The sequence below is a fragment of the Scomber japonicus genome, chromosome 6, assembly GCF_027409825.1.
Source record: "Scomber japonicus isolate fScoJap1 chromosome 6, fScoJap1.pri, whole genome shotgun sequence".
Taxonomy (NCBI): Eukaryota; Metazoa; Chordata; class Actinopteri; order Scombriformes; family Scombridae; genus Scomber; species Scomber japonicus.
Window position 1 is genome coordinate 17,025,780 of NC_070583.1, and position 72,089 is coordinate 17,097,868.

General features: G+C 38.0%; 5 protein-coding genes across 5 annotated transcripts in view; 3 read left to right on the plus strand and 2 right to left on the minus strand.

The window, feature by feature from the left end:
• The first annotated feature begins 4,828 nt into the window (after positions 1 to 4,828).
• On the plus strand, positions 4,829 to 17,526 carry zgc:154093 (uncharacterized protein LOC777623 homolog). Its single transcript, XM_053320839.1, has 2 exons — positions 4,829 to 4,982; positions 14,719 to 17,526. Exon 2 carries the CDS (start codon positions 15,307 to 15,309, stop codon positions 16,243 to 16,245), a length of 939 nt encoding a protein of 312 aa, XP_053176814.1. The 5' UTR covers positions 4,829 to 4,982; positions 14,719 to 15,306; the 3' UTR covers positions 16,246 to 17,526.
• Positions 17,527 to 21,212: 3,686 nt separating this feature from the next.
• ercc2 (excision repair cross-complementation group 2) lies at positions 21,213 to 34,353 on the plus strand. The gene is made up of 23 exons (XM_053321399.1): positions 21,213 to 21,345; positions 21,566 to 21,665; positions 22,573 to 22,650; positions 22,839 to 22,901; positions 23,099 to 23,212; positions 23,988 to 24,104; positions 25,983 to 26,099; positions 26,346 to 26,469; positions 26,599 to 26,695; positions 27,261 to 27,394; positions 27,502 to 27,670; positions 28,398 to 28,516; positions 29,502 to 29,571; positions 30,108 to 30,177; positions 30,737 to 30,838; positions 30,948 to 31,011; positions 31,162 to 31,283; positions 31,734 to 31,826; positions 32,078 to 32,150; positions 32,329 to 32,399; positions 33,324 to 33,467; positions 33,890 to 34,033; positions 34,200 to 34,353. Exons 1-23 carry the CDS (start codon positions 21,341 to 21,343, stop codon positions 34,290 to 34,292), a joined length of 2,283 nt encoding a protein of 760 aa, XP_053177374.1. The 5' UTR covers positions 21,213 to 21,340; the 3' UTR covers positions 34,293 to 34,353.
• A 4,100-nt stretch (positions 34,354 to 38,453) lies between these two features.
• Positions 38,454 to 51,955, minus strand: klc3 (kinesin light chain 3). Its single transcript, XM_053321400.1, has 14 exons — positions 51,787 to 51,955; positions 48,739 to 48,987; positions 46,869 to 46,934; positions 46,159 to 46,323; positions 45,289 to 45,364; positions 43,983 to 44,128; positions 43,782 to 43,864; positions 43,075 to 43,162; positions 42,705 to 42,806; positions 41,301 to 41,474; positions 40,145 to 40,244; positions 39,585 to 39,765; positions 38,789 to 38,855; positions 38,454 to 38,628 (listed from the first exon to the last, which is right to left on the minus strand). The coding sequence occupies exons 2-14, from the start codon at positions 48,946 to 48,948 to the stop codon at positions 38,545 to 38,547; spliced, it is 1,542 nt and encodes a 513-aa protein (XP_053177375.1). The 5' UTR covers positions 48,949 to 48,987; positions 51,787 to 51,955; the 3' UTR covers positions 38,454 to 38,544.
• Positions 51,956 to 64,670: 12,715 nt separating this feature from the next.
• On the plus strand, positions 64,671 to 69,798 carry ckmb (creatine kinase, muscle b). Its single transcript, XM_053321401.1, has 9 exons — positions 64,671 to 64,738; positions 66,099 to 66,211; positions 66,411 to 66,507; positions 66,702 to 66,856; positions 67,147 to 67,279; positions 67,406 to 67,577; positions 68,254 to 68,377; positions 68,509 to 68,698; positions 69,269 to 69,798. The coding sequence occupies exons 2-9, from the start codon at positions 66,119 to 66,121 to the stop codon at positions 69,445 to 69,447; spliced, it is 1,143 nt and encodes a 380-aa protein (XP_053177376.1). The 5' UTR covers positions 64,671 to 64,738; positions 66,099 to 66,118; the 3' UTR covers positions 69,448 to 69,798.
• A 1,773-nt stretch (positions 69,799 to 71,571) lies between these two features.
• The window catches only part of mark4b (MAP/microtubule affinity-regulating kinase 4b), a 59,150-nt gene continuing 58,632 nt past the window's right edge, over positions 71,572 to 72,089 (minus strand). Inside the window, exon 17 of the mRNA XM_053321398.1 lies at positions 71,572 to 72,089. This exon is cut by the window's right edge and continues 1,277 nt beyond it. The gene's annotated coding sequence lies outside the window, so the exon portion shown is untranslated.

The window sequence follows — 72,089 nt, forward strand, 5'->3', positions numbered from 1 at the left end:
TTCTTTCTCTCTCTCCCTGTCTTCCTTCAGCCTTTTACCCCCAAGGCTCTGCAGTTTTTTTCAGTCACAGCAAACTAAATGGAAACACATGCAAGGTCATTTACTCACAGATTCCCAGAATTCCTTGCTATGAGGTCACTCGGTGTCTCAGCTGCGTGTCAGTCATGACTTTCACTGCTCGGCAATGGGAATGCAAACCCACGCACTCACTAGGAACGACCAAAGGGCCGGACGTTAAAATCTGTGGGTCAGGACTAATGAGACCAAAGCATTTTTTAAGGTTTTTTTTTCAAGTTAGATTGTGATTTCATGTTTATGTTACACAGAAGATGATTTAAAGGTTTATCTTGAAGAACTTGGAGCACTCGGCACCAAACCAGATAAAAGAAAGATATCATGACACAAGGGATAACAAGACAGCTGTCAAAAAATGGGTTGTAACAAATAGAGGGGAAGGGACAATCATCATAACCTCTGAAACAGAAGCACAGAGCTTCAGACTATGTGTTCACCATCATAATCTTTTTTAAATATGATTTTTTTAAAGTTACTAACAAGTTACACACATGAGGATTTTCATGTCAGTAACTTGTTCAAAATCTTGAGAACTGCTAAATACCTCTTTAATCCTGCTCGGCCCAGCAAAGGGTTCATCATAGCAGCTGTTTTGTCTAAAGCAGGGGTGTTCAGGATACCAATCTGGCCCACTGGATAACTTTGCAAAGTATGATACCAGGTTTCAGGACCAGAATACAGTTACTCTGAAAAAACAATGATTATATTTTGTGATCATATTTTTTAAAAAGCATTCATATATTGAACATCAATCAGCAGCTTCTGTGCAAAATAATCTGATAAAGACTACACCCTTTGTTCTTAACACATCTCAGGCTGCTCATCTGTTTTGTGAATAGATGTTTTATTATAGTAAAGTTATATTACATATTATATGTATTATATATTATTTATATGTTTTTATGCAGTGGTTTTACTTTCTGACCCACTTTTATTTCTAGTCAAAATCTACATATTTTCATATTAAATGTAATTCTGTGCTATGGCAAGATATATAAAACATATAGATAGTCTCCATTCAGATGCAATAATCTTCTTTAAATTATTGTTTTAAAGAAATGTGGGTCAAACAAAACAAAACAAAATGTAAAAAGTACTCCTACTGTACTATTTTTGTATATTCTGGGTCAAATGATGATGATAACAACATAGTGTGAATCTCTGTGCATGAAATATTGCTCAAACTTCCTTTTATTTGTAGTCAAAATCTTTGGTTTGTCATTCATTTTGAACCACAGCAAGATGTACAAAAGATTTAGTTGTCATCATAAAGCCTTACATATTTTGTTTACTTATTATATAGCTTCAGTTAAGTGTTGGATGAGTCAGATACAAAATATCTACGCATGTGTTATCGCCATCTCCTGTGAAAAATGCTCACACAATGAGTAAAATCCCTGAACTGCCTGAGGAGGAATTTTAAGGGGTTAATCAAGTTTTAAAACAGGCTCAGGAGCAGCTAAGTAGACTTCCTGGAAAGTAGATTGTCAGTGATTCAGCAGCAGAACTTTTTTCTGCTTAATGTTGACTCTTGTGAAATCCGCCAGAACCGCATGGATCATAGAGAAGGATTATTTCCACCTGGCTGAGTCAGCCTGTTGCGTAATATCTCACAATGACAGGGGACAGACTGGCTCTGGTTTTGATTTGTGTGTGCCAGCATCAGTTTACGGGGACCAACATGGTACTGTGTTACAAAAGATAATCTCCCTGCCTGTTGTACTTCTGTTCCTTTTACTTCCCCTCTTTCTCTCTCAACGTCCTGAACTCAGGAACTGAAAGAAAACCTCTGTTACTTTATGTGACTGTGATTTCTGTTTTGTTTTTTTCTGCACCTTTATTTTTTTTTTCTTCCTTTGTTTTTACTTACACAGACCTCACAGTCTTGTTGGGGTTGAAACTCTTTCAGAATATGCACACACACACACACACACACACACACACACACACACACACACACACACACACACACACACACACACAGAGAGAGAGAAGCACCAGCCTCTCTGGGAGTCTCAGCATGGGGTGACACCTGGGGGGTGGGCTGGAGCCTCGCCATTGGGCCTAGTGGAGGGTGTGTGTGTGTGTGTGTGTCTGTGTGTGTGTGTGTGTGTGTGTGTGTGTGTGTGTGTGTGTGTGTGTGTGTGTGTGTGTGTGTGAGGGAGAGTGTGAGAGAGAGAGGGAGAGAGATGATAATGATCTCATGGATCCTCATGTGGACCCTGCCCATACTGCACTGATTACATCTTGATTTACTTAGGTGATGTCATATCTTTGTGTGCTTGTGTGTGTGTGTGTGTGTGTGTGTGTGTGTGTGTGTGTGTGATAGAGTGTTCCTATGTGTGTGTGTTTGTGTGTGTGTTTGTGCATGTGCATGTGCGACTACACGTTGTTTGACTCTGTGTGCTGTAACCACATCATCCAGACCCTCCGCTTATCTAGTTTACACATTCCAGTCGGCTTCAAACACTTACAAAGAGCGAGAGCAATATAGAGAGCCAAGAGAGAGATAAAGAGTGTGTGTATAATAGTGTGTGTGTGTGTTCTCCTAATGTTTGTCCTGTTATAAAAAATTCCTTTGGCAGCTTTGAGGTTTTAACTTTGACCACCAAAAGTATTAAAAAAAACCCACAACATTGTTTGGAGGCTGTCGTTCTGCTCGTGTGCACTTTTATAGCGTGATGCTGCTTCAGCGGAAAAGATGCTTGTCTTCCTTTGCAGACGAGCACAGGAGTGGATGCACAAAGAGGGAATGGGTTTAATTTGCCTTGCAGGCATCCCGCAGGAGCTGTAAACAAGATGTGTCTGCAGACTGACCTACGAATAGCAAACGTCTGCATTCTTCATTTGCTAAATCCTCATTAACTCGTTGTAATTATGCTCAGCGCCAAACCCTGTTGAAGACAACCAGTATGTGCCTCCAAACTTTATGCACCAGCAGGCCTCTGAGCTCTGAGCTTTGAGCCAGCAGTAAAAAAAAAAAAAATTGAAGGCCCATTTAAACGTCTGATTACTCGCAGAGAAGGAGAAAACAAGGCCTGACCCAGATATTTGCGTGACATTAGTGAAACATCATCAAACTTTAAATTTGAACTTTCTAGAAGCTCTGTAACATGACGTCAGTCCACGCTCCTCTGATCACCTCATACTAAACTGATGAGGGAGGTAAAAAATATCTAACAGGTAGTCTATAATTCTCGCTTAATGATGGGACAAGTGGTGTCATGTTTTGTTTCTTCATGTCCACTGAGCCAGAAATATTCCACTCACTGTTCTTTCCTAACAGCAGAATGACACGTGAGCAGATAAATAAAGCCTCATTAATTTCAAAATGCAGCCCCACTTTTAAAATTTAACCTCATAAAAACACATAAACTCATGCACTTAACTTGTACAGCTGTTAAAAGCATTGAAATAAGCTGCAGGCCAATATTTCTAATGCAACCTGACATTTATTTAACCACAACTCACAACGTTCAACCATCATGTGAGTACACCACACATGTTTGTCAGTGTGATTAAAGCCCGATGAGAGATCTGTGCATGCTTCTGCTTCTTATTTTTTTTGGGACTCCACTGGTTTGGCTGTTGGATTTGTGGTGTCATGCCCTGCTGCTAATCAAATTAAAGAACAGAGCCTTCATCACCTCCACCTCCTCCGTCACAGCAGGGGATTAAGGCTGACTGCGCACTCTATCTTATTGGCTGAATGAAAAAGCAGGACAGGTGGTAAGAAAACTGTGACTTACTAGTTTCACTTACAACTGACTTGCAGGTGTCATAGCAACATCTGGACCCCCCCTCCCCCCAAATAAAGTATCTGGTTGTGTTTTGTAAGACGGATGAACTCTGTAGTGAATAAATCATTATCTGAAAGTCATATGACCCATTTCAGCTGGAGGTTAAACTCTGGGAAGCTCCAGCCTTGACAAGGCTACATCCTGATTTTATTTCTCACCCATTGACCTTTGACCTCCATTGGCTTCACACCAGATTGATCAAAGCCACCGCCTTAAAACACTCCATCACAGGCAGCTTAACTTGTGTTTGATGGCGAATTTGATCAATTGTATTGTCTTTTCTCTACTAATCCTCTTTATAAGAACAGCTCTGGTATCATGAACTTATTTTAGGACCTGTTTAGTAGGTTATTTATCCCCCTGGGCTGCTGTGTCAAATCCACCCAGGTACAACCGGAAGCTGTGTGATTCCTTCCTTCAAAATAAAACCAAGCACATGTAGTTTGTATTTGGAAAGATAATGCGTGTTTTTTTCCCTCATTTAAGATGTATATGACATTAGATACTACTACTACTACTAATAATAATAATAATAATAATAATAATAATAATAATAATAATGATAATAATAACAAAAATAATACATTTGACTTGTACTGCAAAGTGATTTTAAAGGAACTCAAAGCTGCATTGAAGTTACTGACAAGAACAGAGCAGCAGGATAAACACAGTGTTAAAAGTAGAAAACTGACCAACCTTACTTCTCTCTCTCTCATTTTTTAAATATATTTTTGAGCTCTTTCCAGGAAAAACAAAACTCAAATTCATAGATGTAGACGCTTTCCAGTTTGAGATTCACTCATGTAACCACACAGTTTACTGGTGAACATGTTTTTAATCTGAATTTCTTAACCGGATGTGGTCTGATCTTAGTGTAGTGGGCTTGACGCAGCTCCTTGTATTACTGACAGGCTGATCTGCTTCACTTTCTCCCCTCCAGAGCGTTACAGGCACTCATAACCCGACTGTTAAGAGGTTTACCTGGACTCGGAGCTGAACTGTGCTTGTGGGTGGATTGTACAACTGAACTGAACTGAACTGAACAACAGACATTATTTTGATTACTAGATTTGATCAAACTTGACGGAGCGACGCTTCATTTTAAAGGTGAGTCCTGATGTAAAAAAAATCAGTTTATCGTTTTTTGGGGTTTTTTTCTCAGGGGGGTGAATATGGTCAGTGGTCGGTGGTGGGTGACCGCTGCCTACCTGTTGAATAGACCTAGGCCTATTGTTTCTCTATTATGTGAATAACAAAAAGAGGAAAAACTGACTAGTGTAACATTTTTATTTGTCAACATAATAGACTCGGCTCCAGCGTGTGACACTCCCTTTGGTTGCAAGTGCGCAACGTGCGTATAGTTTGTCTCAACCGGAGATGTAGTAGAGAGGATGAAACAAATCTTCACCTTTTTATAGCATATTTATAAATCAAATAACTTGTTTTGATTTCAAGCTGAGGTTTTTATCACATATTATCGACTATTAGGTAATAACCAATCCTATTAGGTAACATGAGCGGGGTGTTTTCAGGCGTTTCTGGCAACACAAGGAACTTCTACCCGGAGTCTAAAAGGCTATTATTGTTTCACCCGTCAGTCACCATTGTCACAGCTTAGTGCTATAGTGGTCAAATCTCATCCGATCTAGGTTATGATGATTTTATTTCTAAGCAGATTACAGTCAGTTTTTGGTACGTCCAGTCCAGGGTAGTTGCTCCTGTTCAACAATTACCAAAAAAGGGGACAGAGCTAATCAGCGATGGGGGTTGGAGAGCTATATTATGTTAAAACACATCCACTGACACTGAGAGAGGCTGATAATCACTGCTACCTGTATACGGTGCTCCAGTACAGCAATAGACTCCCTCACTCTTGCCAAGAGGAGGTCACAGCAGTCGGCAGGGATCCAGAGTCCCCTCTGCTGTCAATGCGCAATGCATTCTAGTTGCACACTTGAAACATTTTAAGATAACATAGAAAGTCGTAACGCAGCATAATAAAAACACGATTTGTTAGTCTACGAAATAAAATAAAAAAGTACTTTTCCAATGTTTAATTCTGCAGTGCGTGTTTAGTCCCAGCCAATCAGCAGCACACATGTAGGCGTCTATATTAGCCTGATTGAAAATAGCTGTGCTGGATCTTTGACTGTCTGTGTGGATTAGACTAGAGAGAGAGATTTGTTCCACTGGTACCAATCAGTCAACCGGCGGCAGAGTCTTCAGGAGGACAGAGATGATCTCAGAGGCTGCAGTTGCATAACACATGGAGAAAGAGAGACAGAGGGGAGGGGGGTGTCAGGGGTGATGGTTTGGCTTTATTCTCCCTATCTTTTATCTTTAATCTCTGTGCTTCAGCAGTGTTAGAATTGGGTGTTGATTAGATCCGTTTTTGATTAGTGGTTTATATACTCTTTGTGGAAGAGAGAAAGAGAGAAGGAGAGAAGGAGAGAGAAAAGGGAAGGGGTGCTATCCAAACTTAATGTAATGTTGCTTCAATACCCTGTGAGAGATCCATCACATTTACACATGTATAAAACACTTCACTGGTGTTTTGAATCTATTCATACTTTTACTGAGCATCAGGTCTGACCTCCTTTGAGTTAGTCATCATTAACTCACTACAGCTGGCACAGACTCGTCATAGGGGAAACCTAATTTGGGGTAAAAAAAAAAAAAAAACACCATATAAACTCGGCGACAGAAGAAAATCAGCTTTACTTTTTATGGTAAAAAAAACAAATGGATTAAGCAGACAACCAAAGGGCTTTTTGTCAACAATCGCCTGCTGTGCGCAATTACGCATGACGCAAGAGTCTGCGGAGGATAACCACGATAAAAGGAGTGGTGCAGTCTTGCCGTTCAAACAATTTGCGCGTGTTTGTGTGTTTGTCCTCGAAGATGACAGAGCTCAGGGGTGGTTCACTGCTCCCAAGTCCTGTTTTAGATGAGACAGGCGGCAAATGGGACTGAGAGCAGAAACAGATGTCAGATCAGCCTCTGCTGCGGCTGATTGCATCATCAGCAGTGTCCCAAATTCCAGCATCCAGGAAAGGTGATGCATGGAGGAAAGAAACACAAGAAGAGTCTGAGCTTCTTCCTTCCTTGTTGATTATAATTACTTTTCATGCAGTGTGGGTTCACTATTTAATATATTAAACGTTTTTTTACGTTTTTTAAATTGAAAACACTCCTTGTTGAACAGCTGGTGTCATTAAAGTAACATTTTTAGAGGTCCAGATTTGGTTTTGATTCTTTTTTTTTAATCAAATATGGGTATATGGGTTATCTGAAAGTATGCTTTTACAAGTATTACAACTTGATGATTGTTGTAAAAATCAGATTGTGTAGTGTTGTGATCTAGTTTCTGCACAACAAATCATTCATGAATACGTCATCAGTCACAGATAATAAGCGAGATTAATCCTTCATGAAGCTTTTATTCAGTTTTTACATTTCTTGTTTATGGAGAAAAAAAACATGAACTATATCAAATTGGAAGAATGCAACATTTTTTTGTTGAATTTTTTGGATAAATACGGGTCAAAGCTGTGCTGCACTTGTTTTAAGAAGTCATCAAATTTCAGGCTAAAGGTAAGAAGTAGTTAGAGTGTATTTACTGCTTTTAACCCTTACATACTGAACACTATGTAAGGGTTAATATTAATAACTATATTTCAGTCTGACCAACCTCTGAGTTTTTTATTGATTGAATATCCTCACTAATTAATTGGAAAAAACAGCCCACTCACTCACAATGAGATGAAAAGAGGGTTTCTAAGCTGAGTAGAACAAATGAATGTGTCTAATGACCTATGATGCATTCATGAAGTGAAATATCTCTCTAATATCTCTTATCTTTCTGTCACCTTTAAGATAAAGTCAGGAGATATCAAATATGTTTAAATGTGATTAGTGCAGTTGGGTAGCCATAAAAGCAGCGCTGCAGGATGCTCAAAGCTGAAATTAGATGTCCCAGTTAATAGTTAAGTAACAAGGAGAACTTGGAGATGAAGGTATGCAGTCAGTTATCCTGCAGATTTCAACAGGGTTTCAACAGACGCTGATTTATGACTGAATCTTCCTTATTTGGACACACTGCTCCTTTAAAGGCACAGCTGAAGGGCAGGTCGTCCCCTTCTGAGTCACATAGAAATCATTCATCAGTGGGGAAACATTGCTAAAACACACACACACACACACACACACACACACAAAGATACTGTCATGTCATAATTTCAACGTCTCCGCCCCCTCCGAACCGGTTCTGTCTTCAGGTCCTGCAAATGTGCATTGTTGTGGTCGAACTGATGTCACATTTTCACAGTCTGGTTGTTTTTGTGGGCTTTAATGAATCAAACAGTGCATGTCCTCCTTTCATTAGACTTGATGGTTTGTTAGCACAGTTGTTTTTTTTGACTCATTTGTCTCCCTTCTTCTTTTGATCGGGACTACATTTTTTGTTGTTATTGTCGATGAGTTAAAAATCTCATTCTTTACGACTCTCTGTGACGTTATTTCAATGTTTAAAGCTCTCTCTCTGATAAATCTGTCGCTCAGATGTTCTTACAGTCAGACAGAGAGAAGAGCTGTGCTGTTGGTGGATGCCTTTGGATAATTCGGTTAGAGAAAGAGAGAAAAGAAATGAGTGAAGAACTGATCCCTGTTCAGATACTCTTGTTTTTTATTGTCAAACTGGATGTTCAGTAGTGAATTATTGCAAGGAGATATAATTTAGTTTGGATGTGTTTTCCTCAATCTGTCACATCTGTATGTTTTTAATAGATTTCAACCTTACCCCCACTGAAACGTGACCAATCTTTAACATTTTCTACTTTTGACTTAAATTTAACCACATCGAGGAGTCTAAACGTAACCATCTGATGCCAAGTGGTAGAAAGCAACTAAGTACATTCACTCAGGTACTGAAATGTATACTTTTTTGAAGGTATTTGTACTTTACTTGTACTTTCCAATCATACTTGTACTCCACATACAGTCCATGTAAAACGTTTTGGACACACTTTGCCCTTTAAGTGAATAGGAAAACATTTGGTGCTGTTTATCTGACAGTCTTCTGGGTACTTCGTAGATTAAGAGATTATTTCTAGCCCCAGATATCAGTATAGAAAATATAATGCACTGTTACAGATTGAAATATCCATCAGCATCTATAAATTGAGCATTTTTAAAAGGTTGAAGGTTCTGCATAGTTTCATTTTAGACACTTAAACAACATTTTACTGCCAATACCCTTACCTAAGTGTAACTATTAATGTAGTACGGTATTTAGTAGAGTATTTTACATTGTATTATTACTATATTTACTTTAAAAAAAGGATCTACTCCTTTTTCTAAGTCATTTCTTATGTTTACCAGAAATCCTTTCAGCAGCCATGAGAAAGGAGGTGTCAACATTTAGTAAGCAGTTCTGGGTTTCATGTTGCTTCATTCATGTTTTTCCCCTCATGAGTAAAAAAAATGAACCAGCAAAAAGATACCTTAATCCAGGGATTGAAAGTATGTTACCGGTAGTTGTTGTGGAAAGAAGGGGGTGGATCCTTCTTGATAAGTGATACAGAAACTGTCTGAGTTGAACGTTGCTGACATCATCTAGGATTAGAGGAACAATGGCAGCGGGACACTCAGACTCTTCATCTTGACCAATTTAAATATATATGCATCAATTATAATATTTTAGTAGCAAAAGGTTTAATTTTTGACACTTAAAGAACATTTTACTGGCAATACCCTTACCTAAGTGTAACTATTAATGTAGTACAGAGTATTTTACATTGTATTATTACTATATTTACTTTTAAAAAAAAGGATCTACTCCTTTTTTTAAGTCATTTCTTATGTTTACCAGAAATCCTTTCAGCAGCCATGAGAAAGGAGGTGTCAACATTTAGTAAGCAGTTCTGGGTTTCATGTTGCTTCATTCATGTTTTTCCCCTCATGAGTAAAAAAAATGAACCAGCAAAAAGATACCTTAATCCAGGGTTACCGGTAGCTGTTGTGGGAAGAGGAGGGTGGATTCATCTTGATAAGCGATACAGAAACTGTCTGAGTTGAACGTTGCTGACATCATCTAGGATTAGAGGAACAATGGCAGCGGGACACTCAGACTCTTCATCTTGACCAATTTAAATATATATGCATCAATTATAATATTTTAGTAGCAAAAGGTTTAATTTTTGACACTTAAAGAACATTTTACTGGCAATACCCTTACCTAAGTGTAACTATTAATGTAGTACAGAGTATTTTATATTGTATTATTACTATATTTACTTTTAAAAAAAAGGATCTACTCCTTTTTTTAAGTCATTTCTTATGTTTACCAGAAATCCTTTCAGCAGCCATGAGAAAGGAGGTGTCAACATTTAGTAAGCAGTTCTGGGTTTCATGTTGCTTCATTCATGTTTTTCCCCTCATGAGTAAAAAAAATGAACCAGCAAAAAGATACCTTAATCCAGGGTTACCGGTAGCTGTTGTGGGAAGAGGAGGGTGGATTCATCTTGATAAGCGATACAGAAACTGTCTGAGTTGAACGTTGCTGACATCATCTAGGATTAGAGGAACAATGGCAGCGGGACACTCAGACTCTTCACCTTGACCAATTTAAATATATATGCATCAATTATAATATTTTAGTAGCAAAAGGTTTCATTTTTGACACTTAAAGAACATTTTACTGCCAATACCTTCATTTTAAGTCTAATTATTAATGCAGTATGGAGTATTTTACATTGTGGAATTCCGACATTTATATAAGAAAAATATGTAAGCACCACAATTTCAACATAACTCAACCATCCAGGTTGTCACAACCCTCACAGCAACTATCCATCTCATTCTAAGTCATAGAATATAAGATAAAGTCTTACTGTATGTTTACCAGAAATCCTTTCAGCAGCCTTGATAGAGGAAGTTTAAATGTATTGCAAGCAGTTTTAGGTTTTATTTTTTAGCTGAGGAAGTCAATAATGACACAGCATTTATTCACAGATGCTGAAACCTTTTCTATCATCAAACCGGATTAAAATCCTGGAAATATCTTAATGTGATGTTGCTTCATTCATGTTTTCCCGTCATGAATGAAAAATAAAACAGCACCAAAAAACAGCTAAATGAATGCAGGGATTGAAACTATATTACCTGTAGCTGTTGTGGAAAGAAGGGGGTGGATCCTTCTTGATGAGTGATACAGAAACTGTCTGAGTTGCACGTTGCTGACATCATCTAGGATTAGAGGAACAACGGTAGCAGGACACTCAGACTATTCATCCATCTTCATTATGTATCTGATCACAAGTGTATGTGTCAGCACTGAGCTGCTTACGAAAGACGCAGAGACATTTTTAATTCAAAATAATTAAATATCTCTAAAAATCTACTGCTGCTATGAAAAACAAGATTATTCTAGTCATGAGTTTTTTGGTTATTAAATGTTTTATCAATACAAATTAGACGAATACAAAACTAGTCCCATGTGTCTGATGAACCTTTAGCACTGTGACCAATCAGGCTCATTTTAGCTTATTATTTCTTGTTTCCTGGAGTAAATTATTTGTCCTTTTAATAATATTAAAAGAAGGGAGAAACCAAACGATGACACATTCTTGTTGAGCTTTTACATGCTGCGATATGAAGAAAACAAAATCAATTCCATCAAAAATGAAATATGGCTTCAGAGGAACTCAGGGGGACACTTTGTTCTGTTGGTTTCCAAAATAACTGCGGAATCAAGAGTTGATATCATCTCCAGTTGATGAGAGTTTGTCCCAGAACACAATCACAGAGGATTTAGGTTTCTTTTTCAGATGAGGTGGAGTACAACAATGTGTGCAAAGTGAGATGGCGAAAGGTTTTGATTACATTTTTATAAAGCTTTGATCATTTTCAAATGAAAGACAAAACAACAATTCATTATCAGTTATATTCTTTAAAAGTAGGACACACCATTCATCAGCTAAATGTGGATGAAGTGGGTTTGCTTCCCTCGCCAGCCAAAAAACACAATCTACTGATAATTGAGTGTCATTTGACAGTGTTAGGGAGTAAGTAGTTACATCTAACGGTGTTAAGTTATTTAATTACAGAATAAATGTAACTGTTATCTGTTACAGTTACTGAGAAATAATTATTAAATTACAGTTACTGATGAAAATGTTGATGATTACAAAGGGGGTTACATCTGAAGTCAGACCTTTAAGATTTTGCTCAGGAGGGTTTTTCCCTCATTTTTTTAATATTTAACATGTTACTGAATACATATTGCTGTTTTTAATGCTTTGAAATCAATATTTTGAATATTTAGTAAATAAATCATGATGTGGGCTTATTTGGAGCACACATGGGCTTAAATGGTGTCGCAGTAACAATTAAGCCCATGCCAGACTTTTGACTTTTTTCATCAAATATCTTTATTTCATATTCCAAAATCTACATGAACTAATGAATACATTTTAAATGAGAGATAAATCTTGCTTTATAAGAAATTATCTCCCTTATAAATCATGTCAGTATCCATGAAACACACCTGAACTTAGATGTTGGTGCTTAATGGGTACACTTACCCTAACAGCTGAAAACATTGATTAGAAAATTAGAAACATTTAAAAAGTAATCAAATGTAATAAGTTACATTACTTTGATTAAGTAATTAAAATAGTTACATTACATTTAAATATGGTAACTGGTCATCTGTAACCTATTACATTTCCAAAGTAACCTTCCCAACCCTGCTATTTGACCAATGGACAATGTAAATGTAGTTTTATTTAATACTCCACCTGTCACGTTTATCTCACCTCATGCTCAGCGACCTAGATGTGAACCTTGTGTGAACTTTCACGCCAGCATGCCAGATTCCACTGCAATCATGACATGGTGGAAACAAGGATGTTTTGTTGCTGTCAGCTGAAAACAGTTTAAAATGAAAAATCTGTTTAAATTCAGTTTACATTCAGTAATGAGGTACACAGAAACACAAACAAGAGACAGCTAAGACACAGGTCAAAACCTGGACACACCTACAGACAATAAAATAAGTCGCCAGAGTAGCAAAAATTGTTCATGTATGCCTGGATATGTTGTATTTTTAGTATCCACAGTGCCCATGACGGAGACCATACATTCATACATGCTGAAACTGATCGTGCAGTTACAGTCTGAGGTAGTTCAAATAAACTTTACACTAAGTAACATTAATCAACACTAATCAGTTAATCAGCAGTACTTAGCTGCAGCTGAGGCCATTTACTTTCTGATATAATCAATGAAGGAACTCCAGATGTTAATAAATTGACTGTATGAGTCAGATGAGATGGGATTGCATAATCCCCCAATAAACAGGAACTTGAGCCACTTAAAAAAGGAAAGGAGGTGGATTTCCATCCAGTAAATTTACTCTTATAGTTATTCTGCTTCATGCAAAGTTGCAGAAAAATAGTTATCAGTCTCAAAGTGAGGCTGTATAATTCTTAAAATCATAACTTTCTAGAGGAAACAGACTCCTAAAATGCTCCAGGATACATATTTTTGAAAGTTTTACTAGTTAAAAATGATCTGTTTGGCTGTTTTAGGATGTTTATTATCATTCGCACATGATAATCCACATATTTCCAAAGTGCATCTCCTCAGATAACGTTATTATGCGGTTATTTTTAATGCTCTCTGTTCAAAGCTCTGATGATATTTTTCAAACAATGGTGAGCACACATTAGTGATTAATACACTTTCCGTTAGATTTCATGAAGCTTTCAGACAAATTATATAAGATGTTAATAAAATATCTGTTATGTAGTACACCACGGTGGGGAAGGTTACTTTTGAAATGTAATAGTTTACAGATGACTAGTTATCCTATTTGTGTAATAAGTAATATAACTATTTCAGCGACTTCATCAAAGTAATGTAACTTATTACATTTGATTACTTTTTGATTACTTTTCTAATTTTCTAACCAATGTTTTCAGCTGTTGGGGTATGTGTAACTGGTCACTCCCCAACACTAGTACACACAGAGTTTTAAAGACACAACTTTACCTCAGGCTACTCCTCTGTGTCCTAAAGTCAGCTTTTCCTTCTGATTTTGTATTCCGAATAATATCAGTAAGACTTTCTCAACACAGAACAGTATACTTCTTTATGTTAAACACCAAAGGAAAGTTTAGGATGCTGATGGGGTCACAAGATCACAAGTCCTCAGACATGACCTGACCGCCAGTCATCCCATAATTCACAGAGTTTGTTTCAGTAAAGAGTCTCTTAGATCCTTCGCTGATAACAGGCTGCCACACGAGCGGGGACGGAGCAGAGTTGCAAGGGGCGAAAAAAGTTTAAAAAAAACAAAAAAAAAACTAACCCAACAATTTCCATGCTGTAATTTGTGTTTCCACTTAACTGAGCTGAGGGATCCTTGAGAATGCGTGACCAATTTTCTGGGGCTGTTTCATTGACTGACTCACTGTAAGGAACAACCTCAACGCTCACATGGCCTCAAGTCACACACAGACACACACACAGACACACGCACACACACACACAAACACACACACACACACACACACACACACACACACACACATTTTCACATAATTTGGGGCAGGCAGACCCCTCTCTTAGCAAACACTCAGGATTCTTGGAGTGTTTTCCATCATAAGTCCTCTGGCTCACTGAAAAGAAGGTTGTAAATCTCCCTCCCGCCTTCATTCCTCTCTCTCCCCCAACTTCCATTTATCTCCCCCCCTCACCCTAACCCTAACCCTTACTTTTCCTCCGTTCTCTTTTAGCTTCTTTCTAACTTTTTTTTCTCTCTTGTTGTTTCTCTTCACAGATCTTCAAGCATTTCGATGTCACATTCCTGAAGTTTCTGAAGAACACAAGACGACCAAACCCCCGGCAGCAGACAGCAAGAGCCCGTCGGAGATTATATTCTTCATCCTCTTTTTGTGTGTGTGTGGAGGGATAAAAAGCAGAGTGTGTGTGTGTGTGTGTGTGTGTGTGTGTGTGTGTGAGAAGAGGTCCCAGTGTTTGCTTGGATATGGCATTTCTTCTTATGAGAGAGAGAAAGACTGAGCTGATCTGAGGTCAAGGCCTCCCTCCTCTCTCCCTGGAGTCACATGTCAGCGTGAGGCACAACCCCCGGGGTTGCTAACGCTACACTGACCGACCTAAATACTTGAATACTTACTAGGAGAAGCAGCACAGACTGGAGCATTCAGCTGGAAGTGGAAAGAGCAAAAAAAGGCTTCTTATCAAGTGAGTTTGATTTGTGAGCTGTTTACACTGCTGGTTTCAGTCACCCTGAGAAACTGACTGCCACCCAAATCTACAGAGGAGCCTTTTTTACCCAGTAAGTGTTTTACTGTGTGGGATTTAAGGAGAGATTAAATCACCTCAGGTCGACTTTTTAAGAGGCAAAATGCCAGCAAAGACGCCCATTTACTTAAAAACTACAACACCCAAGAAGGGGAAGAAGCTGAAGCTCCGCGACGTCCTCTCAGGTGACATGATCAGCCCACCGCTGGGTGATGTACGTCACAGCGCCCACGTGGGGCCTGAAGGGGAGGGTGACATGTTTGGAGATGTGGGTTTCCTCCAGGGCAAGATGGACATGCTGCCGTCCCTGAGCCGGGTGCAGAACGGGCACTCACGCTCGCACAGTGTGGAGAGACACCTGGATGACAGCATCCCCCAGAAGCAGGACTCACACAGCTACGCCTACAATGGTTACCACTATCAGAGCTCCTCCACAGGCCTGCTGAAGACCACCATCTCCATGCCTGTGTTCATCGCCCACGAACAGGCTCCACCCAAACCACCACGCCTCCACCTGGACGACCCCTCGCCTTCCCAGCATAACCATTTCCACCACCATCAGCAGCCAACAGAGACCAGCTACAGCCAGAAGCAGAGCAACGGCTACAGTCACACAGACAGCACCCACATCCAGCAGCACCCCACCCTGTCGCTCTGCGGGAACGGCATGGTGGGCCGTTTGGCGTCAGAGCCCTGCCGTGACATCTCCATCTCCCCCGCCATCCACAGGCTTGTCCCCTCTTCCAGCTCCTTCTCAGAGGCCTCTTCTGAGGACTCCATGTCAGAGACCTGCATGCCCCTGGATGCTCACCGGGGCCTCAGCCTCGACTCCGATGCCGGCCTGAGCAACGAGGATCTGAGGAGTGAACGCAGCGAGTCGCCCTACGCTCCCTTCCATCTTTCCGGTCTCACAGCCTCATCCAATGTGTCACGCTCAGAGTCAATGGCGGGATTGGACCTGGATCTGGGGCCCTCGATCCTGGAGGATGTCCTGAGCATCATGGACCGTTACAAGAATGTGGATGACCGCTGTGAGCTGTGAAGAAGGGAGAGATTAATGAGATGTACATATATATTTTTTATACATGATTTAAAAAAGAAAAGGTCTGTGAACAGACTCAAAGAGGATGAAGGTTGAAGGATTTAGAAAATGCCTTTTTTTCTTGAGGACTTGTCAGCTGACTTTTAAAGGTGAATACAAAACTGAAGACAAGGCGAGATGTATGTGGACATTATTGTGCTGGGATGTTGCTGCCCTGCAATGACAGCAGCCAAGGCAACAGGCTGGTCCTTAGGAGCCTTTATCAAAGCTGAACCTCATAAACAATTAAAAACTGTAAGAGCAGAACCCGCAGTCACGTTATTATCACTACCCCACATCGCATTCGTCTTTCTTAATCCACCTTGTGTTGAGGATCTTCTTCTGCCCACTTTTTTCTGCTTGTTAATGGTTAACAAACTGCTAACTGAGTCAGATATAAATGTCTGTTAGACTAACATGGAGGGGAGGAATGGGAGAAAACGCCAGCTGTGAACAAACGTCCGGAGCAGCAGGGACTCTTCTTATCTATCTGCTAATATTTCTCACACTTTTGTACATTAATGACACTAGATTGTGAAATGTTTTATTTTATTTTAATTTTCTTTTTTACAAATGTGAATTTCTGCAGTAGAGCTCAGTCTACACACACACTCAGTTAAAACTAAGCTGGACTGCAAACATAAATAGCAATATTCTATAGGTCATATTCTGTCCTAATTCACTTCTGCAGCCTAAAAATATCAGTTTCAGACCTAAAAAGTTTCATATGACTGAATATAATATCATCATTTTTTAACTGTAATGTTTCATAATGTGAGGATCAGTTCATTTACTCGCTTGCTGTAACAGATGAAAGCTGAAATGGTCTCTACTCTCCATCTAGTGTTCCCTTAGAGAACAGCAGCGCTGGCGTTTCAGTGGCAGATTTGATTCTTCTGATCGGAGGGAAACAGATGCTTCTTCTTCTTCTTCTTCTTCTTCTTCTTCTTCTTCTTCTTCTTCTTCTTCTTCTTCTTCTTCTTCTTCTTCTTCTTCTTCTTCTTCTTCTTCTTCTTGTTTAACTAATAAAACAGTTTAAGTGTAAGAAAAGTGCTGCTTTGTAGATTATTTTCAGATACTGGTCTTTGGGTTTTTTTGTTGTCTTTAAAAAAAACAAAAGTAACTCGTCTTCTATGTTGTGGCTCACTGTTGGCCTCCCCTAACGTTCACTGTCTGCATAATCACAGCAGCCTATTATTCAAAAGTCATTTATGCATATCTCTGTTAATGTATGAATAAAATGTTGCCATTAAAAAAATAGAATCTGTGGATTTGAGGTAATTTCTTTACAAACACATAAACATATAAGCAGCATATTGAGATTGTTTAAAAAAAAATTGTTTTTTCTGAAATTTCATACATATCTCTAATTGGTTGACACATTTATACACACACACACACACACACACACACACACACACACACACACACACACACACACACACACATATGCATCAGACCATGGTCACTTTTTGGGGATATTACATAAACTTACATTTATTTTCTGGAGACTTACCCTACTTTTAACCACTGACCAAAACATCTGTATTTTAGATTAGATTAGATTCCTTTATTGTCATTGTATAGAATACAACGAAATTCAAAACCCAAGGCAGAGAACGGAGCTCAATAAAAAGTAATAAATAGTAGGATAATAGGGTGAGATGAAATACATATATACTACACACGCAACCATACGCATACATACTCAGTCATACAAAAGGGAACTCAGTCATACAAAAGTGCCAACATAGATACATTTTCACATTTCACAGTAATATTGCACAAGTTGATTTATTGCACTTTGGTGTTTGTGAGGTATATGTGTTGTTAGGTATGGGTTTGGGTTTCTAGGCTTGTGTTCAATGTGGTAATGGCTTTGGAATAAAAGCTGTTTAACAGTCGAGTGGTTCTGATTTGAACTGCCCGGTAATGCCAGCCTGAGGGCAGGAGTTCAAACAGATGATGGGCTGGGTGGGATGGATCCTGCAGAATGTTGGTGGCTTTCTGAAGACAGTGGGAGTTGAAAATGTCTTCCAGGGTGGGTAGGTGTGTTTTTGTTATGTTTTGTGCAGCTTTGATAACCCTCTGCAGGCCCTTTTTATCAGCTGCAGAGCTGCTGCCATACCACACAAGGATCCCATAAGTCAAAACACATTCCACTGAACAGTGGTGGACAGGTTGTGGGATGTTGAGCTTCCTGAGGGCCCTCACAGCCCTGCTGTGCTTTATTGATCAGGCATTGAGAATTTTGTGTCCATGTAAGATCCTCAGAAAGGTACGTGGCTGATGATCATTTGTTTTCCTCCTGAAATCAACAATCATTTCTTTTGTTTTCTTAGTGTTCAAAACCAGGTGGTTTACTGAACACCACTCAGTCAGCCTCCAGACCTCCTCCCTGTAAACTGTCTCATCACCTTCACTGATCAGGCGCACCACTGTTGTGTCATCTGCAAATTTAATGATGACATTGGTGTTGTGAGTGGGTGTCTGCAGTCGTGTGTAAAGTGAGTACAGGGAGGGGCTCAGGACACAACCTTGTGGGGCTCCTGTGCTGAGACACACACACACACACACACACACACACACACACATGCGCTCTAACCACTCAACCTTTTTTATTAAAAAAAAGACCTAGGCTATATAATATACATTTTATTACCCAACATGTCCTTGGTGAACCTACAGTATGTTGACCAAAAATGTCAGCTTTTTTTCTTTAAAAAAATAAAACTGAGTTGAGAGGCATATTTCTGCTGGCATGGGAACTTTTTGTAGGTTATTGTATTTGGTTTCATATACGCCACATTTGATTTATTTAACGCTGAGTTAAATGAGTATAAGTAGTTGCTAAAGCTACTTTTTTTAGGCTGAACTACATGTAGTTTTACAAGCTAGAGCAGAGGAGAGGAAGAGGAACAGGAGAGGAAGAGCAGAGGAGAGGAGAGGAAGAGGAGAGGAAGAGCAAGGGAAAAGGAGAGTTCCGGGGCCCAGCTAAGATTATCTCGTCCCGGGCCCAGGCAAGACTGTCAGCTGGCCTGGACATCTTACAAAAAGCAGTGTGTAGTCAGGGTCACATTTCAGATATCTGTTAACAGTTGTTAACAGCTCCACCAAATACTAATTTTTCCCTTTAAACTACTCACATGGTTTCATTTCAATAAATGTTCAAATGATCCAATAGATAAAAGATAAAAAAGAGAAAATGTGTGTATCAGAACTTTGTTTTTTCTTCGTTCTTCTCCCATTTATCATCTCATGACCCCTCACATTGATCTGCTGACCCTTTGGAGGGGCCCCACCTCTAGGTTGGTAGGCTATATAAAGTAGTGTAACCTAGCTCCACCTCCAGCAGCTACAATTGTAACATGCTGCTCTAACACTGATGCTTCAGTATTAATAATCTAATGATGTCATATATAATAATATATCAGTTAGAGGGACCAAACCAGTACTTTCACTGTATTGCAGTAAAAGTACATAAATATTATGAGATTGACATAGTTAAATTATTACAGTAAAAGTACATAATATTATGAGCTTGATGTAGTTAAAGTTTTACAGTAGAAGTATTATGAGCTCAATGTAGTTCAAGTTCAAGTTCAAATGTATTGTCATTTTCACTGTGCCTTTGCATACACAAGAGAATGAAATTCTGACTCTCAATCAGTGACCCCAGTGCAGATAAAACATCAATAGAATAATAAACATCCTAATAGAATAATAATAAATAGGAATTAAATCAATAAAAAGAAAATCAAAGTACATGTGCAAAAACTCACTAGTTAAAATATACCATTCTCACAAAGTGCAGGTAGTGTGTTCAGTCTCTTGACTTGACAGACTAGCTGTCAAGGATTAGAGTGTATGGGGAGGTCCATTAATAGCTGTTCAGCTTCCTGCTGGTTTTGCAGCTGATGCTTCTGTATCTTCTCCCTGATGGCAAAAGGGAGAAGATATGGTGGTGATGATGATGGAGGTGGCTCTGCTGATGAAGCGTTGCTGGTATAGCTCCATCAGGCAGGGGAGTGGGGCACGGATGATTTTGCTGGCTGTCTTGACCAGTCTGTTGAGCTGCTTCTTGTCATGTGCGCTGCAGCACCAGGAGGTGAAGCCGTAGGTCAGGACACTCTCAACAGTGCCCCTGTAGAAGGTCTGTTTTCCTGAGTCTGTGGAGGGAGTGGGGCCACAGCTGAACTTTTTTGAGGACTGCCGTGCGTGGTGTTGGTGGTTGAAGTGAGGTCGTCAGCAATGTGAAACCCCAAGTACTTCACTGCTAGCCTTCTCCACAGCAGTCCCGTCGATGAGCAGTGGTGCATGATCCAGTTTGCCAGCCCTCCTGAAGTCTATCACAACATGCACCATGAATTCAAGTGTTTCACCTCTTCCCTGTATGCAGACTCATTGTTGTTCTTTATGAGGCCCACCACCTTTGTGTCATCTGCAAACTTCAGGATGGAGTTGCTGCAGAATCTGGCAGTGCAGTGAGCAGGCTGAAGAGCAGAGGGCTCAGGACGCAGCCCTGCGGAAAGCCTGTGCTCACTGTGATGGTCCTTGATGTGGGGCTGCCCACCCTGATTGTCTGCTGCCGCTGAGTCAAAAAGTTGTGGACCCAGTTGCAAATGCTGTTGTCCACCTTTAGCAGCTGTAGCTTTTCCACCAGCAGTATTGCAGTACATGTACATAAGTATTATGAGCTTGATGTAAGTATTGCATTATATATTGCATCAAGCTTATAATACTTATGTACTTTTACTGTTATACTTTAACTACATCAAGCTCATAATACTGTATCCGTGTAAATGGGGACTCATGTAATTCACTCTTCCGCCGATGGGGGGCGGTAACCTGACACGCCGAGGAACATTTAAACGGACAAATAAACCATAGAAGAGGAAGAAGAATAATAGCATGTTTGCAGCGTTGCACCCGGTTGCACCACATTAGTGTGTGTTTAGTATTATGGTTTTTTTTATAAAACACCCATCAGTAATAGTTTAAAAGTAGCGAAAGTGATTGACAAAGAAGAGGAGAAGCTGCTACACATTTTACAAAAATGAAGTGAGTGTTTCTGAAGAATAACAGCCCTTTGAATGACACCTAGCTGACACATTTAAGCTAACGTCAATAGCGTTCATGTTATCTTCTATAAGTCAGTACGAGTCTGTGTACTAATTTAATTAACGTTGAGTGATAAAGCCAGTCATATTAGCCCAGCTTCATACACATGTTTAAATCAATAAATGCAGTGTTATAGTTATTTATACGTATTTTATTCCAGGCTCAATATCGAGGGTCTGCTGGTGTATTTTCCATATGATTACATATATCCTGAGCAGTACTCCTACATGCTGGAGCTGAAGAGGACGCTGGATGCGAAGGTAGGGGGTGTTTATCGGTTTCTTAGTTTACTTTACAGGTTATTAATGAGGTGGATTAAAGGACAGGTTCACAGTGTTTCAAGTGTATCTTAAAACAGCAGTTAAGTGCCGATATGAACAACAAAAGTAAAGGTTTTCCTCTCTGTAATCATTCCTCGTGTTCATACTGAGTATTTAAAGATCTTCAAATGTGCTTTCAATGGAAGTGATCGAGGACAAAATCCACACTGTGTCCACACAGTCATTTAAAAGTAGATTATAGCTTATATGAGGCTTCAGCAGTCTGAGTTAGTCATATCAAGTCGATATCTGACACATTTACAGTCTTTTTAACATCAAATTCCCTCTTTGTGTTTCCCTGTTGAGCTGTGGTGGAAGTAAAGTAACAAAAAGAGGGACATAGGCACTAAAAAGATTAACGTTGAAACATAGAAGACTTGATTTGACTCATTTGGAACAACTGAAGCTTCAAACTGGCTTCAGATAATCTGTTAAAAAAGTTTTGCACAGAAGGAGGACTGTGGATTTTGTCCTCCATCACTTACATTGAACAGCTGTTACAGGAGGAATGATTACAGTGACAGAAAACCTCAGTATTCATATGGGCAACTGACTGTTGTTTTAAGACAGACTTGGAAAAATTGTGAACCTGTCTTTTAGTCAATATTGCTAATTATTTCCCACCTCTGACAAACTTAAGTTTTGAGCTCAGCTGAAAACATTAAGTTTGATTTAAAAGTAGATGATTGTTTAAAGTATGTATATTAATAACATGAATATTATTTCTTCTATTCTTTCTTCTATTATTACTTCTTTCATCTTAAAGACTGATGGAACATAAGTCCTTACTTTTGTTTACCACTATGTTATTATTGTTACAGTGTTAACTTTGAGTGCATGTTTTCAGGGTCATGGAGTCCTGGAGATGCCTTCAGGAACAGGGAAGACCATTTCATTGCTGTCTCTTATCATTGCCTATCAAAAGGTGAGTTTAACCATGTGTTCATATGACTTCTTGCTTAGACATTTTGTACTTTCGGCTATGATCTACTCTGGCTTCCCACCAGAAAATCACGTGAACACTTTCACATTCTCTCTCTCTCTCTCTCTCTCTCTCTCTCTCTCTCTCTCTCTCTCTCTCTCTCTCTCTCTCTCTCTCTCTCTCTCTCTCAGACCTATCCTTTGGAAGTGACCAAGCTGATATACTGCTCCAGAACAGTTCCAGAGATTGAGAAGGTGAGTCAAAGAAAACCCCCCTCTCCACATTAACTGTAATTCATAGTCCATATAGGTTTAATCCCTCTAACAATAATTCATCCAGTCAGCTACATGTAAGAAGAACATTTATAGCAGTAAGAAGAAGCCACTTTATAATTGAGACTTTATAATACAGAGATTGTATCGTACATCTGATTGTGTGGTCGACTGATTAGGTCGTGGAGGAGCTCAGGAAGCTGATGGAGTTTTATTCCAAGGAAACCGGAGAGAGCAACAACTTCCTGGCTCTGGCCCTTTCCTCCAGGAAAAACCTCTGCATCCACCCCGAGGTAAGAGACCCTGCTGTCTCCTGTGTGTGTTACACATGGTTACCTGTGAAGTTAGATTTTACTGCTGGTTTTTAAAGCATTGAACGGTCAGGCTCCTGCCTATATTCGTGATTTGCTAACTTCCTTATGAGCCTGACCGCTGCCTGAGATCCTCGAGCAGGGCCCTACTGATGGTTCCTAAGTCTTGACATGTTACTAGAGGGGACTGGACCTTTGCAGTTCGGGCCCCTCAGCTGTGGAGCTCCCTGCCTGAAGATCTCAGGCAGGCAAACTCAGCGTCATCTTTTAAATTTCTTCTCAAGACTTACTTTTATCGTATGGCTTTTTCTTAACTGTTGGTTTTTGTTGTGTTAGTATTTATTGTATATTGTCTATATTTTTACCTGGGATCTTTTATTTGCATTCTCCATTTTATGGTGTAGCACTTTGTAACTTTGTTTTGAAAGGTGCTATATAAATAAAGTTATTATTATTGTTGTTGTTGTTGTTGTTGTTATTAAACACACTTTCACAGGCTTTCTGCTCTTCTATTTGTTTGCGATATGTTACAACTTTTTATTGAAAATACACAAGTAAACACAGGAAAAAATGTCCAACCTTACATAAAAAACACAACAAAGAAACAAAAAGACTTACCCAAACTATAATAAACCATCTTGAGGCCCTGAAAACACAACCAGCACTGTGCCCTTCAATGTTTGCTGTAAATGTCTAAAAGATTAAAATAATGCTTGTCTTCCTTTGACTCTAACAAGATTCCTCTGTTTATATCCAGGTGAGCGCTCTGCGCTTCGGTAAGGAGGTTGACGGAAAGTGTCACAGTCTGACAGCGTCATATATTCGTGCACAACGCCACAGCAACCCCGACCAGCCTATGTGTCGCTTCTACGAGGTGAGAGGTCGTCTGAATTGATTTATTTTTCATTTATCAACTTTAAAAGAAGCACACGAGGCAGGTTGAAGAAAAGTTTGGGCAAAAAAACCTGATCACAACTGTTATGGAGGTAGTTTAAACCTTTTGACTTTTTATTTTTGAGGATACAGTTTGTGAAGATGTGTTTCAGTGTGTTATTTTAAGCCTCATGTAGGTAGTATCTGATAAACTGCAGCTATATTGGATTTCTAAAAACGTAATTACTTCTTGAACATTTGCATGACTTTATCTGTGAAGTACGGGAATCTTTCTGATATTTGCATAACATTTGGGATTCAACAAGGCTCTGCTGACACTGAGACGTCTGATTTTGCATGTAATTGGACAAAGCTCTGACCAAAATTGACCAGATATTGCTCAGAGCAGCAAACTGAAGAATCATGGGAACAACAAAAACTGAAATCCATCCATTGTGTGATGCAGTGTGACCCTCCTGTGAGGACCTCTAAATAGGCTTAAGCAAACAATGAAAAGTACTCCCATAATAATATCTTGTGTGTAACTGCAGACTAGATTGAGTATCTGGTTTCTGGTTGTCCTCTGAATGAACTCGCAATGCTGTTTCAGGTGCAGCCACGCTGAAGTTACGATAACATCAGCGATAATGTATCTTTGAAACTGTGTTCTTTTATTTAGATGAAATCCCAAACTTCTGACTCTTTACTTAAAGTAATAATACAATGTAAAAGTACATTAGTATTATGATCTCAATGTAGTTAAAGTATTACAGTAAAACTGACTGAGAAAAATTACATTCAAAACTCTTTAATTTGTCTTTTTACAGGAAAATTGTTGAACTTTCACAAACATGCCTCATATGAATGATAATTATAACAACAACAACAACAACAACAACAACAACAACAATAATAATAACTTTATTTGAATAGCACCTCTCATACAGTAAATGCTGCTCAAAGTGCTTTTCAACACAAGAAATGCTTCACATAAAAGGAGAATAGATAGAGCAATGTGAAAAAAGAACAAAAAAGAAAGAGGAAAGAAATACAAAATATTAATGTAACATAAGATGGAAAATAAAATAATTTTAAAATAGTACATAGTAAAAGTAGTTAAAATGGAGAATTAGTTTGTCAGTGGTTAACTTAATTAGTGCACGATGCCCCCACAATTTTGAAAAACTGTCCTCTGTGGATAGTCTTTAAGCCTTCTTCAGTGCCATAAATGCTCTATGCCCATGTGTAGTCAAACTCAATGCATCTACAGCATGTGGAATTTGCCTATTGGTTTGTTACTCTACAAACATCTGAGGGTTTTTAGGGAGTCAGACAGTCATATCCTCTGACCTTGATTACCACAGCAATGCTGCGCCACTGTTATCAAAGTGGCTCCCGCTTTCCCCAATACACCACAGACAGCTGCCTTCACCGTCTCAAAGAGAGAAAACGGTGTGTGTCTTTCTTTAAAGACGATAGTGCTGCTTTTACTGTAACCTCAAGGCCCCTGCTTGACCCTAAATATGGAAAATTGCCTAACAATAGAATTCCAGTTGCAGATTAGTTGCAATTCAGGATTCTTTGCAAATTGTCTATTTAATCCTTACATACTGTTTGATGGAGACAATGATGTAACCTGGGCGCTACACTACGAAACCTGGCCTCACTACAGGCTACAGACCCACTGCCTAAAGCTTGGCACCCAGAAGTATCCTGAAAACAGCAAAAATACAGCCAGATAAATACACACATTTGTTTTTTAGGAAAATCCTGCATAGTATACCTTTTTAATCCAGCCAAGTTTTAAAGGTATATCTGTTTATATCGGTGTATGTCTCTGCTCCTCTTATTTTCTTGACCTTCCCTTGTCGTTCTGTAGGAGTTTGATGCAGTTGGCAGGCAGGTGCCCCTTCCTGCTGGCATCTACAACCTTGATGACCTGAAGGACTTTGGCAGGAGGAAAGGCTGGTGTCCTTATTATCTGGCACGCTACTCGGTACGCTGCACCAAAGATAATCTATTTGACATAAAGCATTGAGCCTGGTGTGGAAAAATGCTTTCCTAGCATTTTAGTAGCAAAGAATGAATGTTTTAATACAATAATACAACCTGACAATGCCTCTGTTAAAGACAATACTACTCTTGAGTGAATAATATTATAATATTTTAAGCTATACCACAAAGACTGGTGGGATATCTGTTGATTTGTGCTCTTATCTCTTCGGTCTTTATTTCCTCTCAGATCCTGCATGCAAACATTGTGGTGTACAGCTACCACTACCTGCTGGACCCCAAAATAGCGGACCTGGTCTCCAAGGAGCTGGCCAAGAGCTCTGTGGTGGTGTTTGATGAGGCTCACAATATAGGTGAAGGGATAAACGTTTATTATCTAATTCTAAGTATCACAAAAATATGAAACTAAATGTTTTTTTTTTAATTAGTTTAACATGAATTATTGTGAAGATGACTCATGGTTTCTTTCCCTCTCTTCTTAGACAACGTGTGTATCGACTCCATGAGCGTGAACATCACCAGACGAACGCTTGACCGATGCCAGAACAACGTGGACACGCTTCAGAACACCATACAAAAGTAACAAATACAAAAGTCCAACAAATGTCTGTCGTTAGTAGATAAATATGTCATACGTCTGAAAAATACAAAGCCATGATACACTTAAACCTCACATACTGTTCATATTCTAACTCATAGTTAGTCAATTTACATTCATAAATTCACCATCAGTCATTAATGAATGTTTGATTAATCCTTAATGAGGAGTGTATTCTATTTATTTATGGATAAGCTGTATCGGCTTGTATCAGATTCACAAAAAAAAAAAAAAGCATTTTATTTCCATTTTTGTATATTTGAGGTCACATTAGGAAAGGTCTGACTAAAAGAAATGTGTGTAATTTGATCTCGAATAGTATGTAAGGGTTAACCCATACTTTTCCTATTTCAGCATGCACCTATAATCTGTGTTTTCAGACCGACAGTAATCGATTGGTGATTGGTCCTACAAATCTGTCACTTGTGTGAAAATAAAATGAAACCAACAGAGTGCCATTTAACCACATATTTCCACATGTTATGGGATTTCCTTGTTATACCAGCGTGTTTCAGTGAGGTCTGATAAATCTCCAACTCACCTTAGTATAAAGGAGACAGATGCTGCTAAACTGAAGCAGGAGTACAGGCGTTTGGTGGAAGGTTTGAAGGAAGCTAACGTTGCCAGAGAGACAGACGTGTACCTCGCAAATCCAGTGCTGCCAGATGAAATTCTTCGAGGTAAGACCACCAGAAGGACTGGACATCAACACATAATTAATCTCACCCTTTTTTCTAGAGTAGATGGTTCAGACAAACACATTCTGCTCCTTATCTTACTCGCTCAGAGGCTGTGCCAGGTACCATTCGCACAGCAGAGCACTTTGTAGGTTTCTTGAGGCGTTTCCTGGAGTATCTGAAGGCCCGTCTGAGAGTCCAGCATGTGGTGCAGGAGAGCACCCCACAGTTCCTCAAAGACATCTTCGACAAAGTCTGCATCGACCGCAAACCTCTCAGGTCAGTGTCGACACTCTGGACAAACATAATCCAATCACTGCCTCATTCTCATGTTCATTTATTTCTTTAGTAGCATGCCTTTATCATTTTTTGGTGCTTTTCCATTGTACAGTTCTAGCACGACTCAGCTCTACTCGACTCGACTCTACCCAGTTTTGGTACCAGGCACGTTGTTTTCCATTACTTCATAGTACCTCCTCAACGTGGGCAGGGTCGTCATAGCACGGCTGCGCAAACTGCAGTGACTTTGTTTAATATGCGACACAAACACATAAACAATGGAGGACATGGAGGCAGTGGTGTACTTGCTGCTGTATGTGGCTTTTTGTCACACACAAAGCAAGAGAAGAGAGCCAAATCGCTGTAACACTGTTGCCAGTATTTAAAAGTGGCGGGTTTCATTCTTCTGTGGGGTGTCGCGCTCATGACTCTTCCAGTGACGGCACTCTCTGACCAATCAGTGGCAGTCTGTTGACATCACATTTTAGTATAGGCTCAGCTCACTTGGAACCTCGCCAGCAGGTACCAAAAAAAACACCAAGTACCAGGTACTATCCCTAATGTAAAAGCAAAAAAAAACGAGTTGAGCCGAGTAGTGCGAGAACTGCGAGAACTGCATAATGGAAAAGCCCCATTTCTTACTCAATGACTCACCTCCTTCATGCACTCTCAGTTGCAGCTCATTTCCTCGTTTACTTAATTTCCTAACCTTTTTGTGTCTCTCCAGGTTTTGTGCAGAGCGGTTGCAGTCGTTACTACGAACTCTGGAGATCGCTGACATCGCAGACTTCTCGGCTGTTACTCTCATCTCTAACTTTGCTACCCTGGTCAGCACCTACAGTCAAGGTACTCGGTGACACTGAATGAGTCTGATTGCAATATTTAGAGATGTACAGACACTGTTAACAAATATATTACTTTGGCAGATACTGTTGTTACTATAAGGTGTGAGGTTGAAGTCAGATTCTAGTCTCATTGTTGTAGTTGCAGTGGCAGATTTTAGCTTTTGATATCTCCCAAATGTCACTGCTTATACTATCTGAAATATAAATAATAATAAATAAAATAATTAATTTATTTAAATAATAATGTTAATATAATAATATCATAATAATAATAATGATCATAATAACTTTATTTGTATAGCACCTTTCATACGAGAAATGTAGCTCAAACTGCTTTATAACAAAATAAATTGCATACACCAAGTTACATGCTTCACTTAAAAGAGCCTAAAAAAGGAGCAAAGAGCAATGTTAAAAAAGACAAAAAAAGACAGAAGAAAGAAAAAGAATCATTAATATAATATAAGATGGAAAATATAAATTAAAATAATAATACAATTTATTATAAAAGTAGCTAAAAAAACCCCACCCAGAGTAAACACAGTATATAAAATCAAGTATTATACATCATTTTAAAAATTTAATAATGCATCAGTGTGGACATGATGACTGTCAGAAAAGCTTGTTATAGAGATACGTTTTTAGCTTTCTTTTGAACATATTCAGCGAGCTGCTTCCCTGATATCTATCAGTAGTTTGTTCCATAGTTTTGGGGCGTAATAGACAAAGTCTGCATCCCTGATTTTCTTTCAGCCATTGCTGTGAACCTCCAATAAACCAGCAGCAGATGATTGCATTGTATGTGGAAAAATAGGAATGGAAAAGTTCTCAATAGCTTTTTTTGATAGAGCAAAAAAAAACAAATTCCAAGAGAATTTAGTTTGTTTGTTTGTTTTGCTGCTTTGGAAACCTTGACTGTAATTATTACATTTTAACTTAATGAAACACTTCTCTCTCTCTCTTTCTGTCCTTCTCTATCCGTCAAGGTTTTACTATAATCATTGAGCCGTTTGATGACAGAACTCCAACTATTGCCAACCCCGTGCTGCACTTCAGGTAAAATAGATTTGAGAAATGAAGAGTTAGTAATGAGGAAACATTATAGATTAATATCTGTTTGAGGTTACAGTCGGCACAAGCAAAGTAACTGATGAGGTCACCTGTTAGCGGTTTGGTAGACATAAATACAAAATACATCCACCAACTTATAATTTCACCGCCTACTGACAGATTTGAATGCTTTTCAATTGTTTAATGTGTTTTTTTAATATTTGTTTTTATCTATCTATGCTTGACTGTTGTTTTTATTGTGTTTTGTATATATTCCTTTAATTTTGTTTTGTTTTGTGAAGCACTTTATAACCTCAGTTTTGAAAGGTGCTATAGAAATGAAGTTTATTATTATTATTTCACTAGTTTACCTGCTGATGATTATCATTAGGTGTTTGAAATGACTCAAGAATACATTTACGGCAGGTTGCAGTAAATTAATCAAATATGTAAGATAATGGAGGACTAAGCCACGTGTGGTATAAACAAGTCGTCATGTGACTATCCTGATATTTATTTTCTGTCTTTTGTTCCCCTTCCAGCTGCATGGATCCATCTATAGCCATCAAACCTGTTTTTCAAAGATTTCAGTCGGTCGTCATCACCTCGGGGGTAAGTTAGATACAATTCTGTCTCCTTCCTCTCTGCTCAGTTTACAGTCTGTTGTCATTTTAGTCTTGTAGCTTACAATGCTTGAAGATTTTGCCTCATGGTCTCAAAAACCCAGCATGATTTGTAACCTACATGTCTCAGGCTGTGTGCAGAATGATGAACACTTCACCCCCCCCCCATAGAGAGTAAAAATACTGAATGTCTCCTTCGGATGGAGACTTTCCATATGGCTCTTCCCATTAATTTTATTAAATAGTTTTTAAATATCTAATACAAATGTTACTGCTGTGTGTAAGGAGAGCAGCAAAGTAAGAATTTCGTTGCATCTTCAACTTCAATCTTACACCCTTAATCTTAAATATCATTTTGCTGTTGCCTTGAAATATATGCATTGTCTTCCTCTTTCTTCATTTCTTTACATGTATTTAAAGCACATAGAAAACCTGCCTATCATAAACCACCTTGTTTAAAGTATGAAGTCTTTGGCCCCCAAATAAATGACACTGATAAATTAATATATCAGCTCTGATTTAGAGTCTCTCTCCTTTTTCCTCCTCAGACTCTCTCCCCGCTGGACATCTATCCCCGGATCCTGGACTTCCGCCCTGTTACCATGGCGTCCTTCACCATGACGCTGGCCCGGACCTGCCTCTGTCCTCTGGTGTGTAACCAGACACGCTCACTTCAGTGGATTTTAAGAATGATTATTAAACTCCCTCTGATGGCCCCATTAATCTAAGTCTTTTTTCTTCCTCTTGTTTATTTCGTAGATTGTCGGCAGAGGAAACGACCAGGTGGCCCTCAGCTCAAAGTTTGAGACCAGAGAGGACTTTGGTTAGTAGAAATGATGAAAATATGTTTATAATTGCAGCTGTGACATAAATGTACATCTAAATATTTCTTTTTCATCACACGATATCTCAAAATAGACCAAACATTCAGGTCTTTTGATAACTGATTGACGGATGACTTTTTTTCTTCCAGCTGTGATTCGTAACTATGGCAACCTGCTTCTGGAGATGTCGGCCATTGTTCCTGATGGTATTGTGGCATTTTTCACCAGCTACGTTTACATGGAGAACATAGTTGCATCTTGGTATGAACAGGTCAGTGTGTGTGTATACAGTGTGCATGTGCGCGCACACACACAAACACACAAACACACACTCATATCTCAGAGATTGTGATGTCTTCATGCTCTTTTGGATCCTAATTTACCTTCACATTCACGTTATTCTTAACCCTTACATACTAGTTGAGTCAAATTTACAGCTGTAAAAACACCTGTTTGTGGTTCAAAATTTGGTTTCTTCTTACTGCGAGAATATGAACAGTATGAACAGTATGTAAGAGTTAATAGTTGCAGTTAAATGGTAACACGATAAAAGGTAGGTATTAATAAAGGTTTTGTTCTTCAAGAGCAGTATTCTTTTTTTTCTTTTTTATTCTTTTTTTTAATACTATTATAATGTTAAATATATTTGTATATGCCAAAGAAGCACATTTTCTAATGGTGTGAGTTTTTTGCATGTTTTTTTGTTTTGTTTGTCTTGCAGGGTATCCTGGAGAATATCCAGAGAAACAAGCTGATCTTCATTGAGACTCCGGATGCTGCAGAAACCAGCATGGCCCTGGAGAAATATCAGGAGGTCAGAGAGACACCCGTCAGCTTACTTCAGTCTTATTATATAATGAAAGAAGTCACAAATATCTGTACAAAAAACACTCACAGCTGCAAAGGTTTTATTTGAAGATCAAGTTGGTAAAAAACAGATGATTCAGTGCTTATCATTTGTTCCATTTAGCAGCAGACTAATGGAGCTGTTTTATCTTCCTTATCTCCTGGTGAGTCTCAGACTTTTGACTTCTGACCTTTTCCCTTTCTGTGTCGTCTTTTCAGGCATGTGAGAACGGCAGAGGAGCGATCCTCCTGTCTGTGGCCAGAGGGAAGGTGTCTGAAGGAATAGATTTCGGTAAATGATCAGAAAGCTGCTAACATATTATTTTATATTATTATAAAATAAGGAATGAAAAGGACACAGTTAAAGCAATGCAACAGATTCATTTATGCTTACTTATATTGTAATTAAAAGATGTGGGTATGTTTAATTTTTGAACATAACCATGAATCTTGTTCTGTTTTCTGTTCAGTGCACCACTTTGGCCGAGCAGTCATCATGTTTGGAGTGCCGTACGTTTACACACAGAGCCGCATCCTAAAGGTCAGAACTGTCACTGTGTAGCTTTATATCATTTAAACTTCTACATAAATCAGTGCTGACATGCATGCAGCTAAAGCATTATGTAGACTTTAGTGGCATCAGGCTTGGCAGAAATGGAATATATTATTCATAAATATGTTTTAGTTAGTGTACAATCACCTAAAATTAAGAAATGTTGTGCTTTTTGTTACTTTAAAATGAGCCTTTTATATCTCCATAAAGAGCAGGCCCTTTTCCACAGGGCCTTTTTTGTGTTTTTTCATTAGTTTGAAGCCACTATAGTTTCTCCTACATGCTTGGAAAAGGAGGAGGAGGAGGAGGGGAAGGGTATTCAGATTGTTTCAATCTGCAACCTCTCAACTATGCCACTAAATCCTTCACACTGGTGCTTTAAACATATCCCAAACTAAATATTTACATGTTCAGGTGTTCTAGTATAATCTTGTCTTTTTCCACTCAGTGAAATTGAGCAGTTTTAATGTCATCCTTCTCATTCATAGCTTGGCTATATTTTTTTCCTCTCTGACACAGTAGCTATTACCATTTGTAAGAGTTAATGGGGATCCTAATAAACTAGACTAAGGTTAACTGTCAAACTTCAAGGTTCAAGGTATCTTTATTATCCCTGAGGGGCAGTTTGGTTTATAGCCAGCAGTCAAACATAAACAACAACTACCAGAACACATAAATAAATACAGCAATAAAATAAATACAGAATCACAGTCATATAAAAGGCTGATCGCAGCAGGAATGAATGACTTCTATATTATATATATATATATTGATACAGGTCATGGAGGTTGTTCAGTGCAGTTCCAGCAATTTTACTGCATATCTTCATGATACTCTGCAGGCCTTTTTTTGTTTAAAAGAAAGTGACAGCAGATAAAAGAGAACATAACTTGCAACGTAAACTTTTTTCAGGCTCGTCTGGAGTATCTGCGGGATCAGTTTCAGATCAGAGAGAATGACTTCCTCACATTTGATGCTATGCGTCATGCAGCCCAGTGCGTGGGCAGAGCCATCAGAGGCAAGACGGACTACGGACTGATGGTTTTTGCTGACAAGGTGTGTGTGTGGTTTGTCTTCTGATCTCAATTCCAATTTTATTTAATGTACAGTATTTCCCTTAACCTAAGATACCCACAAACACATGAACAGTTTCGCAGCATCACCCTGCTTTACATTCAACTGCTGGTGGCATCCCATTACTACCAGTATTCTGACATTGGCATTAACCCTTTACATACTGTTCAGGGTCAAATTTGACCCATTTTTACATTTAGGAGCTGTAAAAACAATTAATAACTAATGGGGAGTTTATGAATGTAAATTGGTGTAAAGACAAATTATGAGTGAGAATATGAACAGTATGCAAGGTTAAAGTAGATCCACTTGAGGAGTTGATAGTTTATTACCTTCAGTAAAGATGAATCACTATGTAATCTCCCTTCCATCCTCCTCCTCATCTTTCTCATCTTCCTCCACAGCGTTATGCTCGAGCAGACAAACGTGGGAAGCTTCCACGCTGGATCCAGGAGCACATCAGCGACGGCAGTCTGAACCTCACTGTGGATGAGGCAGTGCAGCTCTCCAAGCACTTCCTGCGTCAGATGGCTCAGCCGTTCAGACAGGTACGACTCAAACCGGAGTGTAGTGATTTAAAGTGTAGTTTTATTTATTTTAAATCCACTCTGACTTTCCTAGTCTCACACACACACACACACACACACACACACACACACTACAGGCTCTTTATGATTTACCCTTTTCTCACAATCTCTCTCTCTCTCCCTCTAGGAGGACCAGTTGGGTCTATCTCTGCTTACTCTCGAGCAGCTGGAGTCGGAGGAAATGCTGCAGAAAATCACTAAGATCGCTCATCAGACCTGAAGACATATGCCTTAATGCTGTCACCATGGCGGTGCCCATGATGATGAAAGGTCCTCAACCCGTTAAAAATTATTAGAACTGGGGTTAAAAAAAAAGCACATACAACATAAGAGTTAATCTTTATTGCCTAATGTGGAGCGCCAGATGTTTGTTTGTGATCAACTTCGTCATTAAAAATTATGGTATAACAAACATATTTAAAATTGGTTCAGCTCTGGTGGTTATAGTGATGGTGACTGCCTTTCAGTATTAAACACCACCAGAGGTCTGGACTTATTAAAAAAAAAAAAAGCCAAAGCCACTCATCATTCAGTATTTTGGGACACACATAGAGTCTACTGAATATCAGCAGCACAGCCTCTACATACTGCTCTGTGTCATTTACTATAGATTTAAACACAGTTTATCAGCTTTAGTCTCACCAGTCAAACCTATAAACCTCTGAGAATGTGACAGGATTCATTTTTTTTTTAACTAAATCATCACCGCTCTAAAGTTACAAACCTGTTCTCAACTGAGCAGTCATGTGTTACAGTGATTTGTGCAACTTTAATAGATGGTTTACATGTTGGTCCTACAGTCTCTTGTACCAAACCAACACAAAACACTGATGAGGATCAGTTAGGAAAACTACAATTTAACCAAGAACACAACTAGAGCCTGACCAATACTGATTTTTTGGGGCCAATGCCGATATTAGGAAGTAAAAAAATCCCAATATCAATATATATAGCCCAATACATACTCCCTGACAGACGATACTACATTAATACCAACAATATTTCCATTATAATGAAAAGTTTTGTGCTATTTTCAGCACATCAGAGCTACTGTAGTCTGTGACATAAAAAAAACATTTGACACTGTTTTTGCTTTTTTGTTGCTTAAAATGAGACAAGCTGATGTGTTTAAGGATACCTTTATAAAACTGTGTGAACATGTTGCTTTAAAACTACTCAAACGTTCTTCTGTCTGCGGCTGTAACATCAGTCCATTTAGTGTCTGTCATACAGATAGTCTACTTTTCTATTGCAACTGTACATATATTTGTATGTTTTTCAGCCTGAAAATTGAAATATATAAATGTTTGTATATAACAGTTGTCTTGTTTTTCTTGTGTTTTAGTCTTTATATATTTTACTACTTATAAGAGGCATTTTGCATCCTGACAAAAATGTTTATTTATGGGCCAATGATGTTTTGTGTTCACGTGCTGTAGTCAAATTTAAAAGGGGTTAAAATGTGAAAATAAACGTATGAATAACTTGCATACATTATGTTTTTGTGGACCCTGTAAGTGGATAAAATATTTAATATTTATCATTCTTGTGTTTACACCATTTTAAGGAGCATTCAGTCTTTTGGTCGAAAAAAAATTCAAATTACGTAAAACCAACAAAAATACAAAATGTACATTTTAACAAACCTTTTTAAAGATTTTTTGAATTGCTCATCTTGCCAATCTTTAACTAATACTTAAATACTATAAATATTTTACAGACATAAAAGCACCAACCCTAAAAAAAACCCCAAAGCATTTCCATGCAAACACACACACAAGTTGAAAGTTTTACATCTTCTCATACTTTTATTTTACATCTCAGCTCAACTTTGCAAATATAAAATACAAACATTCATATTTATTTTATCAGAATAAGCACAGCAGATGAAAGAATTGTCCATATTTTCTACATAATTGTGTTTTTCATTGTTTTCATTTTGTACATTAACATTCTCACAATGCTTCAGTAAAAGCTGGTAACAGACTGGAGTTTCAACAAGAAAACTAACAAATTTCATCCTTTTAAATAAACAGCAGTGACAGTGTTTCTACCACAGCAGACGTACAATCAATAGTTCTTTCACCAGCATGAAAAAATAGGTTGTATATTTGTTTATGGGCAAAAATAAAACTTTATTAGAGCCCAAAGAGGAGTTTGTTGAAATAAAATCCAGTGGTCATTCTAAGGGAGCACTCTCTCCATCTATTTGCATCAGTATCTTTCTTTCTTAAAACATTCCTGAGTGTTTAATTATAAAATTTGAAGAATCAGTTTTTGTTGTTATTTCACCAAAGTTTTGACTTGAGTCTCAAATTCAAGTAACTAGTTCAAGTAATTCTCGCTACTATAGATTTAAACTTAATAAAAAGCACAAAGAAATCTACCAAATGTCCTATTTAAAATGTAGAAAGCGGGTTTATGGTTTATTATAGTGAGTATATGGTAAGTTGTAGTGTAGTTTAACAGGCATTTCAGTGAAGAGGAATAGGAGTAAAATTACAAGGAGGAAGAGAAATACTTGAAAAACATTGTTCATGCTGTAATTAGCCATTTTCACCCCTGTGGATAAAAACCACAGCATTACATCTACATGCCATTTAGTCTTTTAAATGTACTGCTGCTGAGAGGCAACACAAGTCTGTGGCTTTGGGTAAACTGTACAGATCTGTCTTAATTAGTCTTGATTTAAAGTGAGTCGCTTCATTTTAATCCAAATAGCGAATGAAAAAAATCAAAGTTTGGGAATTTTTGCATTACAACTTTGACTCAGGCACACAATTTTGAGTATCTAAAAAACTTCAAAATATTTTCTGAACTTTAAAACCTCACAATGCAACAAATAAATAATTTGTGAAGTTCATCATGTGTAATTGGGATGGTTAATACTCAATTACAGTTTTTTTTGTAATTAAATACATTAACTGATAATGTGCAAAAAGCATTGACAATCCTTTAAAATACCATCAAGTGACACGTACCTTCATTTAGTAGCAGTTTAACTGATTCATGGACCATGTTAGATACGTTAAACTTAAATTCAGTCATAAAAATTTGGTCCTTACTTTAATAATGTGGAATAATTTTTTTTTAATTATTAGCTCTGATATGAAAATATAATTTCTATGACCTGCACATGGTAAACATTTACATAACTTTTTTTTAAAAAGGTATAAACTTTATAGCTTTACTTCTATCTCGTTAACCAAAATGTAACATTTATATTTGGATAAACATCACATGTATTAATGATTGTGCAAACGCCTTTTCATCCCTGTGCTTCTTAAAAGAGAAATTATTAAATATGGTTTAAAAAAAATAAAAAATAAAAAAAGGGGCAAAACAAGCATAATTAAACCCTAATAAAGTAAATGTGACATTAATTATAACAGATTTCTGTTAATCTGCAAAGGATTTGGTCTCATTTATGCCAATATAGTGGAAATTTGAGTTTTCCTACATTGTAAATGCTGGTTTTAATTGTAAGTGGTCTAAAGTGAGTTTATGTTTTTTATGTTTATAATTACCTTGTAATACTCAGGAAGGAATGAAGGTAAATTTCAAGTGAACAGGAAGGAAAGTGTAGATATACTGTATTAGTGGTTCTAGTGCAATGTAAAAATGTGGAGCTACAGTAATGACTTTTTAAATCACCTTTCATTACTGGAGAGTGACAAACATGTCATTTTATACTGTGAAGGACAAAGAAAACAATCATATTCTGTTACTTATTTAGAGCAAAATGGTGAAAACAGTTGAGTGATTCTCATGAAGCCAACGTGACATATGTCTGAAGATTTTAGGGACATACATAAAATAATTCACTTTTGACACTAAAACATATCTATCACATGTTACAGTTTGCTGTTAAGTACCAAAATATAATATATGTAAATAAAAGTATTTTATATGTTTTTAAAAGATTTATGAGTCACTAATTCATTACTGTAATGCGCCTTGGAGAGAAATTAAATGGTTTTCCCTCAATTTAGCATAATAAATATTCACACAAGTTTAGGGATTTGAATATAAATTTGTAGAAAATTGTAGAATTTAACAGATTAATCAGATATAATGGTTTCCAGCATTGTATAAATACATATATCAGTGTCCGAACATTCACAGCACCACAAACAAGAGGAGACAACAGATCATAGACGATGCATTGACTGCTGCAGTATTTCTGGAGAAAAAGTATTCAAACGTTTCTCAACTGATTTCAATAACTTTATATATTATAGTTTATATATTCAAGGATTTATGACCTACGTGGAGTTGGAGTTGTACCATGTTCATGAGAATCACTCAGGTGCCATTTAGATGTCAAAAAAGTCTCCAGTTGTAACAATTATTATCTTATTATCTCAGTTTTGCTTAAGGGTATTTAAATCCACTGTAGTGATTGATATCAGATTGATACAGAGCAGCAGACTGTGTGAACATTTGTCTAACTTTCCTTTAAGGTGTGTATGTTATCTGGTCCCACCGAGTGACCCCCGTCTCGTCAGGTTCTGCGTGCTGCAGCTCAGGGATCGACGATCTGTCAAATGACTCAACTGAGCAACAAAACAAAAAAAACACATGATGAGTCAAAAGGATTTTTAATCAGTTAACAAGGACATACACATCACAGAAACTGTCATTTAACACCAAAGGAATAAAGTACATACATGTCATTGGTTAAATGGGTTAATGAATCACCAACAGTTTGCTCACCTGAGATCCGTCCTGAGATTCTCCGGTTCCGACATTCAACACATTCAGAGAGTTTGCCCTTTTCATCCTGAAAACAGCACACAGTGACATCATGAACTCTTCATACTTACCAAAGGAGCCTAATGTCACTAAACTACTCACTAACGCAGTACAACTTCTGTTAGAAACCATTTTACAATTTGCAGTAAAGTCAAGCTTGTAACATTTCTATCTTTCAGTCCTGAATTTTTCATCTAAATAATTATATATGGGTCAATGACGTGATGCTACCCAGTGTCAGTTGGTGTAACCAGTATTTTTTCATAAAAATCTGACTATATACAGGAGAATAAATGTGCACTAAAATGTGGAATAAATATAATCACTTTTACAATACAACACAACACATTTTACATCATTTGTCAGAACTTGTTTTTAGGACAATGTGCCTTAAAATACTCCAGTTTTTTTCCTTTTCATTTGATGTTTTTTAAATTAAGTAATTATAAAACCAACAGAAATACAACATTTACATTTCAACAAACCTGATGCTGCTTTTAAAACTATTTTTTAAGATATTTTTGAATTGCTCATCCTGCCAACCCTTATGTCACTGACCCATAAAGGATGTGTTTTTCAAAAGATGAAATAACCAAAATTTGAATTTTAAAAAAAAGCTCCTCTTTTTTTCTTATAACTTTTACCAGTAAACTTTCATGACATCAGAGTGCATTCATGAGCTAAAAACCTTCCAGTACTGGTTCGGGATCTGGTTTCAGCTCTATTGGGGACCTGCATTGGGGGTCTAACCCCTTACCCAGCATTCCTTGGGGTTGTCTCCTCCATGGCTGCGACTTTCAGCTTGCGGATGAGTTTCTCGCTGCTTCGTCGTATCGACTCTCTGAGTTTGGTGAAGGAGCCGCTGCGCTTCAGGTTACTGAGTCCGTCTGATCTGGAGCCGCCGTCCTCACCGCCGGACCAGCTGGGACGACCGTCACCTGGAGAGACGATCGGACGGTCAGGACAACAAACTGATGGATGAACGTATCCATTACATCACTAACAGGAACAATAGAGTCTTTAGATTTAATTATAGTAAGTTTCTGGCTTATTCTCATGCACTTAAACATTATAATTTAATCCATCTGTCACTGATGGAAAATTGGGTGTTAGTTTTTGTAGATTTAGCCTTTATTGGAATAAAGGAAACATTAATGTTGAATAAGTAAATATGTCTTTATAATATAAACCTCATTTAATGTGTTAATGCTTTCACTTTTGACCCTTACATATTGTTCAGGGTCAAATTTAACCCATTTTTTTACATTTGAGAGCTGTAAAAACACCCTATACACATTTCTTTTCACCGTTTTGTACCTTCTACAGATCCAAACTCCTTTTCATGTGCTCTGGTAAGGATCTCTTTGTAAAGGGCTTCGGCTTGTCTGTATTTCCCCTGCTTTAGATAACAGGAAGCCTAAAAAAAAAGAGAGAGAAACAGGAAAGTGAGATGAGTGAGTGTTGAAAGAAGGTTTGAGTGATGGAGACATAAAATGTAAAATTTGCTCCACATGCAGTTTTAAATGATCAGTATTTGGGAGGCATAAAATAAACAATGACTCGACTGTATGAGAAGGTTTCTATTGGTCATATTTTTCTTTTTAGTCTTTATTGCACAAAAAACATTAATCTTCCAATGAGAAGAGATGATTTATGCCAGATTTAGGTTACAGATGACTAGTTACCCTATTTAAAATGTAATAAGTAATGTAACTATTTCAATTACTGTAACTTATTACATTTGATTATCTTTACATTACTTTTCTAATTTTCTAATTTTCGAATGATTGTTTTCAGCTGTTAGGGTAAGTGTACCCATTAAGCACCAAAATCTGAGTTCAGGTGTTTTTCATGGATACTGACATGATTTATAAGAGAGATCATTTCTTATAAAGCAAGATTTATCTCTCATTTGAAAATGTATTTATTAGTTCATGTAGATTTTGGAATATAAAATAAAGATATTTGATGAAAAAAGCCAAAAGTCTGGCATGGGCTTAATTGGTACTGTGACACCATTTGAGATCACATGTGCTCTAAATAAGCCCACATCATGATTTATTTACAACATATTTAAAAACGATTGATTTCAAAGAATTAAAAACAGCAATATATGTATTCAGTAACATGTTAAAAATTAAAAAATGAGGAAAATCATTTGTAATCATCAACATTTTCGTAACTGTAATTTAATCACACATTTTTTCTCAGTAACTAACTGATTTCAGTTACATTTATTTTATAATTAAATGATGTAACGCTGCTACATGTGACTAGACACTCCCCAACACAGCTGGGCAGGTACACAGGTTTGTGGATTAATGATGTGTGATTTTACAAACTCTTACATGTGAAAGGACAAACTCATTGAGGAAAACATGTAATGAGAGAATAGTTCCAGCACAATGTTAAGGGAAAAAAAAGAAAAAAGAAAGAAAGAAAGAAAGAAAGCAGAATACCAGACACCTCTCACCAGGTTATTCTTGGTCTTGGCCACGTTGGCATCATCTGGTCCCAGTTTGCTCTGGTAGATGTGCAGAGCGCGTTCATAGTACTGCTCCACCTCCTGGTATTTCCCCTGATTCTGACACAGCAGAGCCAGGTTGTTCAGCTGCTTGGCCACATCTGGATGGTCTGTGCCCAAAACCTGAACCCCAAGAGAGAGAAAACACACACTGAGGATAAATGACAGGATCTGATAAACGACACACGCAAAATCCTGATTTTCAGAGTTCACTTTGGGTCGTGTGTGTGGGTCAGCGGTGGAAGATATATTAAGATTCTTACCTAAAAAAATATAACTATACAACACTGTAAAAAGCTCCATTAGTAAAAGTCCTGCATTAAAAATCTCACTTAAAAGTACATAAAGATTGGCAGGAATTTTTTTTTTTATTATTTCAATTCTATTATTTTTACAGATGTTTTGTGTTTTATTAGAATGTGACAAGTTACCAACAGAACTGAAAACAGCCCCCAAGTGTGAATATTTTTATTTATTATTATTCTAGCTTTTTATTGTCTTTCTCTGTGTTTTTCTGAACTTTGTTTTCTTTCTTATAATTGGGTTTTCTCTTCTTTCATTGTAATCTGTCCTATTTTTACTGTTTAATCGTTCGGATTTTTTGTTTTTATGTAAAGCACATTGAGTTGCTCCTGTGTATGAAATGCGCTATATAAATAAAGCTGCCTTGCCTTTAAGTAACTTGTAACTATGGCTGTTTGCTGTATGAAGGAGATCATTTAATTATATTTGACCACTGCTGCAGCTGAGGGTTGAGAGGGAAGCTGGCTGCATATTCAGACATATTTTGGGAAGATATCTTTGAACTTTTGATCCTTTTTATCTGCCGTAGACTCACAGGTCTACACTTTGCTCATAGAGACTGAGGACAACGACCCAGGTTTTGTTGTTAAAAGTGGGTGGAAACAATCCAAAGTCTTCATAGTGACATGGTGGCATGCAGTTCACTATGTAGGATAATTGTGGGGAGTGCCAGAATGGGGGCATTATTCCCAATAAGGCGTGCCCTCAACAAAATATAAGGGTGTAGGTTTGTTAGCAGTTGCTATTGTCACTTGTCAAAAGTATTTAGGGTGTTTTGAGCTCTCAAATGTAAAAACGTGTCAAATTTGACCCTGAACAGTATGTAAGGGTTAAAACTTTGAGGAGTGTCTCTCACTTCTTCAAAAAGGGTCATTTAAGGTTCGGAAGATGTTTTGAAATTAAAGATACAGTTGCAATTAAATTAAGGTTTGGGTTTGAGGTTGAAGTTAGAGATAGTATTACATTAGCATTAAGGTTTGTTGTGTAGTAGTGAAAAATAGGGAAGTATTAAAGGCGTACAAGTGTGTGTTTGTGCGTGTGTTTCCTCACCTTCTCTCTGATCTCCAGAGCTCTTTTACACAGCGGCTCTGCTTCCTTGTATTTTCCCCTTTTCCCATAAAGCACTGCCAGGTTATTGAGTGTTGCTGCCACCTACACACATACACACACACACACACACACACACAACATTACATACTGTATCAACTCTGTGTGTCTGACCTTAACTATAAACAACTATATACATTTTTAGGTAATGAATTACAAAATGAAACACTGCCGCCTCAGTGATAAAACTAAACAGTGAGTAAAATCAAGTCAAATAAAAATCAAGTATAAATACTGAAAAAGAAGAATAGATTATTTGTGTTTCAGGGGTTAATAAAGACTGACACTGGTTTATTAAAGCAGGGAGACTTACAGCTGGATGGTCCATGCCAAGAGTTTTCTCCCTGATGGCCAGCGCGTCATTCAGCAGGTTGGCCGCTTCTTTATATTTATTCTGGTCTCTGTGGAGAAGAAAACAAAAAACAGTCCCCACTGTTAATCACTTTACACCTGAATCCTTCCAGAAATCATTTGGTTATAGTAAATGGAGTTTCATCATCTAAATACAGAGATAACTCTAGCTTTTATAATTTCATTATTAGGATTTTCACTGTCAAACCTCTTATTGTGTTCAAGCTGTATCACTTTTATTCTGTAAAGAGCTTAAATTATGTTAAAAGGTGGACAAATCCAGTTTATTGTTGCACTATTGATGCATTAACAGCCTTGTCACAGTTAGCCAAGTTGTACAAAGTAATTGTAATAGAGTAAATTCAATTCTTTTCAGTCAAACTTAATTCATATAGGCTGGTGTAGTTCAAAGTGCAATGCAAAATCAGAAAATAAAAATGATATGAATGTTTAGTAATTTTAAATAAAATAAAAGTTAAAAAAAATAGTTTACATAGATAAAATAATTGAATAAATGCGTAAAATAAGAGAAAATAAGAGAAAACTAGGTTAAAACAAATTAAAAGGAGAATAAAATGATGAAGTTTAATTATGAAAACTGGACTAAAACTAGGTTAAAAAGAAATTAAAAGACAAAAGAAGAGGGTAAAATCTTCCACTTGGCCTCACCTGTACACCAGCGCCAATATATTCAACATGGTGGCCACATCTGGGTGGGTGTGACCTGAGGACTTCTCCAGGTCTTCCAAGGCCTGTTGAGACATGATGAAAGTAAATCAGAAGTAGGTATAAAAGGTCAAATTATGTTACCAGGCTGGATGTGAAGGAGCCAGATCCTCAGAGAAACAGAGACAGTTAGGCCCCTCTCACCTGTTTGCAGAGCGGTACGGCGACCTCGTATCGTCCCTGGGATGCGTACTGGATGACCAGGTTGTGGAGCGTTCGAAGGCGGGCGGGGATCTCGTAGCCTCCCTGCTGGGCTGCGGCTGCTGCGCTGCTGTGATGAGGCTGTGACACTGAACAGCAATAAAAAAAATAAAAAAAAACACACACACACACACACACACACACACACACACACACAAACAAAGGAGAATTTAATACAAATTTAAGAGCTGGACTTTTCACTTCTTCAAAGATTGAGAGCTTGAAATTGGATAAGACGGTGATATAAGTAAATTAATTAAAGGAGGTGACAAGAAATATATCAACGGTGCAACCATCCTCCACTCTACATCAGTGGTGAGGAGGTTCTTTATGTTCCTCGGCCTAACAGTGACAGAGGAGCTGTCCTGGGACACCAACACAGATTCAAGTCATTGGGAAAGCCCAGCAACGCTTTTTTCCAGACCCAGAACCACTATATATAGACTATAATGATTTCAGTATTTCCACGCCTAATGGACTGATGATTGAGGGAGTCACAAAACATAAATATAAAGATGGTATATGGATAGATTTAAAACTTTAAACATTAAAATTCCACATAGATAATCTTGTGTCCTGACTCATAGAAAAAGTAGGTTATTTCTACAGAAACAAAATGGTTGTCGTCATGCTGTGTAACTGCAGTGAAACAGAGCCGTCTCTGAGGCCGTACTGTGACTCTACTTGAGTTAAATGAGATTAACGAATCAATTCTCAGCCAGAACAGAAAGTGAGCTGGATGTGAAAATCCTTTTAAACATGTTTTTTTACTGTGGAGAGATTCCCGATGTGCTTGGGCTGAAACTGATTATCCATCACATGCTATAAAAACTCATTATCGCTGCCTGTAAATGTAGATGCTCGAAATGTGACATTAGAGCTTGAAATATCTTTGCTGTGTGTGAAGAGTCAAAATATAAAGCTGCAGTCACACAGTTCAGACCTGTTCAACAAAGTGGAAACAGAAAGTCTTCCTGTTTATCAGCTGCACATTTGATTAAAGAAACTATTTTAATGAATGTATTTTCACACAAGTAATATGCAATATGAAGTAATATGAAGCTCATCATGACATAACATTAATTATTAAAGGGTCAGTTCACTCATATTACAGAAACATTTTCCCACCAGCAGTATTTAATCACTTTTTCTTTGATAACAATTTTAAAAAGATTAATGACTCTAACAGCGACATCTCTTTCCAGAAACATTGTTTTAATTATTATCATACACATAAGCAGAGCCTTACTCGGTGACTGCTCCTCGTCCTCGGCAGGAAAGAGGTCGTCCAGAGACTCCTTGGTGGAAGATGTCTCTTTGTCTTCCTAAAAGGGGAAACAAACACACCCGCAGGATGAAGGTGAAGCTGCATCATGTTCTCAATATTTACCCATGTGTATGATATGCAGTAGATGTGAATAAAAAGGTATAAATTCTGATTTAAAACAGACCAAATTACAATATTTTTATGTGCAGTATTACCTTGAATCAAGTGACTATCTGTTCGCTCATAGTGACAATCCCACAAAGAATTACCACCAACACATTACCAGACAAAGTCATCAAGTAGCTGCTGAGGAAGGTGCATGAACATTTAGCAGCTTAAGAACCAGATATTTATCTCAAGAGTTGGTGGAGAGGAAACCAGAGCTAAAAGGAGAGTGAATATCTGACTTCAGTTTATCAGCTGGACACAAATACAACTGCAAATGAATGATAATGGTTCTAGTAGGTCAGTCATAACGACTTTAAAAGGTGATAATGTGTCAGGACTGTGTGTCTGTCAACTGTGGAAATCTTTTACCCCACAGACACCAGATACAATTACAGCAACTTGAAGATAACTGTCAACGGGTACAATGCAAGAAAATGTGACTTTTTTCTGTGATGTTTGTTCATTCGTATGAGAACAAAAGCCTTTACTTACTCCTACTTCTTGTCATTCTTGTTTTGTTTGTTCTATTTATCTGTTTTTATTCTCATGTTTGAAATAAACATAGAAAATTAAATTATAAAACACCCTGAAGTCTCTGTTTTATTCTGAAAGACAGAGATTCAATAAAGAGCAGACTGTTCCAGTAGGTTTTGTTAAAGGTTAGTGTGTTTGTCGTCTCCTCACCAGCATCGGCTCCTCCTGGTCGTATTTGCGTATGGAGGCCATGAACTGCAGGTGTCTGTTCTGCTCCTCCAGGGTGACCACCTCCTGCTCCCTGTCCTGCAGCTGCTGCTGAGCCCGAGCAAGCTCGTCCCTCAACCACTGGTTCTCCTGACAGAGACGGCGCACCTGAGGAGGAGAAGGAGGATGAAGAAAGAGAGTGAGAGAAAAGGATGAAGCGAACAGGAGATGAGACAGAGGGGATAAGGACAGCAGATGAAGCAATAGAGAGTAGAGGGGAAGAGGAATGAGAGGATGGATGGTAAAATGACATAAAAGAGGAGGACAGGGAAGATGAACAGACAGGGAGGAGGAACGAGGAGAAGGAGATGAAAGAAGAGGCAAGAGTAAAAGAGGAAGTAGGAGCAAAAGGAGGATGAAGGAGGGAGATTTAAATTTACTATAGTGTCAGAAAACTTTAACCAACACAGAAATGACTACTTAATGTTCACATTTAACCAGCCACTCATTAGATTAAAATTGTTTTTTTAGCTGTTAAGTGAAGCAAATCTATCAGCCACTGGCATATTTTACAAACATGTGGCTGGTGCTAATTTTGTGCCCTGATTTTAAGTGAAATAAAGTTCTTAATTCTCTCCACACAGGAAAAAATAATGAAGGATGTAACTGTTGGATTGTGGGGTGGGTTATCAGGCTGTATGTCAGAATCTCACCTGAGCTCGCAGCTTCTGTTTCTCTGCCTCCAGTGAACCCAGGTGAGCTGACAACGCCATCATCACCTGAAGAGACGAGAGACATAAAATATAAAGATTATTACTTTAACTGATTATCATGTAAAACCTATAAACCAAAAGTCAAACATTGGACATGCATCACACTTTACTACACTCTACTACACTTTACTAGGCTCAGAAGATATTTTATTAACCCTTTCATACTGCTCATATTCAGGTATTTCACATTATCCCCTCAGAATTAGTCTCAATACATAATTTCAAGACTACAAATCATTCATGAATAATCTCATCAGTCATTAATAAATTGGTGATTAATCCTTGATTAAGCTTTCAGAGAGCAGAGAGAGTGCACTCTTTGTTTTTTTTTAAATAAATATCAGTTAAATACTCAACAAAAGAAATGTGTATCCTCTGCACAAAAACATTTTTAGAAAGGTGAAATATTTCCATTTTTGTATATTCTGGGTCACATGAAGATAAGTCATCAAGTTTCTGGTCAAAATAAAAGTTTTTAAGGTGTTGTTTTTGTTCTCTAAAATGTATAAATGGGTCAAAAATAGGTTACATTATTTTAAAAATACTTAATCATTAATACTCATCTAATATTGTGTCTTGTACATACAGTTTCTCTTTGCTTTTAAATGCATTTTTTGTTAATTTACTCTACTTGGTCTTAACCAGTTTTATTTGTACTTTTAATTCACTTACTTCTATGTTGAATTGCTTAAACAACACTTGGGTCAAAACTTTCCCTTGGGGTAAATCCCTTTTTAAAAAAGTTTCATAACTTATTTTTACTGAATGTCTTTATTTATTTATGTTTTATTGTCTCCTTTTACTAACCCTCTCTTATTTTGCTCCGTTTTATTTGCTGTTGTTTTATTGTATTTGTTTTTCTGTAAAGCACTTTGAGCTACATGCCTTGTATGAAAGGTGCACTATGAGTAAAGTTTATTATTATTATCATAACTATCAGTTCAGGATTTTATCTTTCTATCACTGACAAAGTCTGATATCTTGCATTGTACTGTATTGAGTGTTGTCAATGAACCTAAACTTAAATAACATTTTGAAAATAGATGTAGTAAAACAAGTTAAACCTGCAATAAAAGCTGATTTATTGGATGCTTGGTCAACAGAGACAAGTGGGAAACAACACTGATGTATTATTGGCCTTTAAGTAAATAGAAAAAATATTTACATAACAAAAAGAGTCAAAGCAACATTATAATTCATTTGGAGTCATGTTTCTGTCCACTTCTAACTATCTTTTAGCTCTGTTTTAATAAGGTACGGTAAGGTAATCTTCCCCTATGATTCCCCTTGGAGAGAAATTCAAAATTGACACAACAGTAGCCTCGTAATGGTGACGTGACAAAAAATACAATAAAATACTATATATAATAAACTGTAATTACATAAATCTACAATATACTTACATTCCTGATACTATATATAAGTGTGCACTGTTCCTGTGATTAAATAGTAAGGACAGTATCAGTGTTTTTAGTGGGAGTGGGACGTACTGGGAGTTGTGGTGTTGTACAGTCTGATGACTAGTAGTTAACCTTACCTGTCATTTGATACTGAATGGATTTAAAGTACTTATTACCTGAACACAACTATATGCTGCAGCCAAAAACTGCACTGATTGAATCAAAAGTTTCAGACTGCAGAATCTGTGATAAGTCTCTGTGGGTTTGTCACGACAAGCTTTTTGGTTCATATACAAGTAGTAATGTTATCATTAGAAATATAAAATTACTGATTGCGGCTGCTGGATCCCACAAAAAAGTAGAGGCAGTACATGAGGAGACATACATCATTATGTTATTCTGTTGCCTACCTGTGCCTCACTCAGCCCCAGCTCTATCCTCTCCAGTGATTGGCGGATGATGCCGCTCTTCTCCTCCTCTACGCTGCCACTCTCCGACACCGGGTGGCTCTCCGTGGCTTCCTGCAGTGTCTCCAGCAGACTGCGGTTCTCTCCTTTCAGAGCCTCCAGCCCAGCAATCACCTGCTGCGTGCTGCACAGAATCTCCTCCGCCGACAACATGGCTCCGACTCCGAGGTTCCTCCTCTCACAACAGCTGACCTGAGAACAGCACAGAGGGGTACAAGTGAAGTCAAATCAGTCATATGAATACTGTGGAGTCATTTCTCTGATGCAGTAGAGCTGATTACGAAGGTTAAGAGGTGAAAGATAAAGATGTCCTCTTGGTATTGAATATATGTATTTTGCTCAAGTATTAAAATTCCCATTGCTAACTTTTGAAAACACACACACAGCAAAGGAGGTATGTCCCGATATCATTTTCTCCTTCCGAATATTGACTTTGATACTTTGACTTACATATCGGCCGATACCAAGTACCAATCTAATCCCATTACATTTATAAAGAATTGAACACCTGTATACTACTAACCCTGTATGGATCTGATATGATTTCCATCTTTCATGTCATGTGTCTTCCAAAACTTTATACGTTTGCTGTTGTTGAAACTGGCAACACTAGTGTCACCCCTTAAAACTAAAATCTTGTATATCAGCTTTATACTGGTGAGACATTCCAACTAAAATATTGCCAAATTGCTGATATTGATTTTATTCTTACTTAATGTCATATGTTTTAGTAACAATAAAGGCAATCTAATCTAATCTGATATTCACCAGAGATCCATTTTTCTTAACTGCTCTGAAACTGTAGTTGAACAGCACAGTTTGTTGTATAAACTACTGTTTTGGAGCTGTGAAGAAGAATTTATTTCCAGAATTTTCTCCAGGTGTGAAACTACTGTAAAGTTTATTGATAAATGATGAATGGTATCAGATCGGTGCATAGACTGATCCAGTATTTAACCAACGTTGTGGAGGCATTTCCAAAACTGGTATCATTATCAGAACAACTCTACCAGTACATCATGCTTTATTCATCTCATTCAGACCTATTAGGAATAATTAGAGCTATTACCACCGCTACTATCACCTGAAGATATATCAAGAATTAAAGGACTTATGCCTCAGCAGGATTTGTAAAAACTTGTCCATGTATCAATCTTCAGCAGACTTGACTATTTTAACAGAGTCTTTACAGTTTCTCACTAAAAAGTCGACAGCTAATTCAGAGTTCTCACTAAGACCAAGAAAGTGGGTCATATCCCTCCTGTTCTCAGATCTGGCTTCCTGTCTGTCAATAGAATAGACTTTAAAATACTTCTGTTGGTTTTATAAAGCACTGACTGGTTTAGGGCCAAAATACGTTTCTGATCTGCTGCTACATTATGAACCATCCAGACCTCTCACGTTGTCTGGAATAGGTCTGCTTTCTGTCCCCCAGAGTCCAAACTAAACCTGGAGAAGCAGCCTTCAGTTTTTATGCTCTACATATCTGAAACAAACTCCCAGAAGGCTGCAGGTCCACTGCAACTCTTAGTTCTTTAAATCATGGCTAAAGACTTTTCTGCTTTTTATTAAATCATAATGTTAGAGTTAATATCTTTTAAACTGCACTGTAACTTTTTATTCTCCTGTTTTCATCGGTCTTATTCAATTTGAGCTTCATTTTATTTCCAATTTAACGGCATTTAAATGTATTTTCATGTATGCCACATGTTGCTTTTATGTACTGTTTTGATGAATTTGATGTTTTATGTGAAGCACTTTGAATTTCCCTGTTGTTTAAATGTGCTATACAAATAAATTTGCCTCGCTTCGCCACTGAAACTAACTGAAGATGTTTATGAGGTCCATTAAATCAATGCTCAGTGTACTGGAGAAGTGTTTTAAATATTTAGCAATGTAGACAACAATGAGAAAGTGTGTTCACAGCTGTTGGCAGCTTCACGACAAACTGAAACATTCGATGGTTTTCAGTTTCCTCTTTTCTAGTCTGATTTGAGCAGAGAGTGAGAAGTGAGCACATGGAGCTAAAAACAAAACAAATTCACTTTAGTGTATCAACATGCACAAGATTTGTGCAGCTCACAAATCTTGTGCATGTTGAGTCATGTCAGCACATCCTGTGAGTTAAAGTTTTGAGTTTAAGAAGAGAACTTGATATGAGAAACAAGCATTATATTGACTTGCTGTAACTTTTTTAATGTCACTAAGTGTAAGTGTCCACAAGTTGTTATCTAAAGTAAAAACTAATTTTTGCTTCAAGACTGGCTCAAAATGACAGTTTCAAATTGTCTTTTCATTATCTGCAGTTCAATTCAAGCATTTATTCACTAGCCTATATTTTAACATCTGTATCTTTGGTTGGACTCATAATTCATCTATAGTCATAGTCAACCTGAACATTATACACATGTCCAAACATTCACACTCAATCCAGCATGCAACACAGGCAGATAACACCTTCATTCACTTAAATGTATTATTTTCATTTTTGTTCATTTTGGACTACTTTTAAAAAAAAAGTTATCAAATTTCAGAGTAAAAGACTGTTTTTCAGCTGTCAATATGAAAATGGGTCAGATTTGACAGATTGTAAGGGTTAAATGAGTTACAACAAATTAACATCCTCACAACACACTATGACTGTGCGCTTTGTTTACTGTGGGCGGCGCAACAGGCCTCAGCGTCAGTTTACCAACATTTTTACAAATAAAGTCTTTTCTAATGCTGATTTCAACGCAACACCAACCTCTCAGCTGCTATAAAGACGACTGCGTCATACGGTTGACGTTTCTCTTCATTTTGAATATAAATTTAAATAAATAAATAAATAAAAAAGTGTCCGCTGTGACTGAGTGCGCACAGACCGAGAAACCTGGCTGCGGTGTAACATATGTGCGTTTCTCTCACGTTGCAGTAACAGCATGTACACACAGACACACACACATACACACTTCTACACATCCAGAACAACTAAAGTTATTTATAGCCTACCTGCTAAGTCCTGGTTCCGGCGTGGTTTGGTCTCTTTGTGCACTCTTGAGTTAAAAATGTAACGTTATTATTATTATTAGAATGATTACGGTAATTGATCGGCGCGGAGGGTTCAGTCACACACACACCGGGACATTTCCGCTCTCACGCTGCCTACGTTTGTTTTGAGTTGAACAGGTGAGACAATAAAAGGCTGTAAATCATTCACCTGCTGCCTCCTCCACTCTGCTGCTGTCATCACACTCAATGCTGAGGCAAGATGACGGCAGAGAGAATACTGCTTCCGGCTCACACCTTCAACATAAAATGAGGGAATGGCTGAATGAATGAATAAAACAAATGACTTAATTAACAAACAAAGAAAACAAACTAATGAAGGAGAGAAATCATGACTAGATGAATAAATTAACAAATAAGCATGAGTCAACTAAATTAATGATTGAATGAACGATTAACTGAACGAATTAACAAATTAACAAACAAATGAAAAAACAATGAATGAATTAATGAATGAATGCATACATGAAGAAATGAACAAGCAAATTAATTAATGAACAAACACGTGAACAAATGAAAAAAGGAATCAACAAATTAATTAACAAATGAAGGAACAAATGAATGAAGAATTGAATGAACAAATTAATAAATTAATGCCACAACATACCATTATATTTTTATTTGTATTTGAGTAAAAACAAAATTATCACACAGTAGATACACTAAATTGTTCCTGTGTGCAAACATACAGGTAAGATTCTCCAAAAACCTGAACCAAGAAACTTTATTCACCTTGAGAAGGGCTGAATGAGACTTTGTGACTTTTATTTAGACACAGAGGAATATTTATACTGTTTACACATGAAAACAGCAGCCTCTGTCCCATTAAATCATTGCACCAAAGAAAAAGCAAAGTGCAGTATTTTATCCAGTGGACCCTCGATAGTCACTTTAATGCAGAAATAGGCCTATGGTTGTAATCTGGCATCAATCATGGTGGCAACACTTAAAAGCAACAGTGTGTAATATGACTCTGAGTCTGAGGGGTGGGTATAATCTAAACTCAGATCCAGTTTACTGGATATATTAATTTATTTATTTATACTATACCCTTATGCTGCTACTTTTTCCCACTATACTGCAGTGTCAATTTTGAATTTCTCCCAAAGGGGATCAATACATATAGGCTACATTAACAGTATGAGACAACAACACAATAAGTGATAATAAAATATTATCCAACAACCTGATCAATATGTCAAAATTAAGGCAGGTTTATCATCACTTAAATAAACCCCACACTCTTATTCTGAAGGCAGAGTCTGATGACTTCCTGGATTTGTCCGGTTACGTATGCGACACTTCACGAGTCTGAGCAGCTTACCTGATCCCCCTGTTTCCCACCATACACCGCGGCACCGGGGTCGGGCCGCTCGGGATGTCCTGGCTAGGACAAGGCCGCCTATCTGCGGGAGATATGAACTACTGCTGCCTGTTGAAGGAGAGAGAGAGAGAGAGAGAGAGAGAGAGAGAGAGAGAGAGAGAGAGAGAGAGAGAGAGAGAGAGAGAGAGAGAGAGAGAGAGAGAGAGAGAGAGATTGAGATTAACTGAGACTGTTGTGTCTGGGCCCCGAGAAAGGGGCACACACACACACCATACACACACACACAAACACACACACACTGTTTATCATATTATCCAAATGTCATCACATATCTTTGACAGCATTTCAGCATCTTTAAACACAACCTTTAGGTAATAGATATGCAGACAGTAATATATATCAGATATATTTATGATGTGTATACAATACAACAATAAATGAAACTGTCTTTCTTTAGTTTTTCACTTTGGAACAATCTTCTTCTTATTTGTTATCCTACACAACATCCTGCTTTAAAAATGTGAACTTAAAGGCTGCCAATATTAGGCTACTTTATTATCAGGTATAATCACTGGTGTTCCTGCATATTTCCCTCCTGTTTTAGCAAATATTATTGATGTAAACACACCTTAAACATCAGCAATTATCTATTAATTTAGAATTAATTGTTTAGCCCTAGTATTGCTGTATTACTGCATTTATATTCTGTATTCTTAAATATTCTTTTTTTAAATTTGTGCTGTTATTTGTCTTCGTTCCTGTTTATTTGTTTTCAGCATTTGCGTTTTCTTTGTTTTAACTTGTGTTGTTGCTGGTGTGTATGTATGTGTGTATGTGTGTGTGTGTGTGTGTGTGAGCACAGTGTGCAGTGTTAGTTTTATTTATGTCAGATTAGTTAAACTGGTGGAGGAAAAAAGTTACATTAAGGCTTCATTAGTAATCAGTGAGGCAGAGGCTCAGCAGAACTAAAAACAAATACTGTGTGTGTGTGTGTGTGTGTGTGTGTGTGTGTGTGTGTGTGGGGGGGGGGGAGAGATTTGTTGTTAGATTATTGTTGAATATTGACTGATAGATTAAAGATACCATAATATTATTATAATGTGACTTCCTAAAGCCTGATATCCTCAAGAGAACTGTTACTTTGGATTTTCCTTCGTGTCCATAGAGTTTCTATAGGTGGCGCTCCTCTATCTGTCCAATGAGTTGTGGTGTTAGCATGCTGCTCATGTTAATGAAGTAAAGTTGTACCTAAAACCAGAGGGAGTTGGTGATGAGTATGGAGGAACGTCACTTCACAAGAGTCACATTAAAACCAACTGAAATGAAATTTTAGAAGGAGGGAGACACAGCTGCCCACCCAAGTGTCTGTGTGTGTGTGTGTGTGTGTGTGTGTGTTGCGCTGCATGTGCCTCTGAATGACAGTTATATGAACAGGTTTGACGGACAGCTCAGCTGTCAGGTAGGCAGAGAAGCAACTGACTGGTGGGCGTGCAGCAGGGCCTGGCCATATAAGGTCACCGGTCCCTGGGGAAACTTCTCCGGGCTTCTGAGCTCTGTGCTGACAACCCTTCACTACCTGCTGCTCACCACATATTCACCTACTCAGGTCAACAGGGTTAGTGGGTCAAAAGATCAGGTTTTGTGAAATTTGAACTAGGAGGTTGAGAAAAAAAAAAATCAGAGCAGCCTGAACATGACAACAATGACGAGATAGATGATGTATGAAAAGGTGCAGGAAAAAGATGTTTAATAGTTTCTTTTCACAGAAACTTCCAACAAATTACTGAGCGTAAGAGTGAAATCAATTTTTATTTATATATTCCAATTTCTACATCCTAACTTTAAACCCATAATTCAGATTCGTTGACAAATAAGATGAGCTGATGGTGGAAGCAATAAGACCAATAGACACACAGTTATTTCTGGTTGATCAATAATAGTAATAGTAATTGCTACTATGTAATTAAAAATGTACGAAAAAATATGAAGGCCACTGACTGATAACAGCAATTAGATCCATTTATTAAAATTTAAATAATCGAGTACTGATCAAACTGAAAACGGTCACTTACATTAGTCACAGCCCAGCTGCTGCTGCTGCTGCCGGCAGCTGAAACACAGCTGACAGCAGGACAAAGTGAGTCCATCAGTGTTAATCATACACAGCTGAGGCAGCATGTGGTGGCGAGGGAAAGTGGGGAAAGGAAGGAGGATTGTGGGAAAGTGAGTTTTTAGGTTTGCAATTCCCTTCTGCACATTTACCTTGAAACCTCTTTTTATTGCAACAATATATATATACATATAAATCTCAGAGAGGAACCTCACTTTGAAGCCAGAAACACACAAAGTTTTTTTTGTGTATAATTCATGACACAGGCTATAAGAAAACTAATACAGGGTAAGAAATACATTATCAAAACTCTTTTTATATCCTTAATATTCTTTTCATGATTGATTTGTCTTGGCTTTGTGGGATCTAGAGCTTGATCCTGCCTTTTGAAAAAAGCACTTTGTAAAGTATTACGTCTCCATTGAAGGTTGAACTTCTCTGTTTTTTCATGTTTCATTGAGCTCTATATTCATGACCACTAAATATTCCCTATAAACCTCTGTGGGTCAAAGTTTCCTCCTTGTTGCAGAACATAGGATAGGTTTATTTTTTCACCTGTTGCAGTGAAAATATGTAGATTCATAGAGCAGTTCTAGTTTGTACATTTTTATCATTATGGTTTTAGTTTAGCTTTTAGTTTTAGTTTTATTTCTGTGTCATGCCAAACATCTGGCTCATCAACTACTACTATGATTGTCGGATTATAAAATAACGCCATTTAAAAAGACATGCATTTTCCAGTGATACATATATGAAAGCATGTGGATAAAGAAAAAAAAAAGAAAGACACACAAAAATAAAAATCCAATGTGAATCGTTCACAGGAAATAACTGTTACACATCTTCAGCTTATTTTGATAAAGTTCCTTTTTCTCTTCTTCCTTCATCAAGTATCCACATTATTATGTTTAAAATGTAACTTAGTCTTTATGCATCATTGATTTTCACAAAATTAATATCTATTTTATATTACCAAAAAATATATTGCAATTTCCAGTAAAGAAAAAAGACAGCAAACAAACATTAAACAAATCTGCTTTCTTTCTTCTAGATTAACATACATCCAGTTTCACCAGTAAGAGTTCAAATACCACATTTCAGATGGAAACACATGTTCATCAGCACCACATTCATTTGTGTTCATATTGTGTGTTTTGCCTTCTGTCATTATGACGACCACACTGACTGGAATGAGTGTCCTTACTTAAACAGTCTAGACTGAAGACCAGAGGGGGACAAAAGCTGGTGTAATGAGTAAAGCTAAGCCTCAACAAATCACTTCAGCCCTTTAAATCTCTTCAGAAATCTAACTGACATTTTAAATAACTGTTAAGTTTGTGTTCTTAAATAAAGTTTTACTGACCCACCAACTATTGATTCAATTTAATGTAAATACATGTTTTCATTCCTTTTCTTATCTTCTCTTCTTTTGTTCTGCAAAATGTTTGTCTGTGAAATTATGACAATGCTTTCTTTTACCCGCTCATTGATTTTTACCATAACTCAGTAACACCTTAGTGTGCAGTACACACATACACAGCTGTCTAATGAGACAGCTGATTGTCATGATTGAATATATCACACTGTTACTATTCTTACTAAATCTATCTAAATCAACACTTTACTGTGCATGTTTAAATATTTATCTGTATACTTCTTTTTAAATATCAGATACTTGACAAAAGGAGCGTGTGTTTGTTCGTTTGTTCGTTTGTTTGTGTGTGTGTGTGTGTGTGTGTGTGTGTGTGTGTGTGTGTATGAACTGGGATAGTAGCTGAGATCAGTGCTGAGATAAGAGAAGTGGTGGGACTTCATGCTCGCAACACAACACTCCTGTTGATGCTCATCAGACAGCTGGCAGCAAGAAAGAATGATGGTCGAGGCCTGATGTGTGTGTATTTGTATGTGTGTGTGTGTGTGTATGTGTGTGTGTGTGTGTGTGTGCATTTACGTGTGTGTATATATAGATGTACTGCATGGATACGATGCACAGGTGTGTATAACTGTATAGATATTATGGGTTAGGTCAAAAAATTACGCAATAAACACGCACATGCACGCACATGCACATGCACGCACGCACGCACATGCACGCATGCATACATATACGCCAGAGAAGAGCACAGCAGAGGCAAAATGTTACAGCTGTCTTCACCAACGTCCCATTGATTTAAAATTAGAAATGAATGACTGCAAGAATGAAAGTGAACAATGACAGACACAGACGCACATGCACGCACATGCACGCACATGCACACATGCACACACGCATGCAAACACACACGTACGCACACAAACACAATATGATCAGTATCACATGACAAGTCCAGTATCACATGGCAAAAAATTAAGCATATGCTTAACTGACATGGTTGACAGTGTGTAAAAGAAATGAATTAAAATGCACATATGAATATTGTTCCGGGACTCTTTTCTTCAATAATAAATTACTTCTACTAGAGTTTTCGAGGGTTGTTTTACATGTGACAGACAGGAAGGGAAGAGGCATGATACATCATACATATGTGAAGAGCTAAACATTAAATTACATGATCACAGAGGAGTCTTTTTCTCAGCTGTTCTGCAGAGTTTTGGTTAAGAAATGTTGTCAGTCTGGTGAAGTGAAGGTGTATGACCAGATGAATGGATGAAGGGATGGAAGGAGGGAGAAACAGACTGACAGCTGAGTCAATGCAATTCAATCGGGAGAACTGGTATTGGAGATGGGAGGACCTGGTGAGCCGACACTAAAGATAGAAATCCCCAGTTCAGCCCCTTGTGTCCCCCCCACCCACTCCCTCTCATGAGTTGCTCAGGTAGCTCATATTTCAATATATGCCCACCGATGTCACCTTCAAAAAACATCTTAGATATTCAAAACTATGACCACAACAAGTGACCTAATTTAGTTACACAGTACAACTTTTTAATTTCAGTTATGCAGCTACATGCAGAGAGCTAAACAGATCATTAAAAGTGTGATTTGTATGCAAATGTGCACCATTATTTCACCAAAAGAGTATTTGTTGCCAAGGTTGTTCCACAGGTTATACATGTTTCAGCCAGAAAATGTACTGATGTATCTGAGAAGCTGATGTTTTTCATAAAGAACAGGAAAAAGAAGTGAAATCCTACTCCAATGTTTGTAGCCTCTTGAAGCTTCTTAAAGCTGACCAGTCAGAACAGAGTGGGCTCATCAGGAGCACAGGAGTTAAAACGGCTTGTTTCAGACTGAGGGACTGCACAATGGACCAGTATAGATACGATAAGATAAATGAAGTGTTTTTAAAACTGTAAAGCATGCAAAAAATATCCTAGTAAAGCCCTAGAATAAAAACATAGAGCTGGAAATGTGCAAAATATGCCTGCTTTAAAATTTGAGGCTCAAATAGACTACCTGCAGGGATTTAGTGTTGTTTTTGCTCCAAGGTACCAAGATATGATCACTTTTTGTAAATTATACATGGCATAGCTTTTACATTCAGCATGCAACACACTATGACCATCATATTTATAGACTCAGTATATGGCCCTGGAATGGTTTGGTAAAAAGATCACATCACACAACATGGATACAGACATGAAATAGAGTTGATAAAGCTTCTGCATATGTTTGCTGTTTAAATCAAAACACAGTCAGTGCTGCACCACTGGGTGACATTTCCAACCAGTAACTCACTTAACAGGTTATATTATGAGATCTAACTCAATTTCATGGAGATGAGTGTGAAGAGCAATGCGGTTGTAGAGATTATGGATCTACTATCACAAATGAGGTGACAATCCAGTTGATAATACAGTTACTGTTTTCATTGGCAGTGTTCTGCAAAGTTATATCTGTTTTATATTACTGATCCTTCTCAATAGAAATGCAGATTACATGTGCACATAAATAATATGAAGATTACATTTCTCCACCATAAAGTATTATTATGTTTAATCTTTGGTTTAATACAGTTGAAAATTAAGAATAGAAAGTATGAAGTCTCAGAAGAAAACATGTTGACATGGGTCGAAACATATATTATATTTTTACATTTGTTGATGCATGGCAACCTGCTCTTGAAAGTTGTGTTGCCATATAACTAATTTGCATTCGCAATTGCATTTTGTAGAAAACTGAGCAAATTTTTATTTTTTAATCGACATAACAAGGAGGAAACTTTTATACATAACATATCTAAAAACTAAATATTCTAAACTAAACAAGATCAAAACATTTACTGTCATGTGTTTTCCTACAGGACAGAGTGTTGCAATGAAACAAAGAATATAAAAAGAAGATTTAAAAAAAGATTAAAAAAATTATAGCCCATTTTACATCACCACTCATTTACAGAGTTCCTGTGTACACCAAACACACTCACTCACTCTTCTCATCTTAACTCATTATCCAAAACTCAGTCACTCCTCCTCATTCAAACCCATTCAGATCCTTTTAGCACTTTTCCCCGTGTGACAGACTTAACATGCACACATGTCGACAGAGTCGTCTTACAAATGCCTGGGTCTATTTGTAGGCTCCTCAACTGCTAACATGATTTTTTTTCCTGCTCTGGGTCAGGACTGTACTTCTGAAACTGTAAGTTTGGGTCATCTGATGAATGCAAGGAAGGCATGGAGTCCTGAATACTGGCTGCTGCAGCTTCCTGAGAGCCTCACCATTGCGTTTGGGAAGTTATGTCTTAACAAGAACAAGAAGGTGATTCTGTGTCAGCTTATGTTGAAAACATTCATGTAAAGTCTCTGACAAAGAAGACACATTGAACTCAAGTCAGTCTCTTGTTACATCTTCAGATTTCACATCACTGCAAAACTGAGACCAGTTTTCTTCCATTGCCCACCCTGTCTCTCTGTGCAGGCATCAAATGGAAAAATTACAGCTCTATAAGATGCTGTATATGTACATAGAACTATCCAAATATCTGTCTGTGGATGCTGTCATTGACCGAGAGCACCAGTTGTTCCTGGCGACACCCATGTGTGAATGTGTGAATACATGTAACCCTCAACTGCTCCCCGAGGCCTTTCCTGTGAATCAGAATCTGGTATCAGTCTGCACACCACTACCTTAATACTTTCAAAGTTCAGGGTGCATAGATCATACAAATCAGCATTCAAACACAAAAAACAAAAAAACTACTTGGAAAATGTGATGCTAAAATAGCAGGTCTATAGATTTTAGATGCCTTCCCCTTGCCCCTCAATGTAGTGTAATTAAGATACAGGATGTTGACATGGTGACTTGCTTTAAATACTTAGGCAATTGATAATCAGCTAAAGTTCGATTTGAACACTTCCTCTATGTGCAAGAGAGGACATCAAAGACTCTCTGCACTCAGGTGGACAAATCACTTATGACTTTGTTTTATTTGAGTTTTTATTGAGTGAGTTTTGACATTTTCTGTAATTTACTGGCATGGAAATCTTCCCATTAGAGATAAGAATGCAAGACAAAATGGAGAGTATACGCTTTTACCATCTGGGAGGCGCTTCAGCACTCCCATAGCTTTTAAACAGCAGTACAAAAATTCCTTTATCCCTCTTTCCATCCAAGCACTGAACGCATTCTACAGAGGGAGATAGTCCTTGTCCATCCTAGTTATATTCAATGCAAAGCTCTTGACTGTAACCAACTCTGTGTCCACCTGTATGCATGGATTCATGCACATTCAAACTACACTAACTCTACAATCTAATATGTTCCTGTAACACTGTTCAAGATGTGCAAATCATTTCCTTCCTTATCCAGTTATCTCATATGGATCAGAGTTACTTTGCTTATTTTCTAATGACATCTCCTCACACAGATGTCAGAAAACAACACTTAATAAATGTATCAGTCAATAACATGTCACAATGTATGACCTAATCTTTGAAAAATAATCAACTTTCTTGATTTTTTGCACATTCAGTTTAGAATCATAATAAATGATTCACACAGTGTTCCCAGTTACATAACTGTCCTTGGTGCCTGTTGCCCCGGGGCTGTTTCACTCTGCTGTTGGGGGTGGGGGGTTTCTATGTGTGTGTGTGGGGGGAGTGCCTGGGGGATACAGTGACAGTCTAAACTGGGATACTGGATTTGTATCAGGTTGGCAAACGACCTGAAGAACTAACTGGTCTGAATGGGCAGAAGACACACACAGCACATATATGAGATTTATTGACAGGAGTTGGTGTTAAAGGATGAAGGGGAGGATAAAATCCCATTTCTAATAGTGAAAAGGAGTATAATACACCCTTTTAGACTGCTACAAGTCAATTATGCTAATTCAAAGCATCTGCTCTCATGTCAAACATGAAAAATACACATATTTTGAGGGAAAAAAGCTAAATTCTATGCCATTGTATTTGTCATATTAGAGAGGTTTCATTTATAGTGATCATAAACAGGTTTTTATACTATGTTCACTATGTGTGTGTTTGCATATATCATTTCAGGCACTGCATAGAAACTGTGACTGGTTGTTATGGTAATAAGTAGGTATGTGTGTCCATTCATTTGTGACTGTGCTCACAGTAGATGAGCAACATGCAGTGACATGGAGAGAGACTAATTTGGAAAGTCATGACTGTGGATGGTCAGGCCACAGCTGTGAAACTGGAGCCTGAGTGTTGATCTAGAGGAGAGTAGCTGAGACTCAGAGTGACTCTGAGGTCTGTACACTCACAAACACAACATCATCATCATCTGCAAATCTGCAGTTACAAAAACCAGTTGAACAGACTCATACAAACAGAAATGTACACACAAACCTGCAGTGTGTGTGCTACGTGCAAGTATGTGTTGAGTGCATGAAAGTACATATTTATGCACCTAAGACTATTAGATATATTCCTGTACATTCATATTTGGTCAATTGAAATACTGACAAGAAATTAGTTGAGCAATATCATATTTCTCTAATATCCATCATTGACTTTATGATTATGCATGTCTAAGGTTAGAAACTTGGGAGTGGTCTTTGGCATGTAGAGTTGATCGTCATCTGCATGGCATGCAAATCCCTGATTTGCAAATTATTGTGAGATATCGTGTGTGCAAAGAGGACCCACGACAGAGCCTTGTTGTACTCCAAAACAGCACTGAGCTTTGAAATGATCACCTGGGGCCACATGGATGGATTGTAAAAGGGTGCCATTATTATTCTAATGGCCTTGTATGTTTTGAGGAAGCTACATGTGGTGGTTCCCCTGTTTACAAGTTTAGTCGTGTATGTCAAAAGCCATACGCTCCTATCTGTAGACACACATATAGAAAATTGACTTAGTCTTTCATTTGGTTTCTCTACTGGGATTTACCCTGCAGGTTAACCTAATTTAAGCCAGCCCTCACTGTGTTCATCAATCCAGGCAGCATGCAGTAAGCACCGGCACAAAAGATAGACACCATACTCAGACCTGGCAAAGAGTGGCAGATGTTGGTGGACCTCAGAAGGAAAATGATCTTCCCGAGAGAGATATTAACAACCATGCTATGCCCAGACCTCTTTAAGTGGCCTGCAGTAGAGAAAAGGGTCCTCATGATAGAGCTTACCATCAGCTAGGAAGATGGCATGACAACAGCACATGAAAGAAAACGTGCCAATTATACAGAGCTGCCAGTCGCATCTTGAGACACGGGCTGGAAGGCCATGGTCGACCCTGTCAGATAAGCAGTAGTTCAACTACCCCAAGGTGTTGGCAAACCTATGGAAAGCCGTGAAGGAACTAGAAGCAAGACAAGCCAGCTATTTGATGTGGCTTTGGAGAAAGGACAATGTTTGAGGGCCAACACCCCTGTAAAGGCAGCTGCAGGGAGTGACAGGGAGATGTCCCCCCCAAACACACTACTGCCCCCCTGCTGGAAGATGTACTGGAACAGGGGACAAAACACTTGTGAACAGTAGCCCCCAGCTGACGACCATGCAGCTGATCTAAGCGTACTGGTGGAGATGCAACAGGCTATTGCCGAAGCAGGAAGTAACACCTCACCTGTACAATGAACTGAAATGAGAAGACCACTGCCTCTCTGTGATAGTTCCACCTATGAGAACCTTGTTTTCTGTTTTCAATAAACATTTTGCAAAACATCATGAGCTGTTATGAAACACTGTCATGAAATCTATGTGATACGAAGCATCTGACTAGAGTCTCAAATCTCTGTTGTGTTTTTGGAAAATGTTGTGCATATGTGAGACGGCTCTCTGCGTCAGTGACTCTTAGCTCCACCCCGCAATTTGACAGAGTCACATGGTGTGAGTGTGATTTAATATCTGTATGCGTGTGGAATACTGAGGTCTATCATGTTACCAGTAAGAAGTAATGACGATGGCACTTGTACAGAGCTGGAGTCAATTAAACTCATATCTGACTCTGACTGGTGTGTAAGCCCAGACTTGACTAATGTTTTTTTAACATTACATACAAAGCAATGTCAACCTGAAACATGTCAAGAAGGGTTTCAAGTATGATTTAAGTAGAAAGGTGTACCCTGCACTTACAATAACTTAGCTGTTATGATAGGAACACATAAAGACACACTGGCATTTATATTTTGCCTTGTCTGACTTGCCAGATATCTTGAGTTTAAAACAGCCTGTCACTATGCACCACTACATGACATTTCATGCAGGAAGCAGTAACACATATCCTAAACTCACACATGCAGACTCCATTTGGCAAATGGATAGGTGAGAGGAAAAGCTTATTGAAATCCAATCTGTAATCTTGAATATTATGATTACGTAATGTAAGACAAAGTGGTTAACACTTAAAATGAGATGGCAGACAGAACTGTGGTTACTGTGCTTCATTGACTCCCAAGAGGTAGTTATTATACCAGGGACCATTGAACCCTTATCCATATGAAGCTGAAATCCATCACTCTTCTGCACTCTCTCACCCTCTTCATTGGAAATAATGAAAAGCACACTTAAACTAAAGCAAAGATGATGATTTTAGTATATTTAACGACACTTTAAAATAATCAAAAGCCTCATTAAATGTTTAAAATGTTTTTTTTTCCTCCATATTTGATTCACTCTCTGGATTTTGACGGTTTGGTTGAACCTTTCTGAATCTAATTGCACCACATTTAATGTACATATATTTAATGAAAGAAGATGCATGTACTTTTCTACATTCCTGCCCACCACTGTTCTTTCCTGCAGGCTTTTATCAAGCAGCTATAGGCTGGCAGAAGGTGAAAGGTTGGACCGGGCAGCTGCAGCTGTTGCCTTGTCTCTCGTCTCGAGTGTTGTGTGGTTTTTCATTCTTGCCTTTTAGAAACTCACACACACACAGAAGACCCCCTGTGTCCAATCAAATGAGGGGACCCAGAGCCCAGTCAGCCAATAGGGACAAAGGTCTGGGTATAAAACTGTAAGTCCATCACCTGGCAGAGTTGGGCAACCCCTACATTTGGTGGACAGGATTTGATCCCAGGATCTGTTACCTCTTTCTTTTCTCCTAATCAGGTAAAAAAAAATCAACAGAACAATGCTTTAGTCAGTCATTTTGATAAAGCCACAGGACAGTTTGTGGGGACGACCCTGAAAACAAAATCGCACTAAGAGAGGGGAACATTTTAAGCAGATATCTGTCAGACAGATTCCTCCATTGGTGACCTCCGGAGCCATGACATTTATATTGTTTTCATGCATTTTTGTCTTGGATTCTTCTGAAGTTTTTCTTTTTTTTCTTCCTGATATGGAAACCACTAAAATCTACCTTTTATCAGCGCACACTGTAGCATGACAGATTTTTTAAAAAGTCTGACACTCTTGGTTGTTTGGTTGTTGGTTGCACTAATCTGCTGGTAAAAAGTATAGTTATGTATGCAGTAGCGAAACAGTTGTGACTATCAGCTGTTTCTGACGCCAGCAGGACATGCTTTAAGTGCATCTTTGAATAGTTTAGGAGTGCTCCTGTGCGGCATGCATGCTTTGACCTTTAAGTCTACCGGGTGTCATCAATCAACTGCACCTCAAGCATTTGACAAAGTTCTGACCTCTGTCTGATTGAGAGTGATCGGCTTGAGAATAGATACAACATGATGGCTACTAGTGTTTAATGACTGCATAGTTTTGTCTGCAGCTGCAGCTCTGTTGATTACTGCAATTAGATTTTTTAAAATTTAAGTCATTTGTGTTTAAGAATTAGATCATTAAATCCCTAAATGTATGTAACCGATTATTAGAGAGTGTTTGAGTAAGAATGTACAAAAATATTTCTTCAAGAGGCTTTTTCTACTTTTTCTAGTACAAAAGTAACGACACTTTGCTGCCTCTGCTGCAGAGTAGGTCAAAGTCTGTGGTAGATTGAGGCTGAAAGGAGTGAGAGAGGAGAGAAAATCACTCCTCATAAAGTCCTGGAGACCGTAGATTCCTGCAGAGAAGTGTGTGTGTGGGGGGAGGATGGGGGGGGGGGAGTCTGCAGGGCAAGAGGGGGCACAGCCACGCTATTAATAATCTTCTCTGCACAAGGGAAACAGGTGCTAAGAAGCTGGCTAAAAGCATTTGGGCGAGTCAAATCACAGAAAGATCTGTTTGCAGACAGATGATGAGAGAAGAAGACAGGGGGAAAAGAGAAAGAGATAGTAAAAGGAGAGAGAAAAAAAACAGACAGAATGAGAAGGTGTCTCCTCTTCACCAGAGGACTCATAGACAGAGCACTTGAAACACTTGGAGAGATTTCAGACAAGAAAAATGGTACTCCCCAGATCAGTGTGTGGTGTTTCAAGTTTCTTCTTCTTCTTCTGATCTAGCACATAAATAAAGTTTTGCAGATTGTGGAAAAACTCATCACTTCCCTTTTCTTTTTCTCCTCTCCTCTCAGGCGGAGTAAAAATTGCAGCCATGGCAAAGAACTGCCACAACGACTACAAGATGAAGTTCTCCTTGGACGATGAGTTCCCTGATCTGTCCAAGCACAACAACCACATGGCCAAGGTACAAATCCTGCTGTCCATTCATAGCCATTAACCATATTATACCCAAATGACACATCTCACATCTTGCACATTTAGTTAATCAGCAAGGCGTGACTTTCCTGTACACATTACAATCTGCGCCTCAGCTGTAATTTAAAGATACATTATATGACTGTATTATTACTAACCTGCACTGCACTCTATGTCATACACTGTAGTTGCTGACCAAGGAGATCTATGGCAAGCTGAGAGGCAAGTCCACTCCCAGTGGTTTCACCGTGGATGACGTCATCCAGACCGGTGTTGACAACCCTGGTAAGAAGGAGCGAGTCATCGGCATATAACAAAGCACACACGTGCAATGACGCAGAGTAGTGAGAATTAGGACATTAATTACTTGGCCAGTTATGATTATCGTTATAACATTGTATCATTCTCTCCACAAAGAGACGTTTAATTTAGCTAGCAGCATTACCAAACGTTCTCATTGTCCCCTTCTCTTCCTAAAGGTCACCCCTTCATCATGACCGTCGGCTGCGTCGCTGGTGATGAGGAGTCCTATGAGGTCTTCAAGGATCTGCTGGACCCAGTCATCTCTGACCGTCATGGTGGATACAAACCCACCGACAAGCACAAGACCGACCTGAACTTCGAGAACCTGAAGGTGATTAGCAAATAGACAAAGAAGGAGGGAGGTTGGATCATTGACATACCAAAGAAGTAGCTCTTCATTAATTTAATCTGATTAAATTACTAGTTAACTTTATGGTGTCATCACTTCATGGCTGACCAAGTTGACCAAGCGGCCAATTACCCAAAATTTCTGCCTTTTTCAAATGCAAATATAGTCAGTCAATCATCACTTTAAGTTGAGAAGAGAGAAAGGAAAAAAGTTATAAACAATGGCTACAATACAATAATAATTTGGTTTTCTGTCCTGCTGTCCTCTCTCAGGGTGGTGATGACCTGGACCCCAACTATGTGCTGTCCAGCCGTGTGCGTACTGGTCGCAGCATCAAGGGATTCACCCTGCCCCCCCACAACAGCCGTGGAGAGCGTAGAGGCATTGAGAAGCTGTCCATTGAGGGTGAATATCAAGCTAATCACTATAACTTATCAATCTTACTCTAACTCTCTTTCTCTTTGTTGAAAGCAGCATATCATTCTCAGAGACTGAACATAACCCCTTCCTTCTGTCCAATTTTACTATCAGCCCTCGCCAGCCTGGAGGGTGAGTTCAAGGGAAAGTACTACCCCCTGACTGGCATGAGCGATGCCGAGCAGGAGCAGCTGATCGCTGACCACTTCTTGTTTGACAAGCCCGTGTCCCCCCTGCTGACCTGTGCTGGCATGGCCCGTGACTGGCCCGACGGCAGAGGCATCTGGTGAGAGACACAGACAGATTTTAAGAAGTAGTTTGGGAAGTAACTGGGGCAACTCTATGTGCTTTATATTAAAAAAAACAACAACAATTTTAACAATAAGAATTGGGAGCATAAAAACAATTAACAAAATAAAAACCCAATTATAATAAAAAGGAATAAAACATCTAAAAGCAAAAATCTGTTTAGGGGTACTTTAAGAACGGCTATAACAGAGTGTAAAACCTGAGTTTGTGTGCCTATGTAAATGCAAAAATACAGATTCAGTCAACAACAACAACCCCCCCTCTGAGTTTAAAATATCCCATCTGCCGTTCCCAAGCTCCCAACCTTTACAATTTTCACCATCTGTCTATTTCCCTCCACGGCCTCACAGCAAAATCCTCATTATTCCCGTTTTTAAACATCTGTTTAAATGTATCATGAATATCTACAGCACACTGTGTACAGCTGCAGTTTGCAATGCCCCTTTATCGTGGGTCAGATAACTCATATGGTAGGGGTTAGTGATATACTGTATATAGACTCGTGTTTCCCTTACAGCACTTTGTAGAAACATCTCCACCAAATGGTAAAGTGTGTTCATGCAGCGCTCAACGTGGTGTTCAAATGACCAGTATAGGACATTTAGTCAGATATGCAAATCGAGTGAAACTGAGATGGATTTTTTTTCCTCCAGGCACAACGACAACAAGAGCTTCCTGGTCTGGGTGAACGAGGAGGATCACCTGCGTGTCATCTCCATGCAGAAGGGAGGCAACATGAAGGAGGTCTTCAGACGCTTCTGCGTTGGTCTGCAGAAGGTAACATATAAATAAAAACATGCATGCATACTTTCCCTTTAACACATGTAAATATTCATATATATGTTTAATTTCTTTATCAGTTAGTGTGACTATCATGCATCATTGATTTCAATTTCCTCTTCATTCAGATTGAGGCCATCTTCAAGAAGCACAACCACGGCTTCATGTGGAACGAGCATCTGGGCTACATCCTGACCTGCCCCTCCAACCTGGGAACTGGTCTGCGTGGTGGCGTCCATGTCAAGCTGCCCAAGCTGAGCACACACGCCAAGTTCGAGGAGATCCTCACCAGGCTGCGTCTGCAGAAGCGTGGCACAGGTACTGGTTTAATTAAGAGTCAGTGACAAATAAGGGTTGGCAAGATGAGCAATTCAAAAATATCTTTAAAAATAGTTTTAAAAGCAGCATCAGGTTTGTTCAAATGTACATTTTATATTTTCGTTGGTTTTATGTCATTTGAAATGACATTTGCACCATTTTTTAAAACCAAAAGTAAGACTGAATGCTCCTGAAAATGGCAAATGGTGTAACCACAAAATAATGATAAATATTAAATATTTGATCCACCTACAGTGTATTTAAGTGTACTTATACAAATAATTACTTCATTTTAAAACATCAAATGAAAAGAAGCATTTTTGGAGTATTTTTACATAACATTTTTAAAGCATTTTGTCAATATTTAGCAGGACATATCCTAAAAACAAACATTTTTAGTTCAGATTTATTTTCCTGTATGTAATACGATTTTTATGAAAAAATACTGGTTACACCAATTGACACATCATTGACCTTTAAACAAATGGGATGGAGGGTGGAGATCACCCACGATTAGTACTACTCAGACAGTGGACTCATTCTTCTTTCCGTTCTTTTTCTCTCTTCCAGGTGGTGTGGACACAGCCTCCGTGGGTGGCGTGTTCGACATCTCCAACGCTGACCGTCTGGGCTCCTCTGAGGTGTATCAGGTCCAGCTGGTGGTTGATGGTGTCAAGCTGATGGTTGAGATGGAGAAGAAGCTTGAAAAGGGAGAGTCCATCGATGGCATGATCCCCGCCCAGAAGTAATTTGGACAGACACCCAATGACTGAATGACTGTCTGTGTTTGTTTTTTTTTACATTATAAAAAAATGAACAGGTAGCCTTGGTGTAAAGTTATTTTACTGGTTCCGGCCATCCGGCTACTTCCTGCTTACTTCAAGACGACACTCCACCTTTCTTTCTTTCCTTTTCCTGCCTGTTCCTCCTTCTTATTTCCTGTCACTTTAATCATCTCTTTACCCCCCCAACCCCATCTTCTCTTTAACATCCTGGGATCAATCCATGCATAGTCTGGTCGTGGCTATGTGTATGCACTGAAAGTGTTTAATTGTAAATTATATCTGGACAATTAAATGACACCCCATGTAAAAATCAAACGTTCTCTCTCTCATGTTTTCTTCACGGGGAAACACAGATGCCAGTTTGTTTCAAATACACCAGATTTAGAAGGATCTATGAGCAACTATTCATAAGACAGTCAGCGTAACGCAGAAGTACACAAAGTCCTTAAAGTTATTTCAGTTTTGACTTCACAGACACACCATGTCATGTCAAATGTGTTCAATATCTGAGAAAAAAACAGACATAAAATATAAAAAAAGGTTGAAAGTCTTTATTTGTGTCACACATTATTTCCTAGGAGACATGCAGGATTGCAGGTCGATCATTTTCCATCCATAAGTTAAGCCCATAAGTTAATTTTTGTTGATAACAGCAACAGCTTCAAACACACTATACAACAGAACTGTAGCCTTAAAGCGTGACTCTAAACAGCATCTAGAGAACAGGGGTCATACAGTGAGTCCCAGTTGTGTACAAAACAAAACAAAAAGTCTGCAAAAAACTAGCCCTAAATCACAGCTTCACATTTTCAGACAGTGGTGGCCACCCTTGCTGTGGCTGAAATCTCCCATGAAACTGATTCCTGTAACCCTCGAGAGTCGTAAAAGAGGTTACAAGTCGGCTGTTAACATTGACATTTTCTTTCCCATTATTTATCAATTGTTGTGTTAGATGCTGAATACGTCCCAAGTACAAGTTATAATTGGTTGGCTTTATTTATAGAGTTACAATATAAAGTATGACGACTTTTTTTTTTTTTTTTTTTTTGATATTGGAGCAGTCAGTGTTAATGCAGCAATATATGATCCATGTAGCACGTTGTTGGGACTGTATGATTCTTTTTATTTTTGTCAAATCTTTGTTTTGTAGCTTTATTTTTTAATAAGCAGGAAGTGTTTTATTTATTTATTTTGTTAATGCAAACTAAATTTAAGGTCACATTCTTATCTTAAATCGCTGCCTCATCGATGCACACGTTGCATGCTTTTTTTTTGAAAATGTATTCAGTCGGCTCGATGAGGTGGCGGTTTTGGATTGGTTAACAGTCGTACACCTCTTACAGCAATGACAAAATTTGGCCAACAGTCGCACACCGTTTTTCAAGCAGTGCTGCCGCCTTATTAGTCAACAGATGGGGGGGGGGGGGGTCTATAGTTTCTAATACATCACAAGTGTCACTGAGGTTAAGAATACAAAACTAATATTTGTAAATATATGACAAAAAATTATGGAGACAGATTTGACCATTTTGAATTGTAGGTTATCAGATATTTGGAATTTTGTAGAAAATTAAACTTTAAATTTCCTTAATATGACTTTGTGGCATCACCGGCACTAGATAGCACGTCTACCAGTTTCACTGCTTTAAAATGAAAGAGATTGAGAAGCCGTCGTAGGTAAGTACAAGCAAAGACATTCAGAATGTCAATTATTCACTTCAGTGAGCTTGAAACATGTGAGACAATATGATGGTGTTTTTTTTAACAAATTAAACTAAGAAAAAAAATGTACAGATTAATTAAAAACTCTGCCAGTGTGTTGCAACGAAATCCTGGCTAGAAAGCATAAAAGTGCTCAACGAATTTTAACGACAAATCAGCAAAATATATATATATATATAAAAACAAAGAGCCCTGTTATTCAAGTCTTGATTCTTGGCTTTGTGGCTGTATTGCACTACATTTAAGGAAAGTGATGGTCTTCTGACAGGTCAACCAGAATATAACTAATGTATTTCTGTAAAACTCCTATTCCTTAATTTACTATATGAACCAGTAATCGTGTGTGTGTGTGTGTGTGGGGGGGGGGGGGGTGATGAAAAAAAGATCAAATTATATTTAAAAAACTTTAAGGGTATTGTCTAAAAAAGCACATATTAAGCCGTTACTGTTTTTCTGATTACAACCAGAACCAATTAAAAACAGCCATTTTTAACCATTTGTGGCACATATCAAACAAAGAAAATTTGTCTGGGCACTCAGTGAAAACAGATATGCTGCAAAAGAAATTCAATTGAAGCTTTTCTTTTGTGTTGAAATCTACTATAAGGGAAAAAATATTAGTTAAGTGTTAACTTGACTTTATTCACTTGAATTAAAGTCAGTTAAATGGTGCATCAATATCAATACTGGATCCTGATTGGCTGACATAACCTGCCTTTCTAATTTTAATTAAATAAATCTGCTGTGTGGAAGCATTTCAGGTAAAATAATGTGAATTGGCTGTTATAACTAACATCCTGTAGTGAAATAAGTGAGTGAAATTAAAAAAGAAATCATGATTCCAGTTGAAGGAATAAATCCCACTTTGTACTGTAAACTATTAA

Bases quoted from the DNA above. Each gene is read 5' to 3' on its own strand.
- zgc:154093 (XM_053320839.1), top strand. From the start codon at position 15,307: ATGCCAGCAAAGACGCCCATTTACTTAAAAACTACAACACCCAAGAAG.
- ercc2 (XM_053321399.1), top strand. The intron at 30,178-30,736 runs GTAAGTTAGATA...TTTCCTCCTCAG, and splicing joins CGGTCGTCATCACCTCGGGG to ACTCTCTCCCCGCTGGACAT. The intron at 30,839-30,947 runs GTGTGTAACCAG...TTTATTTCGTAG, and splicing joins GGACCTGCCTCTGTCCTCTG to ATTGTCGGCAGAGGAAACGA.
- klc3 (XM_053321400.1), bottom strand. From the start codon at position 48,948: ATGTTGTCGGCGGAGGAGATTCTGTGCAGCACGCAGCAGGTGATTGCT. The intron at 45,365-46,158 runs GTGAGGAGACGA...TTCCCCTTTTAG, and splicing joins ACCAGGAGGAGCCGATGCTG to GAAGACAAAGAGACATCTTC. The intron at 43,865-43,982 runs GTGAGAGGGGCC...ATGTCTCAACAG, and splicing joins CCGTACCGCTCTGCAAACAG to GCCTTGGAAGACCTGGAGAA.
- ckmb (XM_053321401.1), top strand. From the start codon at position 66,119: ATGGCAAAGAACTGCCACAACGACTACAAGATGAAGTTCTCCTTGGAC. The intron at 67,578-68,253 runs GTGAGAGACACA...TTTTTCCTCCAG, and splicing joins CCCGACGGCAGAGGCATCTG to GCACAACGACAACAAGAGCT. The intron at 68,699-69,268 runs GTACTGGTTTAA...TCTCTCTTCCAG, and splicing joins TCTGCAGAAGCGTGGCACAG to GTGGTGTGGACACAGCCTCC.